At 38.3% G+C, this 72,089-nt stretch overlaps 1 long non-coding RNA gene across 1 annotated transcript; it reads left to right on the forward strand.

Annotated features, from left to right (window-relative positions):
• Window positions 1-4,264: 4,264 nt before the first annotated feature.
• Window positions 4,265-41,241, forward strand: LOC119714454 (uncharacterized). Its single transcript, XR_011806658.1, has 3 exons — window positions 4,265-4,453; window positions 19,326-19,404; window positions 41,092-41,241. It is a non-coding gene; the product is annotated as an uncharacterized lncRNA (long non-coding RNA).
• The last annotated feature ends 30,848 nt before the right edge of the window (window positions 41,242-72,089 follow it).

Consider the following 72,089-nt stretch of genomic DNA (forward strand, 5'->3'; position numbering starts at 1 on the left):
TTTAAAATGTCTTCATTTTTTCTGTATCTCAGTGCGCAGACTGGGTGCCATCAGAGTAAAATTCATTAGTTACTATGAAAATAAATGTTGTCAATGAGTACAGGAGCGAAGGCAGAGGTAGTGAAATATTTATTTGAAATGTTCTCTGGTTATCTAATATTTGTACATCTCTGTTATGGCATTTCACCAATAACTCTTGACCTAATCTAGCCGAAAAAGTATCTTTCATGAAGGCAGTTGAAACAATTTTGAAAACTAAGACGCTTCTCTATCTGCATGATTTATCTGTAATATTTCCCAGGTTAGCATTTTGGAAACCTTTGAAATGAAGCAAAAATTCCTCCAAATGTTTATGTGTAACAGTATAATTGCATTTTATATATAAAATTATAATTGTGTATAATATATATGTTAAAAAACATCCTGGATGACACAAATATTGATTGAGCTTAGATTTTCAAATCGATTCACACCCTCAGTTTCAGAGGAACAATGAGAATGACTGTAATCCATTGGTTTTAAATAGTGCTTTTGTAGGCATTGTCTAGCTGGGGGGATAAGTCTGTGTCCAATTAGGAATTCTACTTGGGTTAGTGAAGTCTGCTCTAGATGTTGCAATTACTGTGAATTAAATCATTTATTGAATTGGATAAAGCTGGCATGTCTCAAAGTCCTGTGTCTGGAACAGTGCCCTACAATTCTCAAGCTGTGCTCGTGTGATGGCGGATACTATCAGTAGTTATGCTAGCTGTTGCTGCTTATCCTTTCCCTTTTATTCATAGAGGGAGCTACAGAAAATAAAATCCTGCAATACAGGGGAAAAGTGACATTGCATTAGTCTTTAAGAATGGCATATACTCTTCAGCTACAAGTACTGAACTATTACCATATGATGGAGAGTGACAGGAAAGGAAACTTTGTCTTTTTTCTTGAAGACAGAGATCAAAATCCACAGACTTTTAGGAATGATAAGAATTATGAAGGACAGAAATGCTCTATAAGTTTTACTTTATCTTTCTATGCCCTATTTGTAATTCTTTTCAGGGATTCTAGGAATGGTATGGGATCTGACTGTAAAAGTGTGTGGGTATGATCCTTCATTTAAGAAGTCCTTATCTTTGTTATTTTATCTGGCACAAAATTCCTAAAGAAAGTAACTAGAAAAAAAAAAAAAAAAAAAAAAAGAAAATAAATAAATGATCCCAGAATCAATTTTCCATATCCTTCTGTTACAATGAAGCTTAGGTCATTACATCTACCTGAAGGGCAACCAAGGCACAAATGTCCCAGAAACAAGAGTGTTATCAGAGACAGGGACTGTACATGTACTGGTAAATTGATATGATGATCACACTAGCTAGCTCCAGGGTGCTTATTATACCAGGCAGATTCTGGATCCTGTTGACAGGAGAGTAATGTTCATGCAGAGAATAGAACATGTGATTTGAATGTCTAGCTTTATCTTTTGGTTTAGCACTTCATCTACATAATTTGTCTTTTTATGACAAGCATGGAAAGATTATCACAGTCAGTCACTACAATGATTTTCAAGCAAGACTTGCAATGAAAGTTGATATCTTATATAAAAACACTGTCATATATGCTATATATGCTATATATATATATATATATAAATAATAATAATAAATAGTTTTTCTGACCTATGCATAGCTGGGGATCACAGACGAAATTTCTCCAAGAGCTATGGACAGAATTACTGATGCTCTTCCTTTTTCTGATAGGTCCTGGAGATCTACTTCACACTCCATTTTCTGTCCAAAAACCAAACCAAACCAAACCAAACCAAAAAAACACCTGGATGGTAGCAGTAACGTGTCAGGACCACCTCCCTGCTTGTATTTATTTCTTAGCAGACCTACCTGTCTCAATTTATTTTGCAGTCACACAGAATATATGCTACCTTTTTTTTTTTTTTTTTTTTTTTTTTTTTGTACCTTTCAACCAGATTACTTTTGTCTTCAGTTATCTGTTGAAGGAAAAGATGCTGGGCTAGAATCTTAATTCTATGCATGTGTTCTCAGATCCTACTTCAGTGCCAGTGACAGGAACAAAGGTAAAACTTGTCAGGATTCTTTGTGATTCTCTGAGTAACACCCGGATACCAGGTCAAGTGAGGGAAATGATGAGTGATTTGCAAAATCCTAATCTGGACTGTGACACTAACACCCTGTGTGGCTTTAGACAAGTCTCAACACCTTCCTTCTGTTATCTTCCCATGGCAAAGTGTTTATTTGTATATTATGCTGTGTTTTTAGGGAGAATTTCTTATTCAGCACATTCACAGAACATAGTGCTCTCCTTTCTGGTACAGAGAGTTGAAATAAATCATCTCCAGAAGTAAGATCTTATACTACAAATTATTATTTGTTGCCTCTTTGCAAAAACTATCCACTTTGTCTTCCTGTGAATTAATCTGTGCTACTGAAGGTCTTAATCCTCTTGTCTAAAATTATGTTATAATGAATGGTGGGAGTGGTTACCTTAGTGGACTAATGAACAAGGCTGAATTAATCATTTATATTAGGATTATCTAGTGGAGTTAAAATCTTAATACTGATGGAAATCTTAGACACCTGACATTCTTGGACCTTTTTAGAGACCTTAGAATAGAAGACTGTAGGGACTTAGTGTCTGGGATCTCTTTAGGTTTCATACCATATCAGACTATGCAAGAAAATCAATGTAATGTAGATTAAAAAAAATAATAATAATAAATAAACAAGAAGAAAAATATAAGAAGCTGTTGAAGAGCATTAATCATTTAAAAGTAATAGCTCCATGCAAACTATGTAAACTGTATGGAGTCATGAATATACAGGCTCATAATTTAGCAATTTATATGGCCAGCCACTGAGAATTCTTTCTCTCTATAGAGTCATTACAGCTTCAGGAGAAACGGCAAAATAGGAAGGAACCAGTACAAAGTAACAGTTCAGAACAAACTTGGAGGATCTCTTTAAGGACAAGTGAAAGGTGTAACAATAACACTGCTGCAAGGGCAGGAGGAAAAAGAATTGTTCTCTGTTTCCAAAAATAGCCTAGAAATACATCACTCCTCTAACTAAGAAGGAAAAGGCAAAAACAGTCATTAGTAAAATGGCTATTATGAGTGGAGTAAGTGTGTAAAGGAATCGATTCCTTGGGAACTGACAGTGTGTAGCAATTCAAAACCAGACATATGAAGATATTAGGATGATTAAAGGATAAGATATTGAGTAGTCTTTCAAAGTGGTGAGAATCAGATTGTTTTACTGAAGAGGGGGTTGGGGTTTTCTTAGGACTACATCTGAGAGCTTTTTCTATCTGTAATGCCATAATGTGAGGTTTGTAGAAAGACTCAAATCAATTTTACATGAATATTTCTGTAGAAACAATTAAACTGTACATCAGCACCCTCACAGCTAACAGATGATGGAAAAGACCTGTCTAAAGGAGAAAATGGAAATCATTTTTCTGCAGCTCTTTGCAAGCGCTAATTAAATTGTGCAGCATAGAATTAAAATTCATGGAATCATAGAAACTGGAGATAGAAAAGAGCTGCTAAGGTCATTTGTGTCCAAACCCTTCCTTCTGCCAAGTGCTTTCTCCAGCACTTTGTAACCAATTTCAAATGCTCTCTAGTTACCTAGTGCTTTTAAGAGACCTGTATTTGATTTATGCACAGTAGAAAATTATACCTTTTCTCTAGAGATGGACAATTTACCTCATTCAAACAGTTGTGTAATCAATTTCATTTACCAATTACATGTCTTCGTTAACATGCCACCACCAGGGCACTTTGGAAAGCAGAAAGTTAATGAGTTTGAGGATGGGATCAGGAGGGTCTCCTGAATGCCTTGTTTTTCCCTGACAGTCTAATAAATCTTCAGTTAGCTGAGTGTTTCTGAAGGAGGAAGCAGGTTGAGAGGATTCATTTGAGGTACTTCACCATTTGTCTGGTCCACTGTTTTACAGAGACAGTTGGGTTTTAGCAGGGTGGAGAGGGACTGACCAGTGAATGAAACTTCTTGGAAGGTGCTGGGTGATCCCTGGGAGGTGTGGGAACTGAAGTTGTGTTCTGTCTTATGTTTGGAAAGAGTTAATTTTCTGGTATGCTGCTGTGTTTTGGCTTCAGGGTGAAAACAGTGCATATAACACATCGGTTTTTTAGTTGTTGCAGAGCAGTGCTTACATGGTCAAAAATTTTCTTGCTTCTCATGCTGTCCTGCCAGCGGGGAGGCTGTGTGTGCACAAGAAGCTGGGAGGACAGCTGACTTAAATGGATCCAAGGGGTATCCTATATTATATGGTGTCATGGTCAGTAATAAAACTTGGGGGAAAGCAGGAATAAGGGGGGAACACTTACAATTATGACATTCATCTTCCCAGAAAATGGTTACATGTGTGATGGTTCCTTCTTTCCTAGAAATGGCTGAACATCTGCCTGATGAAGGTAAGCAGTGGATGAATTCCTTGTTTTGCTTAGCTTGCACATGCAGCTTTTACTTAATCTGCGCAACTGTCTTCATCTCAGCCCATGAGTTCTCTCACTTTTACCTTTCTGATTTTCTTTCCCATTTCACCTGAGGAGAGTGAGTGAGTGGCTGTGTGGTTCTTGGTTGCCTGCCAGGTTAAATCATAACACGTGGTCATCAGTCTTCAGTTTTACAGGGCATAAAATGCTGTCTTAAGAAAAGAAACTGTCCTTTAACACAACAGAAGATGTGAATTTTGCATCTTTCTGGAAATATTTCTGTTTCTAGCCTAAACCTGCAAAGCCCAAAGTGACTTTGCTCTTATATAAGCTCATCCCATACCCCTGAGGCTTGAGACTGAAAGAGTCTTTCTGAGGTCTCCAGCATCCACTCCAGAGCTTTCCAGAATGCATTTCCCCTGGGACTGGAGAGCATCTTGTCCAAAAACTTAAACGTTTATCAGCATTTTTTCAAATAGATATAAATCTTCTGTTCAAGACTCAAGCCAAAAATATAAAATTAGGCTTTCCCTGGGGATAAATTGCAGTAGTCTACAGCTGAATTTCTTTTGAAATAACTGGCATTGCCCACAGTCATAAATAAACCAGAAGGAATACAAATCTGATCTGATAAAGGCTTCCTAGGCCTAGACCACCCCCCTCGTATGACTTGTCTTGAATCTCAGCTCACCAGCCTCTTGACAAGGGTCCTGCTTTTCAAATGGTTGCCTCAAACCTAATCCTTATATGGCCTAAATTGATGTTTCTGGTGACACATATCAGTGAGAATTCTGTGCAGCACCAAGGTCTCATCTCCACCACCCGCTGAGTGCCCTGCAGCAACTCCTAAACTGGCTCTGAGAAATGGGTCTCCAGAGCTGGAGCAAGTTAAAAATGTCAACAGGGCAGCACCCCAACACAATAAACCCTGTAGCGAGGCAAATGCCATGGGCATAGCACTGTGCTGCACTACTGCTGGTACACAGCTTTCAAGACTGAGCTGGCTTCTTCTTCTAGCAGTGTGTGGTGACATGTATATGAGGCAGCAAACTCAGAGCTCACACTAGTATTTCTGTGTATCTCCCATGCTGCACCAAAACTTCTGTGCATCTCCCATGCACCATCAGATGAAACTGAGCTTGGCAAGGGATGCAAAAAATAACAAGAAGAAATTCTACAGGTACATTGCTGAGAAAAGAAAAGTCAAAGAAAGTGTACGCCCTCTGATGGATGAGAAAGGTGAACTGGTAACAGATGGCCATTGTAGAAGGTGGCCTTCTACAATGGAGTGACTGCATCAGTTGACAAGGGAAGACTGAGTAATGTCATCTACCTGGACTTAGTAAGGCCTTTGACAAGGTCCCCCAAGACATCCTGATCTCCAAATTTTAGAAAGATGAATTTGATGGGTGGACCATTTAGTGGATAAGGAATTGGCTTGAAGGCTGCACCCAGAGAGTGGTGGTCAATGGCTCTATGTCCAGGTGGAGGCCGGTGATAAACAGTGCCTCTCAGGGATCAGTCCTGGGACTGGTACTGTTGAATATCTTTATCAATGTCATAGACAGTGGGATTGATTGCACCCTCAGCAAATTTGCAGATGACACCAAGCTGAGTAGTACAGTTAATGTAACAGAAGGAAGGGATGCCATCTACTGGGACTTGGACAGTCTTGAGAAGTGGGCTCATGTGAACCTGATGAGGTTCTAAGTGCAAGGTGCTGCACCTGGGTCAGTGCAATTCCAGACATGACTACAGAGTGGGAGAAGAACTCATTGACAGCAGCCCTACAGAGAAGGACTTGGGGGTTCTATTGGACGAAAAGTTTGACATGAGCCAGCAGTGTGCCCTTGCAGGCTGGGACAACAGCAGGATGAGAGAGGTGATTGTCCCCCTCTGCTCTGCCCTTGTGAGACTTCAATTGGAGTACTACACCCAGGTCTGGGGCCCCCAACACAAGAAGGATTTGGATCTGTTAGAAGGGGTCCAGAGGAGGGCCATGAAGATGATCAGAGGATTGGAACACCTCTCCTATGAAGAAAGGCTGACAGAGCTGGGGATGTTCAGCTTGAAGAAGAAAAGGTTTAGGTGTGACCTTATTGCAGCTTTTCAATAGTTTATGAAATTATTTAAGTTTATATGGCTTATAAAAAAAGATGAAGAATAACTTTTTGCTTGGGCAGACAATGACAGGACACGGGGGAATGATTTTAAACTAAAAGAGGGGAGATTTAGATTAGATGTTAGGAGGAAATTCTTCACTCAGAGGGTGCTGAGGCACTGGAATAGGTTGCCCAGAGAAGTTGTGGAAGCCCCATCCCTGGAGGTGTTCAAGGCCAGGTTGGATAAGGCCCAGGGCAAACTGATCTAGTGGGTGGCATCCCTGCCAATGGCAGTGGGGGTGGAACGAGATTCTTAAGGTCCCTTCCAACCCAAGCCATTCTATGGTATGATTCTATGATATGATTCTAGAGTGTCTGAGGGGTTGCTATGTTTACCTTCAGTAGGATGAACAATTTACATAATCCTTCAGGTGCTTGAACACTTCTCTACATTTCTTTTACCCCCATTATCCCAGTACAAGAGAGATATAAACATACTAGAGAAAGTGCAATGACCACAAAGATGATCAAGGGACTGAAGCATCTCTTCTATCAGGAGAGGCTGAGAGATCTGGGACTGTTTAGCCTAGAAAAAAGAAGGCTCAGGGGGGAATCCTATCAATGTTTATAAACACCTGAAGGAAGGGTACAAAGAAGGTGGAGCCAGGCTCTTTTCAGTGGTGCCCATTAACAGGACAAGGAACAATGGACACACACTGGAACACAGGAGGTTCTTTGTCAACATCAGGAAGCACGTATTTACTGTGCAGGTGACTGAGCACTGAGACAGGTTGCCCTTAGTGATTGTGAAGTCTCCCTTCTTGGAGATAACCAAAAGACATATGGACATGGTCCTGGACAACCTGCTTTAGTTGGACCTTATTGAGCATTGGTTTTGGACCAGATGGCCTCCAGAAGCTCCTTTCAGACCTCAAACATTCTGTGATTCACTGGTTCTGTGATTCCAGGAATCCAGTGTGTTGTCAGTTGCATTTCATATGCACTTTCTATTGGGTTCAAATAACCCCAAAACATGGATCTATTCTGTGTCTACTTCTTTCCAGAAAGGGAACAGGTTGATGAATAAACATTTCATGGGTGACGTAAAAATAAATGTGGTTGTACTGTATAAGTGAAAAGTCAGTCATAACAACTCTGAAGATGATGACCGAGAAGACTGATTCCTATAAACCTGATCTCTCTTCTGAATGTTTTCACTCCCTTCTCCTTCTCCTTCTCCTTCTCCTTCTCCTTCTCCTTCTCCTTCTCCTTCTCCTTCTCCTTCTCCTTCTCCTTCTCCTTCTCCTTCTCCTTCTCCTTCTCCTTCTCCTTCTCCTTCTCCTTCTCCTTCTCCTTCTCCTTCTCCTTCTCCTTCTCCTTCTCCTTCTCCTTCTCCTTCTTTTTTTCTTTCCAACACAGAAAATCAATTAACAATTTGATGACATGAATAATTTCAGTTTGCTCTACATTTTTTCATGTATCCCACATAATAACCTCTGATATTTAAGAGAATTTCCATTTTAAATTTACTTGTCCTTGTTCATGTTGGTTCAAGACAATTTCAAAATGTGAGAAAATAAAAAAATAACTATACATATATGGTGATGTCTGCTCAACAAGAAATAAATGTGTAAACTCCAAGAGTATATTTTAATGAAAGCAGGCAAAAAGGCTCATATGAAAGTGTTTTCCTTATTTTATTCATATCTCATGAGATATACAGAAGTCTATTGAGGCAAAAATAAAACCGGTGTGTATAGGGGCAGCTCAAGTTCCATCAGAACCATGCTCATTCCTTTGAATTTCAGTAGACCCTCAAATAATTATTATTTCTATCAGCCTTCTGGTTCTATGATTCTATGATCTACATACGAAGCCCAGATTTACTCCTGGGTCTTAGGGCTGCTTTGGCACTAGAGAAACTGAAACACCTCTATGTAGGTGTCTTAATGCCTTGAAGTAAATGACATATTGGAGAATCTTTGTGCATTAAATATAATTCTAGCCCTAGTGGGTGTGATCCAAGTCTGATTTTTCACAGCTTTGCTTGTAACAATTCTGCATAAATTGTACATTTTTTAAAACAACATAAGTGTCCTTCATATTGTATTAAACCTGAAAAGAAAATAATGTCCTATAGGTAATTAGAAGAGTTTTTTTTTTTTTTTTTTTTTTTTTTTATTTTATTTTATTTTATTTTATTTTATTTTATTTTTACTACAAAAACCTTGTTAGCTATGTTATATGCCAGTGTAGCAGGTGAGAAGATGACTACTGCCTTTATACTGACCACCTGCTTGGTCTTTGTTGGGGGCCAACAATATTACTATGTCGCTTTGTGACAGCTCGAGAAAACTTCCAGTTCTGTGTTGTTCTTGGATTTTCTGTCAATGCTAAATAAAATTCCTCTGTTGTTGCCTTTTTTTTTCCAATGTGAAAGAGGATTATTTGGCATACAAGAGTGTTTGTGGCCTGAAGTTTAGCCAGAATAAGCTTAAGGGCAGATTTGGCTGTTTTAGAAGGATTTATTGGGTCCAAATTTTAAAATCAAGTACACAAGGGTAGGTACCTCATGAGGCAGCCTCATTCAGACAGAGACCAAATGGGGCTCTAAGCATGAGTGCAGTTCTGAGAGAGGAGTGTGGTGAAAGCAGCACCACCCTGATGATTGCTGAGAGGATTGTGACTCAGATACAAGTCTGAGTCACAGTTACTCCCTCCCTTTCCTCTGGCCAGGGAAGGTACTAATGTTCTGCTGGTGCCTTTGAGATGTAAATGATAATACTCTGTGTTGCAGAAGCCAAAAAAAACAACCAACCAAAAAAAAAAACAAAAAAAAAATAACACCACCAAAGATTAGCTCTTGCACTCTTCATGTTGCCTTGTTCTGTGTAGTCTGGTTAGGGAGGAAAAGGAACAGCATGATTAACATCAAAATGAGCACTAAAATCAGAGGCCAGTCAGTGCAAGTTCCTCTGTAGTCATCAGAGTAGGACAAGTTCCTCAAGGGCATGGTTCAGGGCAGGAGACTATGCTAGAAAATATGAGTATGTGTAGGAGTGAATATGTCTTACAGTGGACAGAATATCCATTGAAATGGACAGTCACAGCAGATTCTGTCTAGTAGTGACTGAATCTTGTATGGCAATAATGACTGAAATCAAAGGATTAATAAAGGCAAGTAGAAACTCCTACATATTCAGATAAACTTAATTGCCTAGAAGAACATACACATTAGAGTGAATAAATTAATATACAATCATATAGTTTAAATCTAAGATAAGGCAATACCTACTGAAATATGTGGTCTCTGTATTAACATTGGCTTTTATCTTATTATTTTATTTTATTTTATTTTATTTTATTTTATTTTATTTTATTTTATTTTATTTTATTTTATTTTATTTTATTTTATTTTATTTTTAATAGGGCTTGGAAAATAATACCATAAGTGTTGTCAGTGTTGAGAATGCCTATAGAGGCATTCAGTTCTCCATTTTGGTCCTCCTCTAGCTTCCATTGGTCTTTATGCTCTGAAGGTGGCATCTAATTCTCCAGTCATCTCTTTCTTAAGATGACATTGTGTACCTGTGTTCTTGATTGCTCTATCTGCAAAGCAGAACTGCCTAAGTTTTTAACTACTATGTGACTTTTTTTTTTCTTAAAACCAAACAAAACCCAAACAAAAACACAAAACAACAACAACAACAACAAATCATTCATTTGTTTCTAATGAGTCACATTAACATATCCCTGATGGACATGTATTTTATCATTTTTCCTGGTTTTATGCGTCTGGGATTCTGGTGTCATTTTGACTCTTTCTCCTGTTTCTGGAATACTTTTTTTTTTTTCTTATTGTAAAGTTGTTGAGTGCAATCCTGTCTGTTCAGCAACCTCACAATACCATATAATTTTTCTGGTAATCAATACTGTGAATGATTCAAATCGTTATTGTCCAGTGCTACTTAGAATAACAAAAGTCCATTTACCCAGAATTACCCCAGAATCAATGGCAGATGGATTCCTTGGGTTCCCTGACAGATTAGAAATCATATTCAATTTAGTTCTGGAGATATTAATTTTTACTTCCTTGGCAACTAGCAGATCAAATTCCTTTCAACAGCATAATTCAAAAACTTAATAGTTTCCTGATCACCAAAGTTTTTCAGACACACAGTAATAACAGTTCATGAAATGAAATGTTGTGACAGAGGTTACTGACAGTTACTGACAGCCTTATTGCATGAATACATAATAGCATTCAAAATTTCCTTTGGCTTGCACAATTCTCACTCCTTTGCTACTACAGTGATTACAAATGTTCTGGTCTTGCTCAGGAAATGTACAAGTGAAGCTCAGAATGATAGAATGAGACATTAAATATACACACACTCGTGTACATGCCCATTTATATCAATTCAAAGATTCCATTTCAGGTATAAAACTGCTTAGAAATGCTTTGAAAAGCAGCAGAACAGAGAGTAGGAAAAGCTGAAATTGCTGCAGTGATGAGGTGAAGTTGTACCACTATATGGAAAACATGTATTGCTCATTCTGTTGCTTACTGTTTCAGTTCAGGACCTCAGTTCTTTAAATCTTCCCCCCAGATGTGAAAAACAAACAAAAAATTTAATTTCATCCTTTGCCTTACAACATCTGACCCTTATCTGCTACTTCATGGCAGATTATTTTAATAATCCAGATGTATATAGTTTCTCAAAGGGATGGAAAATACTCCTGGCAAATCTATGCCAGTTATAGAAAAGAACATAAGATTTGTTGAGCCCAGCAAGCTATACAAATGTGCACATAATAACTTCTTTGCTTTGTTTGTTAGTCTGTTTACTGATTTTAGTTTGCTTTAGATAAAATGCATGAGAAACCTTTGAGCTAGCAGGGGAATTATGAGTTCTCCTTTCCCAAACAACTCATAGTCTACTGGCAAGACTGAACTTTGCTTCATCTCCTTCCCTTTAAAGCTATGAACTAGAGCAGAACGGCTACCGCAGGAGAGTGTTGGAAGCCCTTTCACTTCCCAACAATTAGTTTATAGACTGGTGATTAAGGCACTCTCACAGAAACTAGAACCATAGAATCATAGAATAACCTGAGTTGGAAGGGACCCACAAGGATCATCTAGTCCAACTCCTGGCACCACACAGGTCTGCCCAAAAATTCAGACCATATGACTAAGTGCACAGTCCAAACACTTCTTAAACTATGACAAGATTGGTGCCATGACTGCCTCCCTGGGGAGCCTGTTCCAGTGTGCAACAACCCTATTGATGAAGATCCTCTTCCTGATACCCAGCCTGAACCTCCCCTGTCGCAGCTTGACTCCATTCTCGCAGGTCCTATCACTGGACACTAAAGAGAATAGATCAGCACCTGCCCCTCCACTCCCCCTCGTGAGAAAGCTGTAGACTGCAATGAGGTTTCCCCTCAGCCTTCTTTTTTCCAGGCTGAACAGGCCTAGTGATCTCAGCTGCTCCTCATACATCTTCCCCTCTAAGCCCTTCACCATCTTTGTAGCTCTTCTCCGGACACTCTCCAACAGCTTCATATCCTTTTTGTACTGTGGTGCCCAGAACAGCACACAGTACTTGAGGTGAGGCTGCACCAGCGTGGAATAGAGCTGGACAATCACAAATTTACTGTGGATCCCATCCACAAGAATGCACCTTCCTGTTAGATCATTCAGTGCTGACAAGTGTAGCATTCAAGCCCTTTGTAAAGGCAAGCCACAATCTCTGTTTTAATTCCTTATCTTGAAAATGGACATGCTGTGCAGATCTGTTCAGAGAAGAATTACAAAAAATATACAGCTCTCAAATACTGCAATAACCAAAGTGTCTAAATAAAAGAGATTGATACATAGTTTCAGTATAGCTGAACAATTAATTCATACCAGTTTACTCAGCATCTCCTGCAAATTCTCTGTAATACACCAGAGCTTTATTTGAATTAGTCAGAGGTACTCATCTTGAATCCATGTACTTAAATCCATATATTGTATTACTCTCTAGACACAGAGCTGACAGTACGCTATTAGAAGCATGTTTCGTTCTGTTTTGTTTTTCTGTAATAAACTGTTTTACATTATTCAAGGCTATATTTAGCCAATGAAATAAACCTTCCTTGTTGAATATACTTTGTTTTAGAGTCCTAAAAAGTTTGCCTCCATTTACTGTTTCCTTTTAATAATTAATTAAATTGTTTTTCCTCACTCTAATTCTGTTAAAATATCCCTTCTGCTCTGAAGATACTTCTGTGATATAGCAGTTCTGCCATACCAACCACCATAACTCTCTGAACAGGAAAAGATATTATATGCATTGATAGTTTTCCAGATGAAGCAAATTCTCAAGAAAAACTAAGTTTATGTCACAGTGAATGCAAAAATGTTACACTGTTACTAAGTGCTACTTCCACAGAACTGTCTCAAACTCCTCCAGTGGGAAGTAAACAGACATTTCTCATGATGACTCCTTTTTTTTTTTTTTTTCATAAACTTTGAATGCTGCTTCAGATATCTTTTAGCATTCAAACATTGTGTGGATCTACTGTCCAGGGATGGCAAGTGTTTCATTCTGATTAGCCTGAGGATGTAGTCACTGATGTGTGCAAAGTAAAGGAACATGTTGCATCTTAGAAGAAAATGTTAATTGCGACAAGGCAGGATTTAAAATTCCTGTTACTTTAAAATATTTGGAGATTACTATCTTCCCTTCTACAGCTGAATAGGGCAGGGGAACCATTAAAGCCTTAGAGTTTCCAGGAAACAGCTTTGTCAGTGTTAGAATGTCTAGAAACTCTATGCAACTTAGATAAACAAGTTTGTGTCTTGTATAAACTATTTTAGGATATCTTTTTTTTTTTTTTTTAATGGCAAAATATTTCTTTTTGTCAGCATACATTTGTGAAAGTAAATAACTTGTAGAAAGGTGATTTCTTACAGTGATTTTTTCTTTACTACTTTACTTCTTTGCCTTTTAGACTCGACCTTTTGTACCATTATACACTGACAAAGACTTTTTTTTTTTTTTTTTTTCCCAGACAGCTTGAATTTGTTCTCCATATTTAAATGATTAGACCTGTTTACATGGGATTGGAAATGACCTATGCTTAGACATAGCAACACAATAAAATCTTGAATACAATCATATACAAACATAACCCTCAGATTTTCCTTTCAGTCTTGTCATATACAAGGAATAAATGAGCAAAAAGGGATTTCCTGGAAAATGTCAGTTAATGCTGACATTTAAAATGAAGAATATCTAGCAAGCAGAGGGAGTCACTCACACTGTACTACTATAATATGCAGTTTTCTGTGCTTACAGATTATTCATTTGTATTAAATAAATCAGCAATTACTGTCCTTCCAGGAAAATGATCTCATTTCTTGGGTACCAATGCAAAGAGCAAAATATAATGACTCAGATAGATGATGGATAGGGGTGTATTCCGAAGTCACTCAAACCTGAAGGTGGTAAGCATTAAAAAAGCAGGACTGAATATTCATATTATTAAAAAACAAACAAACAAACAAGCAAACAACAGGTGAGATTTCAGTGCTGAGGTTTAGAATAAGATAGAGGTTTAAAAATTAGTCGAGCTGATAGGTGACCGAACTGAAAACTCAGCTGCTACACTGAGCATTTCCAGAGCTAAACCTGGGGATTTTAGAGCTAATTGAAGATCTGTTTAACAAACGTTACTTGGAAGCTCTCTGTAAGGTTTCCAAGCCAGAGCAGCTGTACATGTGTGATTACTTTCAAAGGAGGGGAGAGACAAGGATTAGGACAGGTATTTCAGCTGCTCCTCATTAACCTCACCAAACAGCAAATTGGAAATCAACAGAGTACATTCTAGCTGAAATTCAAAGTGGAAGTGGTAATCAGAAGGCTAGACTGACAAGTTCTGGCAAGTTGGGAGGGCATTGCTAGGGAAAGTGCTGGCAGCTACAAAGCTAAGGGACTTTCTTCTCTTTCCTGCTTTCTCCCAACCCCTAACCCTTCATTTACTCCCAAGAGTAGTTGTTTCATTTAATCTATGAGATTTTGATTGCTGAGGTTCATTCACTTCTATGCATGCAAGGGAACAGACAAATGCAGAAGCTAGTAGGACATGGAAAGCTGAGAATCTAAGTAACCTAAGGAAAAATTTTGGTTTGCAGTGGGGAAGAATGAGTACATGAGTGAAAGAAAACAGACAACAGAGCAGTAACTGAAGGTCAGGTTCATTCTGGAGGAGATGACAAGCTATGTAGTGGTGAAGCACAGGTACCCAGTGGTGTGTCTTATTATGTATATAATTAGAAACCACGTGACTTCTGCTCTGGCTGAAGTCAATGGCAGCAAAAGCTATGCTTGCTCTGTGCTGTGGTTAACTCCATATGAACTTCAACAGTGGTGTATTAGGAAGTCTATTGAGACACAAGGGACATGGATCAGTTATGTTGCAATGCAGAACTTAAGTTGTCAACAAAGAAGGAGCAGCACTGAGACAGAGAAACACCTTTTGCTGCGTTTGTACAAGGAGCCATTGTCATTCCAGAAAGTTCTTTTCCTGCAGTCAGGGTACATACGGATACACCAGTGACGCTTTCCTTCATAGTACTTCTCTGTATTGCCTTCCCTGGGGATACAGATTGCTTCTTGAAATACCTCTTTTAAGCTTGTTGAGGTCTTGATATAAGTTTTGCAGTACCTGAAAACAAGTCCCTGGTGTTCACCTAGACACTGATCAGCCTGCAAGGTCGAAAGGCACACTTCTCAGGCTTGATGAAATGGGAAATACATTTTGGGTTTGTAGTAAAATGAAACTGTTTCCTGTTCCTGCCTGTAAACATTCCATAGGAAATTGAGGCAGTTTTCAATGGAGACTAGGAAACCACCAGTAACCAGGAAAAGTTGCTATTACTGTGGAAAATGACAAACTTCTGCTTATTGCAAATGAATTGAAATGTACACTTTTATCCAGGGGGGTGGAATTACACCCTTTGCACAGAGAACAGCTGCATATGCTGGTGGGAATTGCAAAGTTTTGGCCTGGATCCAATTTGATAATACTCAAAGAAAAGTTTTTGTTGTTGTTGTTGTTATTGTTTGTTTTCTTTTCTTTGAATATGAATGCTTCCAAAACAAAATTCAGTCACTGGACCATCAGCCTTGCAAGGTTCTGAGTATTCTGGCTCTGATCCAAAACAGCACTTAAGTGCATGCTTAATTTTGAGGGCATAATTAGTCTTGCCAATTTCACTGGGGCTATTGACATGCTTAAAGTTAAGCATGCGATTAAGTCCACTGCTTCAAGAATGCTTAGCCCTTTGTAGGATTAAGCCCAGCTCTACAGTACACAAATGATCTTTTGTTCTGTCCTGAATGACTAGGACAAGCAATGGAAGAAATAAGCAACATTCTCTAAAATAAATAATAATTCTGCTGATCACAGAGATAGTACACACAATATTGACACTGAAACTGTCATCACATTTTATCAGCAACATTTTAGCAGCACAAATTAGACAATTCACTTCCATGAACCATGTCTCCATTATCTCTTTTTACCTGAAATCTCTCATTGGTTATGTCCTATATGATGTTGTGTGCTGCATTAGCTGTCCATAATGTCAGCATAACGCTGCTTACACAGACCCACAGGCACCTTCAATATCATGCACCTCTACACTCAAGAATCACCCAGTTAGTGCTGAGCAAGCTGCTGTGTCTGTCCGATACTACAGTATCACACAGGGACACTGACATGCAATGTAACATAAAGTGATGCTGGTGGTGTGACGATCCTGTCACAGGCTTGAGCTTCACTCATCGCTACCACAGCGTATCCCCTTCTAGTGACAGGGCTGAGTGAGATCATTAACTTAGCTCTGACAGAAGCCAGCGGTTTCCTACGCAAGGAGTATAAGAAATGAAAAAGAATGCAGTGATGTTTCTTCACCTTCTGTCATCCTGGCAGTTTCCGGTCAGGAGGTCTTACTGATACAGAAGTACTGACATCTTAAAGCAGTAAGGTTCACACAATTTATGCATAGAGTTGTTCTTTTCATTGTGGCCAGTACTGTTAGTGACTGGTAGCAGGGGATTTTTCATAGCAGGCCTTTATAAAGCAGCAATGGAAATGTCAGTGGTTGCACGCATTTTCCTCTATAATGTTCCCAGTTTTGGTAACATGGGCAGATTTGAAATATGGCTGCAATAGTGGTAAGGTGTCAGAAAGAAAGATAGTGGAAGGAACAGATTTTCATGTTGAACTGCAGTTGTAGGCTTGATCTGTAGGCTGAATCAAAGAGCCACTGATGTTCACAACGAAACTGAAGCATTCTCAAAAAACAAAAAAAATATATATTTATATTTTTTAATAAGCTTAAATAAATCATATATTTTACAGTCTTCCCCTGATCTTCTCTTTATGCAGTTTCCTCTTTCAGATACACTTAAGCCTTATCCTTTTATCTGTTTTGGCTTTAGTTTCTGCTTTCAAGGTTTGATTGTGGGTGATTTTTTTTTTTTTTTGTCTTTTTGTTGTTGTTGATTCTAACTCTTTTTATTTGGGTATTTATATAGTTTTACTTCTTAAACTCAGCAAATGCAGTTTTGAAAATTGCTAATTCCAAGCATGGAAAAATGATAGAGAAATCAGCAGGATTCAGTAAACAAAACAAAAGAACTGTAATGGGTTAAGCAGCTGCCAAATCTAATGGAAGAATTTTCAACTAGCACAATATTTTGAAAAGCTACAGAATCAGATATGAAGTTGCCCAGTCTACAGATTCAAAAGGACTCCAGCAGGTCTTGAGAACATACTGTTATTTCCATGAGGTCTGATGCAATCCCTGCCGTGTCTGCAGGCAAGGTCTGGAACTAATTTCTGTTCATGATTCACCAGAGTTCAGCAGCCTGGAGGGCACAAAGAAAGGTGCAGTGCATCTGTTTTGGCAGGCTTAAAGATGAATTTATGAATACTAAAAATCATTTCTTTATAATTCCATCCCATAATGTTTCCAAGGACCTGACATTTTGCAAATTTTAACAAAGTGAATCTTGCAACACCTTTGTGAGATCAATGTAAATATTAGCCTTGTTTGCAGATGAATGAAATCATAATCCACATGGAGATAAAGGCCTTGATCCAGGACCCTTATACTTATGCTTTCCTACAGGTGTTGGCTGAGGGACCTATTGAGGGACATATTCAATATGCCCAGAAATCTTTCTTTCTCCTTTTCTAAAATAATTAAATCTGATTGGGAAGTCACTGCCTAGAAACATAATTCTATTTTTGTCTCTAGGAAAAGAGTACACATTACTCATGGACAACTCTGGAAACAGTACTCCCACAGGTCAGAGTCCTCTGGAAGAAACTGAAAGCAAGAATGGTTATGGAAGAAAGTTTTTTGTTTTTTTTTTTTGGAATACCTTTTTTTTTTTTTTCTTGGAAGAAATGAAAGCAAAGAAACAATTCAGAATTTCCTAGGTACCATGACTATGAAGAAAATGAAGAAAATGGAATATCAAACCCATAACTCAAAACAATTATTTTGAAAAATTCGGATACTTCACCTTTACATTTGTTATTAGTTTTTAATTGTATAAATAGTTTTGTAACAGAAAATGAAACATTCCTCTCCAAGAAGTGCAAACAGATTGGGCAGGCACCAGAATAAAATAAAGCAAAACAAAACCCTTCAATGAATATTGCTTGTTTTTGTTGTTGTTGTTGGTGGTGTTTTGTTGTTGTCTTTTGTTTGTTTGTTTGTTTGTTTTCCTCATGGGAACAAAATGGCCTTCATAGACCGTAGAAGGTTTTATCTCCAAATTTCTGTTTCTATCTCCTTCAGACTCTGGGAACAGGAGATGTGAAAATAATAATAATAATAATAATAATAATAATAATAATAATAATAATATAAAAATACCTTGGTGGATTCAGTTTTATTTTAAATAAATAAATAAATAAATAAATAACAAGTGTTTTAACAAGTTCTATGAAACTAGTTATTCATTACCATCTAGTTGTTCACAATATAACCAGTAGGGAAAAATAAATCAAGGGGAAGGAAAAATGGCAGAAGGTAGAAGTAAGAACAAGACTGATTTAATCTATATTTATCTGTCTTACTGAATTTAATCTCTTAGATGAGAAAGGTAAATCACCTCCTAGAGGTGCTTATACATTGACTGAGGAGAACTTCACATGATTAACTTGAGCTAGACATCTAAATTTCACATATCCAAAAACTCACTGGGGTGAATCCTGCCCCGGATCCCGCTTCTTTTCCTCCATCTGAGAGGTGCTGGAATTGAGTTGAATGTTAAAAGAGGACAAACAACCCTTTGGAGCTTCAGTTTCCCAGCCCTACCACTGAGGAATGTAATGATTTGATTGTCTAATAGTAACAAAGATATAAGTACCTATTTACATGACTTGTTATGCTTTTTATTCATAATTTTAGGTCCTGAATATTGACAATTTGATAAAGATGCAGATGAGAATGCCTTTTCATATTTTCAGATTAATTGTTTGTGTAAGGACATTATCCTTTTCCTTCTTTGGAAAGCTTTCCAGTGACGTCTATTTGCAAGGATGATAATTTTCATATCCGCCAATTTAATATGATATCATAAGCAGTTCAAAAACAAGAAAATAATTAAAATAAATAAATAAATAAATAAGTGGTCTTGTATGAAGTTTTGTTTTTTTCTTTTTATTTTTTCCTGCAGGAAAACAATAATCTACTTCCTGACCTGCTTGAATTATTGGGTGGAAAAGAAGTTAACTCACTATCCCAGTTCCATGCAGGTAATCATCTTTTTAAGCATCAGCACTTCAACACATATTTAATTAAAGCTTGCATTGTTGACTAAATATATTGAATTTAACCATAGGCAGGAGCACTTTCTTCCACTAGCATCTCTGATTTGTATTTTCTCTGCAGGTCTAATAGGAATAAAAAGCAGCAAACAAGTAACTTCATCACAGTAGTCAGTAGTTTAGATTCTTCTTATTCATAATGGGGGTGTGATCTGTGTAAGAAGATGTCATTTTACATCACCTGTTTTCCTAGTAGAAACAGATATCTGTCAAATAGCATAACTAGGCATGAATCTGACCCACAGTTTTTTTGTTTTGTTTTTAGCAAATCACAATGTTTTTATTTAGTTCTGAAAAAGCTGAAGAAATCAATGAATTGATCTTTTCTATATGATATTAAAATGATTTATAAGTGATGTTAAAAATGTATAGATAAATGTTATCTATAAAAAATATAGATAACAGATATGTAGAGTAGCAAGAATGCAAACTGAATGAACCTCCTATTGTTCATTCCTGTTTACTGGCTACAAAGAAAATAATTTTGGTATAACTCTATCCTGACTTGCAGATAGCACTTGTTGCATTGGTGGATAATTTTATATCAATAAATATGAAGGCTAAACAAAGATGAAGTTTCAGCAATGTAAAAAGAAAAAAGTATTCTACTATGATTAAAAGCTTGATTTGGGAAAAAGTGTAAATATGTATGGATGCAGTTCTTTTCTGAAGAATACAGGTAGCCTGGAGTTCTCTTGATTTAACCCAAGCATGAGTTCAGAAAGCATATGCTCTAAAAATATTAACATGGGGCCGGACACACATTTTATCTGAAAGCTGAGATTCTTAGAAGGGTTTGAACATGGACAGCTTGTAGGAACAATTCCTTAGTCTCATTTACAAATCCTTGTGCATTGCGACCAAATGTATTTCGGAATTCTTATGGAAGGTTTATCAATCATGAAGTAGTTTAAGCCATCAGATCATTGAAAGCTATCACATGCAGGCATGTTCATTCCCAATGTAAGTACTTGCCTTCAGTGGTGGTTTCTGAGGGAATGACTTTATTTCAGTAGTCACAGAAGCATCATCATGCTCTGGGTAAGACGGTTAGTGATCAAACCAGCATAAACTTTCCTGCTGACCTAATTTTCCTTCCACTTTATGCTCTGTAAGTCAGGAGTGTATACTGTAAAATTCAGAGAGCATCTGCAATTAAAATAAAGGTAACACGAATTTGAAGTACTATTCATGATTTTCACAATCTTGAAGCCGTGTAACTTAAATATATATTGGTCCCATACCTTGTAAATTAGTCCCTGCTGGAGTAAGTCTTTAATCATATACCACGAAAAGTTGTAAATGGTCCTCATGTTTTAGATATTAAAGCAAATTCAACTTATTTTGGCCTTTAATTATGCCGGGAAATATTTTCAAAAACAATTATTTTGCTAGAATATGTATTTTGCATTCAGAGAATCTGAGCCAGATTCACAATATTGAAAGTGTTGGTCCAGTTTCCTATAGAGAAATATATCTGGAAGACCCTTAAAGATAAAAATGAGAGAACAACCTTAAAAAAAAAAAAAAAAAAAAAAACACAAACAACAAAACAACAACAACAAAACAACAACAACAAAACTTATAACTGGTATCTGATAGCAGAATCTGAATCAAAATATTTTCTTCTCTGGCAAATGAAGTAAAAAAAATGGTATACCATGAGACTAGACACATAGAAATCATATTAATCTCTAAGCTTTCCCAGTTGCCCTGAGCACATAAGCATGTATTTATTGTTGAGACTATATGGACTTAGAGATGCATTGACCCTTAAACATATAGCATAATTCATTCTGCCCGCCTGAGATTTTGTTGCTTGAAAAAAACTAGATGTTGATTCTACACTATGGTAGAAAGCTCCAGCAGAAACATGTGAAACAGCAAAGGCAATCATTGGTAGACTTTAACTTAGAGTTTGGACATTGTTGAAGTGAGCTTTTAAACTGCATCTTTGTGGAAGTAATAGTCATCTCTGTGGTTGTGATAATGGTTGAATTTGTTGAGATGAAGTTTACGGGCGACTAACCATTAGAAGTCCTCAGCCATAATGAATCCTTTCAGCATATATTATAAAAGCATTAATTAGGGTACATTTTGTGGGCATTAGTGGGGCTCTCACAAGTATTTTCCAGATATTTGACTATAATTTAGCATTAGTCAGGCATGAGTTAATGAACACCAAAGTCTTGATTCCCTAAAAAACAATACTTGTTTTGTAAGTCTCATTGCTATTATATCTTTTAATATTCATTTTCATGAGATTCTTGGTATTCATTTAAATATTGTACGTTACCATCAGCAGTCCATTTTAATTCAGCATTAATGCAGCATTAAAATGTAAAACAAAAGTGTTAGCAATTTAAGTTAAAAGCATGCCTAAAATATTTTCTGTTGGTGATATTCTACTGTCTTCACTAAGTCAAAGAGTCAATCCAGATCTTGCTTAAGATTGTAGATTGTAAACAAATGTCATGATACTTTTTATTTTAGCAACCAAAATGTTTCTGGAGTATTTAGGAGGCTTAAAGCACAACAAAGCTCTTTGCAACAGTGAAGACCTTTATTTTGATACCCAAATTTAGTGGGATGTTTGTCTTTGATTTCAGTAGCAACAGAACTGACTCCAAAGATTTTGCCACCTGTGTAAATATTGTAATGGTGTTGTAACATGCTAAAGGGAAAGGAGGGGTTCTGTTGAAGTTAAAACTTCTCTATGGTGGATTTTTTTTTCCAAGCCACAATACAGCTGACCCAAGAGGAGAGCCAGAGGGGGAAAAAAGCTCTTATCTTTCCCCTTGTTGATTCTTGTGTATTGCCCATCATGTCAACAACACTACAGAATCCATTTTCTATGTCTAGAAAGCTCTCACTTCTCACTCATGTCTGTGAAAATTCCACACATGTGGCATCAGAATAGTGCCCTCAATTTATTTTGATGACTTATGATTTTTTTATTTTTTATTTTTTTGTAAGCCTAATGGACTCACTGAAATCTGTTAAGGTACAACTCTAAACTTCAATTACATGCACATCAACTCATATATATGAGTTCAGCCTGGAGAAGAGGAGGCTCAGGGGCGACCTTATCGCTCTCTACAGATACCTTAAAGGAGGCTGTAGAGAGGTGGGGGTTGGCCTGTTCTCCCACGTGCCTGGTGACAGGACGAGGGGGAACGGGCTAAAGTTGCGCCAGGGGAGTTTTAGGTTAGATGTTAGGAAGAGCTTCTTTACTGAAAGGGTTGTGAGGCATTGGAACAGGCTGCCCAGGGAGGTGGTGGAGTCACCATCCCTGGAAGTCTTCAAAAGACGTTTAGATGTAGAGCTTAGGGATATGGTTTAGTGGGGACTGTTAGTGTTAGGTTAGAGGTTGGACTCGATGATCTTGAGGTCTCTTCCAACCTAGAAATTCTGTGATTCTGTGATTCTGTGTGATTCTGTGATATTACTCAAGATAATTTTTCCCATTCATACCGATCTGCCAAATTTTCTGCTCATTTATGCTTGCATATCTTTTGTTTTTAACGAAAAAGAAAAGAAAAGAAAAGAAAAGAAAAGAAAAGAAAAGAAAAGAAAAGAAAAGAAAAGAAAAGAAAAGAAAAGAAAAGAAAAGAAAAGAAAAGAAAAGAAAAGAAAAGAAAAGAAAAGAAAGGAATTTAGTCACTACTAGACTTTAAGAAAGTTATTAAAAAAAATAATAATAATATTCTTTTGCTGGGTTGTGGCCGTGAATATTCAGAGAGCAGCACACAGTTAATTATAAGCCACTTTTGTCACATTCATTGTGGCTGAGAGATGCTCCAGTGTTAGGGAGCTCATTTGGAAAGCTTTAAACTAGATCCGAAGGGAGAGTAGGTTATAGCTGGACTTGCACTGGTGGGGCAGTGCCCTAGCAGTGTTGAAGACTGGGAAACCTCCCACTCTCCTAGGGTGAAACTGGCATGCTCAGTTCACACCCTGAATTGCCTGTACACGAATGCACACAGCAAGCAGAATAAGCAGGAGGCGTTAGAAACCCGTGTTTGGTCAGGAGACTATGACCTAGTAGAAATTACAGAGACATGGTGGGAGAGCTCACATGACTGGAATGTCGTCATGGTTGGGTATGTCTTGCTCAGAAAAGACAAGCCAGCAAGGTGAGGTGGTGGAGTTGCTCTTTACTGAATGCTTTCTTCGTCTCTGTCTATAATCCCAGAGGCTCTCCTGAGGAGCCTCATACCCCTGAGGCCCTAGATGAAGTCATAATAAAGGAGGAGTTTGCCTTGGTTGATGAAGGATGGGTTAAGGACCAATTAAGCAAGATGGACATCCACAGGTCCATGGGTCCTGATGGGATGCATCCATGAGTGCTGAGGTAGCTGGTGGAAGTCATTGCTAGACCACTCTCCATCATCTTTGGTAAGTCATGGGCGTCGGCAGAGGTGCCTGAGGACTGAAGGAAGGAAAATGTCACTCCATTCTTCACAAAGGGAAAGAAAGAGGACCTGGGTAACTATAGACCGATCAACCTCACCTCCACCCCTGGAAAGGGGATGGAACAACTTATCCTTGGTGTTGTCTCTAGTCATATCAAGGATAAAAGGGTCACTAGGGGAAGTCAACATGGCTTCACCAAGGGAAAGTCATACTTGACAAACCCGACAGCCTTTTATGAATATAAAACTGGGTGGATAGATGATGGAAAGACAGTGGACATGGTGTATCTTGATTTCAGTAAAGCCTTTGACACTGTCTCCCACAGCATCCTCGCAGCTGAACTGAGAATGTGTGGTCTGGATGATTGGGTAGTGAGGTGGACTGTAAACCAGCTGAAGGGAAGAATCCAGAGAGTTGTGGCTAATGGGACGGAGTCGAGTTGGAGTCCTGTATCTAGTGAAGACCCTCAAGGGTCGGTACTGGGACCAGTGTTGTTCAATATATTCATCAATGACTTGGATGAGGGAATGGAGTGCATCATCAGCATGTTTGCTGATGACACTAAACTGGGAGAAATGGCTGACATGCCATAAAGCTGCCATCCAGTAGGACATCAACATGTTGAAGAATTGGTCGAGGAGAAATTTAATGAAATATTACAAGGGCAAGTGTAGAGACCTGCATCTGGGCAAGAACAACCCCAGACACCAGTATAAGTCAGGGACTGCCCTGCTGGAGAACAGTGAGGGACCTGAGGGTCCTGGTGGACAGCTGGATGACCATGAGCCAGCACTGTGCCCATGTGGCCAAGAAGGCCAATGGCATCCTGGGGTGTATCAGAAGGGGTGTGGTTACTAAGTTGAGAGAGGTCCTCCTCCCCGTCTACTCTGCCCTAGTGAGACCACATCTAGAATATTGCATCCAGTTCTGGGCCCCTCAGTTCAAGAAGGACAGGGAACTGCTTGTGAGAGTCCAGCGTAGAGTCACAAGGATGATTAAGGGAGTGGAGCATCTCCCTTACGAGGAAAAGCTGAGGGAGCTGGGTCTCTTTAGCTTGGAGAAGAGGAGGCTTATTAATGTTTATAAATATGTAAAGGGTGAGTGACAGGAGGATGGAGACAGGCTCTTCTTGGTGACACCCAATGATAGGACAAGGGGCAATGGGTGCATAATGGAACATAGGAGGTTCTGATTAAATATGAAACAATTTTTTTTTACGGTGAGGGTGACAGAACACTGGAACAGGCTGCCCAGGGGGATTGTGGAGTTTCCTTCTCTGGAGACTTTCAAAACCCACCTGGATGTGTTCCTGTGTGACATGATTTAGGTGTTCCTGCTCTGGCAGGGGGATTGGACTAGATGATCTTTCAAGGTCCCTTCCTAACATTCTGTGCTTCTGTGTTACTACCTTCACTGAGGAGGAGAAACAAACTACAATTTTCAAGTTTCTTTAATCAGGTGAGAGGAGGGAAGAAGATTGTTACACTGTCAAATTTCAAACGCTATTTTAGCCTCCTAATTGGCAGCACTGCACAAGATTATTAGAATCTCAATATGCAGAAGGATAGATGCATACCCCAGATTCATGTCTGTTAAGCCAGTTCGAATTGTACATCCAGAAAGTGTTCCACTAATTCTAAACCACTTGCTGTTCATTTAAGGTATGTGTGTTCTGTTCCTGGAACAGAGAAAAATAGGTAAACTGGAGGATATGAGGTAGAGCAGAAGAGGATATGGAAATGAAGGAAAAATGGAGAAGAAAAATCTCCTGTTGTGTGTAAGAAGGACAAATTACTATCCAGAATGTTTCCAAAGATGTTTATAAAAGCATCAGTTGCAATAAAAATCATGAGTCCAGACCCCAGGCTCTCTCTTCTCTTCTCTCTAATCCAAGACTGCACAAGCAAATAATCCCAAACAGAGAAAGAAATCACGCATCTGCTATTCACTACATGCGCTCAGTGTTCCCCTGCTCCATCTCACCACATCCACCTTTCTGCTCTTTCTGCTAACAGTGATAAATAGTATGTTTGCGCAAACTGGAACTCATAGTAGGACTCCATGGTGATACATCTAGTTTTTGGGTAGCAGTTCTCTGCTTGCACTTCCTGGCTGAGTAGCAACAACTGAGATCAGAAATCACAGCACAGTGAGACATCCATTTTGTACATTTAAAAATATGCTGTCAGTATTGCAGAACAAAGCCTATCAAGCTGCAGAGCAATTCCTCACTTGAGATAGTGGAAATTTCTTTAGATCTCCCTGGAGCATAATTGCTGTAGCTATGCTCTGCAAGACAGTGAGGAAGTGAAATGAGTTATTATATGTGAGAGACAAGAAGAGATGAGAAAAAAGATGTAAGGAGAGTTGGAGAAGTAAGGATTCAGCTCAATGAGCTGTTCATTTCCTAAATTGTCTTGTGTTCTTGTTTGTCAGGAAGATTAAGATTTATTACAACCTTCTCAGATACTGGGCCTATTTACACGTATGTTTCTTCCCTGATGCTCTATTGACCTGCTAAAACATCCTTATGATCCTGTTCTCATGAGTTATGACTTGGTCTAAGTAACACGGTAAAGTTAGACTTGCAGAACAGTTTTAGAAGCATCATTTTAGTGAAATTTTAGGAAAGGGTAAAATATTTTAGGAATATTGACATGAGATTTCAAAAGAATCATGTCTCGGATGTATCATGAAAAATACAGTTCTAGATTGTATCATTTAGGACTGTTCTTTTTACTACTTCTGGCCAGTGCCAAAGTTACAGAAATATACATGTTAAAGCCTATAGAGAAAGCTGAATTAGAATTCAGTGCCAACTGGGAACACTTTTTTTCTCTTTCACCAGAGCTTTATATTCAGGGCTTAAACGATTTGTGTTTCTTGATACGTGACTGGGAGACATAGTCTTCTCTTTTGCACCTCAGTTAACTTAATTAGACCACTGGAAAGGTAGATGAAGTGGCAGTCTTTCATAAATCGATTCCATGATAGTTACAGCCAAATATCTATATCTATATCTATATCTATATCTATATCTATATCTATATCTATATCTATATCTATATCTATATCTATATCTATATCTATATCTATATCACTATATGCAATGTAACATACAGTTAAAAAAAAAAAAAAGCTACTACATAAAACTTCAGGCATGCTTACATGCTTTAGACATTTGCTTAGACTGCTATTAACCTACAAGCATTGTGAAATCCTGGTGTTCTGAGTCTTCTACATTCCTCTTTGGTGTTGTCTTCTGACAAGAGATTACTTTGAACATGAGGTCATCAGCAACAAAATATTCTTCAGGGGTTACACCTCAAATGTAAGAAACCTTGTAATATGTTTAATATCTTTGTTGGTAATATGGTCAGTGGGATTGAGTGCACCCTCAGCAAGTTTGTTGATGACATCAAGGAAAGAAGGGATGGGGAGGAAAGGGATTGGAGGAAGGGATGGCATCCACAGGGACCTGGACAGGCTTGACAGGTGCACCTGTATAAATCTCATGAAGTTCAACAAGACCCAGTTCCAGGTCCTGCACCTGTGTCAGGGCAATCCCAAACACAAATACATGTTGGACAGAGAATGGATTGAAAGCAACCCTGAGGAGAAGGACCTGAGGGTGCTGGTGGATGAGGTCAACATGAGCTGGCAAGGTGTGCTTGCAGCCTAGAATGCCAACCATATCTCTGGCTGAATCAAATGATGAATGGACAGCAGGTTGAGGGAAGTGATTCTGCTTCTCTACTCTGCTCTTGTGAGACCTTACCTGGAATACTGCGTTCAGCTCTGGGGCCCCCAGTGCAAGAAGGACATGGACCTGCTAGAGTGCGTCCAGAGGAGGGCCACAAAGTTGATCAAGGGGCTGGAGCACCTCTCCTGTGCAGACAGGCTGAGGGATTTGGGGTTGTTCAGCCTGGAAGAGAGAAGGCTCTGGGGAGACATTATAACAATTTTCCAATACCTAAAGGGGGCCTACTGGAAAGCTGAGGAGGGACACTTTGTTAAGAAGTGTAGTGATAGGATGAGGAATAATGGCTTTAACTGAAAGAGGGTAGATTTAGCCTAGACATTAGGAAGAAGTTCTTTCCTATGGGGGTGGTGAGGCACCAAAACATGTTGCCCAGAGAAGCTGTGGATGCCCCATCCCTGGAAGTGTTCAAGGCCAGGCTGGACGGTGCTTTGGGCAACCTGATCTAGTGGAAGGTGTCTCTGCCCACAGCAGGGGGGGGGGGGCTGGAATTAGACAAAGTTTAAGGCCCCTTCCAATCCAAACCATTCTACAATTCTGTGATTCTATGATCCCTGTGTAAACATAGTACTGAGCAATGGCCTAACAGACACTGATCTTTGCTAGAGATCTAGGGTTTAATAGTCTCAATATGTGCAACACCTTCCATTTTATTGAGAATATACAGCTCAACATGCTGATGGATTCAACATTTTCTTCATTGCCCCAGCCACTTCATAGCAAGTGGACTGGCTTCCTTGAGTCCTACTATATGATAAGCAGCAAAGATCTGGTACATTTGTTATCAATGAATTTCCAACTGAACCTTTTTTTTTTTTTTTTTTTCTTTGTTATGCTCTCTAAACATCTTGAACACAGCATGGTTTAGATTGTGGAAACAGTTCCACATGGCAGCTGAGACATGAGCAGCACATACTGTTCTTGTTGACAACATCTGGAAGCTCAGAGTAAATTTACCAGAAGAGGAAACATTTGAAATGTATGTATTGTTAAGCTTGTGGCATGATAACATCAGGCTGGGCTTTCAGAATGACTGAACTCGTCCTTAAGCTTTTGTCAACAGAAGCTGAGTGAGGTCTCTTCTGTCAGGTTTGGAAGGAATAAGGGATATGCCAAGAGTACAGTCCAGGAAGCTTGTTCACTTTGTTCACTTCATCTTTTGATAACCTTCTGGACTTCAGCACAGAGATGAACAACAGCATAGTATGTTTGTACCATGCTTGAAACACACTGGGCATGTCACAGCTCAGAGCTGTATAGTCAGTGTGCCTTGACTTCTAAACTAGGTGTGTGGTAACATAGGAGAGGCCTAACACTATGGCTTGGGTCAAAGAGAATTTGCTTAGGTTTGATAAGAAAGAAGTTTGTGAGCAGGACCAATGCTTTGGATATTAAAGCAAATCCCAGATACATGCACAGATACAAGCAAAAGTGTTTTGCCTGCTGAAGAATGAGTTTTGGGTTGACTCAATGAAATGATGCATTGCTGTTTTGCCAAATTGTATGAAAATTTCAATCAAAAGAAACTGTTTGGGTAGATACACTAGCTCAACTGGAGAAAGGATCTTTATCCTCTTTTATGAGAATACTGATGTCCCCATGTGAAACACCTTGGTTCAGCCCTGCCTAGATAGATTTTACCCTCCTCTGGTTCCACATCTGAGAATATCACCACATTAAGGTTTAGAGGAATGGGAGAAGATTCCTTAGTCTGCTTGGTGGTTGTTCTCAGATGGATATCAATGTGTAGGAACTGCCCAGGGCAACAGACATTGAAAACAGTAACTGGTTAGTGCCTTCACACTTGTGGTTAGGCTGCTCACCTGGAAAGGGAAATATCTTGATTCCTGTTCCTGTGCTAGTGATCACTTAATAGCATTCTAAAAGTCAGAGTAACTTCAAAGGAGAGACTGAAAAGCTGCCCAGCTCTAACATAGTGTGTGGGGGCCCGGGCATTGTTTTGGGACCTGGTAATCTGAAACTTCTCAGTGGAAGAAGGCAATAGATCAAAATGATGTTCTAAGTAAGCACCTTAGGCATTGGGCTAGTACGAGGAGTGAGTGACAATTCTTTTTTGTTATTTTTCAATGTTACATAATGAAGCTTTTCATTTCCAGTACTTTGCTTTTGTTAGAATTGCCTGTAATAAAACCAAAAATATTTCTTTTGACTCATAATGATTTTTTTTTGTCTTTTATTTCACTAAGAAAAAAAAAATCACTTAGGATTAAGTTCAAATGCTTCATTTGTTTGGACTAAAAAGAAAAAAAAAATCATTATTTGCACAAAGTATTAACAAAGAATAAGAGCTCAACTGCTCTTTTCATAAAAACTGAATATCATATAGAGAAAAGGGAAGTTCCAAGTGCTTTGGAGGACTGAATCAGAATCCAAAACATCTTGAAAAACTGAGATAATGGTCCAAAATAAACAAAAAGAAGCTCAGTGAAGCCAAGCAAAAAGTGATGCAACTAAGAAGGTACCATAAAGCATATATATATACATAGAAATAAAAAATAATTGCTGGGCAGAAGTATCATTAATAAGGGTTCACTGTTAGTGATGGCATGACCAACATGAAGCAGTAACACTGACAGAAAAAAAGATAAATCTCATTGTATGATACATTTGGAGGTCCTTCTAGGGCAAGACACCACTCAGCACACCTATGCTGCCAAGATTGCAGCAGGTGCACTATGTGTCACTTTTAGCACTACATTTCAAGAAATTTGTAGCCTTCCTGGAAAGACAAAGCAACAGAAAAATGACCAGAGATGGAAAAGCCTGAAGGGCTGCATGGTTTTAGCATAAAAGACTGAAGCCACAAAGGCAAAGTGAATCACTATATAAGACAATCAGTTGCTCTCTCCTTCCATTAATAGAAGGACATTAGTTGATTCTCTCTTACTTTTCAGCAGAGATATAGGTTATATATTGGTTAAAAACAAAACAAAACAAAAAAGGCAGGTGGTGTGTGGAAGAGGGTGGGTATTTTATTTTCTTCCTAAAAATGTGCAGCCACATAAGGGATTGATGAAGCTCTCCCACTCCTTTAGAAGAGGTTATTTCTCAGGACATCCAGACTCAGGTTAGTAATAAATGAAAATTAACTGGGGAGTCTTTTAGTCCACAGCACTGAACATAAGTCTTGATTGGGTATTTCAACCCCATATATAGTATAATACAGTGAGGTAAAGGTTTGCTGTGAACCACCTAATTCCATCCACCAAAATGATACTACAGGCAAATATGAAATAACATTTTTTGCTTGCACCAAAAGTCTATCTGCAATGTTGTGTAAGGGCTAGTACTGCCATGGTGTGGTATGAAATATGTGTAGTTACTCTGAAACCTACACAGATCAGAAGCCATTTCTTCTTTGGAGAGGCTACACATAGTAGGGAGAGAGCATGTGACCAACACAAATAGACCAGGTGAGGTTTGGTGGGGTAAGAATGAAGCAAACTATTTAGACACCCAAATCTAACAGATTTTTTTCCCATTCTTTTTGTGATTATCACATTGCTGCTTCTGTTTCTTATTACTCTGTATGCCTTTTATATCACTTGAACAGCTGAAAGGGCCCTTAAAGTAACTATAAATACCTTTTATGTATTCTTAATCACTCCTTTATATATTCAGAGAGGAGTAAAATGTCTGTAAGGACCAAAGTGAGAAATTAAACTCTGAATTGGGAAAGAAGAAAAGAATGGCTCCCTGGTTTATAACTTCCACTGATGGAAGGGAATTGGTCAAGTTATGAAGTCTGTAGATTTGGTAACAGGAATATATTGGTGTGGAATGAAGACAGAGTGCTGAGTTGTCCCTAAGTTTTATCTGCTCTCACCTCCTGGTTAAGAATTGCTAGTGCTGTAATACAGCTGGAAGATCTGGACAAAAGTGTGCTCAGAGACCCATCCGTGACATTCCTCACTAGGCAGCAGGTGTTATTCTTGTTCAGCACCTGGGGGCTTTCATTGTTCAGGTTATAAAAGGACATAGATAATCTGAAAAGTTTCACTTAGGGAAAACCCATGAAGCTATTTAAGTTGCATCTTATAGGAAAATAAAATCGCTTAAAATTCAATGGCTTGTTGAGACCAGGTCTGCCAAGACTTTTGCCCATTGAGACTTTTTATAGCCAGGTTTTCAGGGTTTAACCCTGAAAATAGGGCTTTGCAATTGAAATAATGCCATAGCTACAACATCAGTGAAAATGGGGCTGCAGTAACACTGTTGGGTCTTATAAAGGAGAAGGTGCAAAGCAAGGGAAAGCATTCACCTGGAAATCATTTGTTTGGTATCACATCCAACTCCCTCTTCACTCTTCACTTCAATATTATTTTTCTACATTTCACATCTAATGCCAAAATAAATAAATAAATAAATAAATAAATAAATCCTCTTTAATTCCAGGTGATCTCTTAAAGTTTCTGTGCATCTTGTCTTGTTGGCTTTTCTCATCTCTGCCAAGGAAAGTGGGCATAGTTTTTATTATTAGTTTACCACACAAGTAATAGAGAGATAATTGTAATTTTTTAAGATGGAGTAAATTGTAAACATAAAAGCAATCAGGTCTAGTAATGTCAAGACAACTTAAGAAGTGACCAAAATTGGTTGGAGAGCATATGTTGGAATTATTCAACTCTGAAGGAGGAAGCAGAGAAGAAAACTGGAAAAAAAACCTCCAGATTTCAAAATATCCTTTATTCCTATGATTAACAATGGTATATCATCAAGGATTTTGGTCATTTAACATGAATACAGTGTGTTGATGGATGGAGGAACTCCCTACTGTTCTAAAGTTTTCCTCAGGCTAACAGGGGAAGAACTCACCTGAGGCTGATACAAATGTAGCTCCTGCATAGGCATTACTATGGCCTACATGTGCTATCAATACTATTTAGTATGGGATTAATGCTATTAGTCATTGAGAAGCACTGAAGTCAAACATTTAGCAAGATGAAGGACCTTCATGAAGGACCTTCCTGAAACTTTAGATTTCTGAGAGACTGAGAACAGGGATGAAACTTGGAAAATCAGTTTTTAATACAAGGATCTTAATGTCTGTTTTGCTTGTCCTCTTATTCTTACTTTAGAGGAGATGTGCTGCTTTGTTAATATGGAAAAATACAAAATGAAGACCCATGATTCAGACTTCTCCTCTAGGTGAAGTGTAAGGAATGAACTCCCTCTTTGGTCAACAATGTTCAAGGCTTCTCGCAAATGAGCTGCTAGTGCAAGGCACTACATGAGAAACAGCATAGATGGACTGCTAAGGTGTAATATTGTTTATATGTCATATATGTCATCTTTTTTGAACATTTTAGGGTGACAGTGCTGGCACAGAAATTATACTCTTCTGGAAGTGCAATAGATGAAAATGCTCTTTATTGTGTTGTTAATGGAAAATTCTCTACTGGGAAAGGAGGAAGCCTCAATAGCCATGGGTGAATGCCACAAAAAAAACAAGGTTTTGGTGCCTCACATATACACATGCAGGAAGGGATAATAGATGGATTTGGAAATGTTTTTGGTCCTGTTGCATTGCAAGGTGTCAAACAGAAGTCAGAAATGCACCTTTTCAAAGTTCATCTCTTAGGAACTGGAAATGTCATGGTCCCAACATTGGTTAGAGCATCTTGAAGGGCTGCTGCTATCTATGGCAGACCATTCACTGGTTGCACACTTGTAATCCTAAGGCACTCAGATGAGCTCTGCAGCCTGTCACTTGTTCTGCACAAGTTCATGCATCTTGGCAATATATCATTGCTTTAAGGTCCTTTGAATTACATGAGATCTTGCTTACAGGGTCTCCTCCTGAATGATCCTCCTATGTTGACTAAAATGTCATACAAAGCCCGTGAAGGATGTTAACTGTTCCCTAGGCTTCTACGGCAGATACCTGGGGGGTGCTTTGGCATTGCAATGGGCAACTTTCTTGAACCTTAAGGCCTCTGAGAATCTGAGAGCAAGGATGAACCTAGAGACAAAACTTTTTAATGTTAGGTCCTAAATAGCTGTTTTGCTTGTCTTCTTACACCCATTTTAGAGGATATGTACCTTTACTGTGCTTACACTCCTTTAATGTAGAGACAGAGGTACAACATGGTAGCAGCCTTTTAATTAAAAAACAATACTTAATTAAACAGGAAAACTCAGCTCTAACAGACAGAGTATCCCCATGTTCCCCACTGCCTCCCTGACACTGCTGAAGGAGGTAGCTGCATACAGTGACTCAAAGCCTCTCCACTTTCCTTTTTGCCTCCTGTTGGGAGGTCATCTTTGTTGCAAACACCACAGGAGTATGGCTGTGTATTGGGTTTTAATATTTCTCATACAGTAGCCTTAGCTGGCAGATCTTAATTTAAAATATTTTTTGGCTTTTTCCACAGCATAACTTGGACACATTTCACACCTTTGTTGTATTCATCTAAGTTCATCACATGTACAAGTCACTGTGTGCACACCTAGTTTGGTGTCACCTGGGACATTAAAAAAAAAAAAAATCTGTTTTCAGGCGGAGCAGTTATAAACTGATCCAGTGTTATAAATCCTTACAGAAAAAAAAAAAAAAAAAAAAAAAAGACACCACCACACACATTACCTCTATATGCCTAAAGTCTTTTGTAATCCCCACAGTGATATTAGATTTTATTTTTCCGTATTTCTAAATTTCATTTTTTTAATTTCTTTTATTACCAGATTTATTTGCCAGCACAACAAGCAAATAGTTATGGTAGTAATTCTGTCTCATTTAGACAACAGTTAGTAGCTCAAAGAGGCCAGTTCAATGGTAATCTTTTGCAGACAATTTTGAGGTCTGTTAGATTATAGTCTCAAGAAGTAACATAGAAGAAAAGTTGACGGAATTTAAGAATCACAATACAAATAGAAAATTAACCACAATCCTGACAAGATGAAGGCTGGAAGAGAAACAATGTCTTTAAGCTTCTTTCCCTTTACTGTTAGAGAATCCATCTTGGGAACTTGGGAAAGTACATTTACAGGGATACATTAACAACTGTTCTTTTAAATTTAACAAAGAGTTAGTTAAAGGTTCAACAAAGCTGTGTTAGAACTGCTTTTATATGTTGTGTTATAGCTAATAAGTGGAAAAATTTCAACTTCCAAGGCTTTACTTGTAGGAATATGTCAATGAAAAATCATTTTTTATTAGGTTTTCCTTTTTCTTCACACCTTCTTTAGCCTTCTAATGTTAACTTGCAGTATAAAAATGGAGTTTTCAATACTCTCTAAAATATGTCAGCTACTTTTTTCCATTAACGTGCATTGTGCAAAAATATCTATAGGTAGCTGACACTCCCAGCCGTCATATATATAAATGTAGGTGGAAAACTTTATTCTCATGTTTTCAGTAGAAAACAAGTCTTCATTTCTTATAAGATAAGTTAATGTAAGTCAAAGCTGACAAGCTTCAATGTTGTAAAGTAACAAAACTGAAAGTGTGCATGAGAAGGATTATTCCCTACAAGCAGCCCAATGTGATTTGTAAGATTTTTCTGTTTCAATGCATGGATGCATGAGGAGGGATTTTCTTGTCCCTATAAAAAATATAAATACAGATATATCTAGATGTGTCCACTTTGGACTCTTCCATAATTAGTGGAAAGAAATAGACAATACAGAACATGATTATTCTTAAAGTTTTGCTATCTTTCCTTAAGTATATTTCTTCACATGAAAAATTATGTGTATACCACATATACATTTAGTGTGGTTTTGCACAAATTCTTGAAAGCAGTTACTAATATTTGCATCTGTGATATCCATAACAAGAGTTAAGAGTGCATATGGGTATTTTAGAGTGCAAACAAAAGTACATAGGATCATAAAACACACCATGTCCACACTGTAATTCAGAGGTGTGGCCACAGCACTCTTAGACATAGCAGATGTACCTTAAAATTTCCAAGTTCTGTTATGGAGAGTAGTGCATGTGCAGCAATACTTGCTCTTACATGAGCTGAGTAAGGCCTCCTGATGTTCTGGGTAAGCACAAAATAGCACTCTTAATAGTAAGTATTTTTAGTTTTAAGCAATTTCTCTGTCTGCAGAAGCTGCAATACCACTTCTGGACTGCAAGGACATATCCTGACTACTAGAGAGAAATTCACTTAGGCAACAATATATTCAGCTCTATATGAGGCAGCCAGTGCCTGACAGACGTGCTACTGTGATTAGTGAAGAGAGGGGAGGCACTTACAGCCCCCTCCTTCCTCAGGAGGGAACAAAGCGAAGGAAAATGATCCTCAAAGATTATTCCCAAGGAAGAAAGAGACAAATTCCCTCTGAAGGGGAAGACAGAATAACTCTATGGCTTTATTTGTTTCATAGCAAATGTTCCATGCATCCTGAAAAAAACGAAGTGATGGGACTGTAATTTTCAGCATTAAGAACAATACACATCACCAAAACTTTTAAATTTAGGTGGGTACTGGAGATGTTCAGCAGTACTGACTGGAGAACTGAATCTGTCACAGTTTGGTTAGGAGCAAAAAGAAGCCATCACCAAATTCTGTTCCCAGTTCTTAATTTACGGGCTGACATCTTCAGGGTAAATAAAGATAGTGTTAAGTGCTCTGCATATTTTTCTCTGCATTTTTTGGACAATCAATATTATATTGCATCTTCTTTCATGCATTTCTAGCTTTCAGAATGCAAACTTCAGTTATGTTTTCTTAAATACAATGACAGGAAAAGGTTGTGCTGTAATATGAGCCTACAATAAGCAGTATTGTATTATAACTGTCAAACGTAGCAATACATTTGGAAAACATTAAAAAGTTTGCAAGTGGCTACACAGGGTAATTTTGGTATTTTGTTTTTGTTTTCAAGAATGCATTAAAATTACAAATCTCTTGATTTCTAGAGAAGACTTTGTTTAGTGCTCGTGGAGCAATCCACTTAAGTGAGTTTAGTTTTAAGCCAAAGGAAACATGTACTTATTTACATCCAGTTGACCTCTTCAGGTTCAGCGGAATTCCTCAAATGGACAAAGGGTTTAAATTTGTTGTCTGTCATCTCTATCTAAATCCATGAGTCAACCAACACTTAATTCTGTCTTCCAGAGTAATCTATCTATCTGAACATGTAATATGCAGTAATCCTCAGGAGGTAATACCCTAGATAGGTCAAAGTAACTGTAGCTTCAGGAGGTGAAGACAACCTCAAGACCTGTTAACATGCCTGAGAACTGTGAATGGCTTTGTCTTCCACTGGAATTTTCTGCATGTCTGCTGACATGAGCTATCACATGTCCATGCTACGAGCATTTAAAGTCAGCATACCATCCAAAAACTGAAATGGACCCACTAGGAGCATGGTGTAATATAATAAGAACTGATAAAAAACTACAAATAGTTGTACTAATTTCCAAGCCTTTTTCCATTTTACACATAATCCACATAATCCACATTTCCACTGCAGTATAGTTTCATAACAAGTCCCTCTATTTCTGGCAGAATATACAAACCTGTCTCTTTATGTCTTCTACTGTCAGGATTCTCTTAAAGTCTCTTAAGACTTTTTTGTTTGTTTGTTTGTTTGTTTGTTTTATTTAAATTTCCAATTCTCCTAAGGTGAATGTTTGAAAAATTGATTATACATATTTTATTTTTCTTTGCTAAAATATTCTTGGGTTTGAACATCTAATTTCTTCCATTTAAATCTATGGGCAGAGACGCCCTCTATTTGGGGGAATGAAGTAAGATGATGCTTTCAATACTTACTAATAAATATTAATCAAATCTTTAGAAAGTAGTAAAGACTGCTTTTCCTTTTAAAAATTACATTTTAAGGAATTAATTGAGAAAGAAGAAAGGAAAGGAAAGGAAAGGAAAGGAAAGGAAAGGAAAGGAAAGGAAAGGAAAGGAAAGGAAAGGAAAGGAAAGGAAAGGAAAGGAAAGGAAAGGAAAGGAAAGGAAAGGAAAGGAAAGGAAAGGAAAGGAAAGGAAAGGAAAGGAAAGGAAAGGAAAGGAAAGGAAAGGAAAGGAAAGGAAAGGAAAGGAAAGGAAAGGAAAGGAAAGGAAAAGATACTATTCCAACAAGGCATAAAGTAGAAAAACAGACAAAGCTCTCAGTTATGCTAGTAAATAGAAGCTGGGCCTGATATAAACCCCATTGAAATCCATTGAGGAAGTTTTCATCTTACCAAGGTTTGAGTCTAGCACTTACTTCTAGCAGTCAAAGTTTCTTGGGTCTGGCATTTCTAGCCCTGCTCAAACATTTCTGTCTCTCACTCACAGTCCCATTCCTGAAGGAAACTTTACAGTATAACTTATTGGCCCAGTTCCAGTATAGCTCACAAGGGTTTGATTTCTGATTTCTTGCCCAAGAGCAACAGCAGAGCCTCTCTGCATTACAACAATGTACCATTGGCTGTTGGGTGCACACTTGATGCATATAATCATACTAGCCCACTTCTCAATCAGCCCACTCAGCTGTGGTGATGGGATTTTACACATGGTGGGATACATTACGAGATATGGACATGGTCCCTGTCAATGTGGCTTCTCCTCTGGGATTTGTTCTACTGTTCCAGGCCTTCACACTCAAAATGGAAGAGGAAGAGTTCAGTCCTGAGTCCCTTGCAGCCAGAGACCAGTCTAATGCAGACTTTCTGTGCTTTTGAATTCTTCAGGCACTGCCCTCTCAAGAACGGCAGCCTTGCTGCTGTGCCATCTGCATTTCCACTGGCTGGGGACAAAAGCCTCTTAACAATCACCATGGCCAGGTTATCTGATAGCCATTAAATATAGGCCAGATTAGTGGAGCAAATACTTCTGAGACTACTTGATGTCTCTGCAATAAAAGACTGAACTGTGGCAAATCTGGAATTCAACACTGGCATTTTTACATTAGTACTCAGGTGCCATCTAAATGCCAAGGCTCCCAGCACTGCAGTGTAGGAAGTGTCTGTGCTCCAAGGGGCAGGAGGCCATACAGCGTTAGCAAGAGACTCGAGTACTGTTAGCCAAAAAAACCCCTTCTGATTACCTAAATACAGTGCAGTCTGCATGATGGCACTGTATCCTCTCTTGTTTCTTACAAAGACTAGGTAGCATTCTCTCACTTTTACAGTTTTTTTGTCTCCCACTTTTTAAAGGAATACTCCCTCCTTTTTTTTTTATATATATGCAACATCTACGTATGGATGTATGCATTTTTTTATTGTTTCACCTCTCTGTAAGAGAACACAAAACAGAGAAGGGTTGGATGGAGAACCTAATATCTTGCATCTTTATTCTCAGAGGTTAAGAAGGAACTTCTGCAAATATAATTTAGGCTACAAGGTGTTTTTGTTGTTGTTTGTTGTTGTTGTTGTTGTTTTTCCCACTGGCTTTTTGTAGCATGTAGTCCAGCAAGGTATTCAGACTGCAGTACAGCAAATTACTACTGTGAGTCAGACAATCAAATACAGGACATATCCCCAAATGCATCAAGACTACAATTGCATGGAACTTTCTAGCAGTTTGTAAGTAGCTTTTCTCCTAAAAATCAGTTTTCTCATTAGATGTAAGGAGAAATATGTATTTGTTAACTGGCAGAACAAATTCTAGAATTGAATGTGCAAGTTTTCTTCCTAAAGACTCCCCAGACACCCAGAAGAAGAGCTGCCAGGGCACAACTCTCACTTCTGGCTGGGGTTGTGGTACTGCCCAGAACCCTCTGTTGAGGACTCTGATGTGGAACTGTTAACACAGGCCCAGAGCTCGTGACTTCAGCAGAGTCAGAATGAGCTGTTCCCTCCTCAGAATTAACAGTCAGTGATCTCTTTGGTTGTATTTTTATCCAGGGCTGCTGCTCAGCCTTGTGACCTTTGTTTTGGCTGCCATGAGATCCTACCACCCAAGAACATGGAAACATGATTAATGGATGTCTGGCTTATGCTTTATGTTACATCAGCCCTCCACATTCAGACTGGGTTGACAGATACGCTAGGATTTCCCTCGTCTGCTCTCTGTCTGTTAAACAGCTCTGGTTATTGATTTTTCTAATTATGTTTTCCAAAAATCCTGAGAATTATGTTTTCACTTTAGATACATTGTTCAGTTCTCATTCATGCTTGCAGCCTTCTGAAAAGTAGTCTCAGTCTGAGATCATCAAAGTGGACTGAAAAAGTTAGGTGCTCATATTCAAAAGAACCTTAATTTCCTTGGGTTTCTCTGAGAAGTTTTGCCCCAGTTTTAAAACTCTTGAAAAAGCCAAGTGTAAATACACATGCAAGGAGGCCTGAGCAGCTATAAATGATGGAGACATCATACCCTCTAGTGGCAGCAACAAATGTCATTCATAAACCCCTGCAGCCCAAGCAGCTTTTCTGTTTTGGGAGAAGCTTTTGAGGATGGAATCTCAAAGGGGGCAACGAAGTACATAGTAAACCTGACCTATACTCTTGAGGACCAGGCACCAGGCAGAGTCCTTTATAACACATTAAAATCACAAGAATCAAACAGGAAGACTTGAACAGAAAAATGAGTGATAACAATACCCAAACTCATGTACTTAATGGCATGTCTCTAGGTACAAGAACTGTCCCCTTTATTGCTGCCTACTTCAACAGAACATAAATCAGGAATAACTGCAGGAAAGCCATTTGTATTTTATTTTCCTTTTTGTTCATTTTATGTTCTTATATATTCTTAGCTATTAACATAGAATCACCGCTAATTGTATGAAATAATGTAGTCAAATGTTAAACATCTTGCATGCTTGGTTTACATCAGCTATATATCCTGCAGGGTTAAAAAATTCTGGAGGGAGGAAGCAATGTCTGCTGGTTTTGGGTATTATTAAGAGTATAAACATAAAAATTTACTGAGAACAGGAAAGGTTTATTACCTGACATTTGAGATCATATCCCTCCAGGTAGTTTTGTTCTTATACAACAGTTACCTAAGCAAAGCAATGGGAAGGATAAGCATGTTTAATTCACGCCTGCTAATATATAGTGGGTTGAAGAAAGCAGCTTATGAATTTGCTTTTGAAAGTTCACTGTTTGGGGTTTGCTAAGCTATTTGCCTGGGGGCAGGATGACATTCCTGTGGCATGTGCTGTCTTGAATTCCACATAACACACACTCTTTTTTGCCTGAAACCAGATTAAAAGAAAAAAAAAAAAAAAAACTCAAGTAGAAATTGCAAAAAGCAATAGGTCTTTAACTGCATTCTGCACTGTGATGAAGCATAAATTGTTTCTAAGGTTTGGTAATGGCATATCAGTGTAATAACCATTAGTTTAGAAATACATGTTATTTACTGCAATACTGATCCAAATCTCCATCCCATATTCTTCACAACATAATTCAAACCAAGGTTTCTTTATTTCAGTAATGTTCAGTCTCATAGTTTTTCTGTTGTTACAGTTTGTGTAATTAATTTGAGGTCTCTGACTAATTCCTGCTTTCCCTATTTCAGGTTTCCTATGAAGGAGATTTACTAAAACATGATGGTCAGCGCTGCTTTTTCTTCCACTCTTGCCAGGGGCCAGAATGCTTCTGTAAGTCCTATTGCCACTGGCACACCACTCTGCAGTAATTATTGCAGCCCATGCATCAGCACTGACAAATAAAGAAACTATTAATTTATCGGTTGGACTTCATAATCTTGGTTTTGTTCATTTAAAAGCAACATAGGATGTATAAGTATCCTCAACCATATTTTTATTTTCTTTTCAAGCACCAGATAATATGGTAACATATACTCGTGTTGAAGTAAAATGCAGTTTTTTAAGGTTTCTTTTGCAAAGATTTTGTAACAGTCTAGCTGGGAGCATAGGGCTTGTGCAGGCACACACATCTGTGCACCAGACCCTAGGCATCCCCCTACAGCATACCACCAGTGAGACAAAAATTAAAAAACAGAAAAGACTCTGCTTAGCTGGTCCATACACACAAAGGGACAAACAACTATCCTAAGGGGTAACAGCCATTCGGATATAACACATTACTATTAAATGGCATCTGGGAAAAGACAAGAGGTCCTTTAAGATTCCCCACGTGGAAAAGACTAAAAGGTTACTTTTCTTTTTAATTAGACATCAGAGATTATGCCCAGGCTGTTTTCATGACAGAAGCCCTTTAGAAACCTGGCTTCGGTAGTCCTACTGTTTGTGAAATGACTAATTTCACAACCCATGTGGAAATCCATAGAGAATAATAAACACGGGAGAAAGAAACAGGTTTGACTGTGCATGTGGCATGTAAGTGAGAGAAAACAAAACCAGAGGTTTGGGTAAAAAATAGAGTAGGGAGATTGAAGGCAGAACAAATCACTGGGGAAAGGAGATCTCTGGAGAATAGGAAAAAGAGTAAAAGATCTCCAATAGCAGAGCTGAGAGGCATGAAAACAGTCAGGTGAGTTGAAAAAACGGAATGTAGGTGGAAACATGAGGGATCAAGGGAAAGAAAAGGGGTTTAGGTTTTCATTATTTGGGCTTGGCTGATGATACAGCACTGGAACTGTCCCTGCTATAAAGAAAGGTCTGTCAGTAAGTGGAAAAAAAAAAAAAAAAAAAAAAAAGTACAGTCCAAACTCTCCCTATGTTTTGTAGCTGGTAGAAAAAGGAAAGTGAAGAGGCTGCAAGTTGAAAATGCCTTTTAGAAATGTATTTTGTTTTCCAGAGAAATGTGGTCATTTCTCATGACCTCTGTTTTTTAAATAGCTGACAAAAACAGAGGCCTTTTCTTGCTCCCTTTGAAGTTAATGGCAATAATTCAATTACTGTCAAGTGATTAAGTTCAGAATAAGACAAAATAATGATGCTCCTTCACGTAGATAGAGTACATAAAAAGGATTACGAATCAAATAGAATTTCTAACAAGTAGTTATTACCTTATGCTATTACTTAGACAAAAATTAGAATAAACTATATGCCAAGCAAGCTGTTCTTGTTTCTCTCATGCAGATATATGCATGAAAAGTTGGAAAAAAATTCATTTGAGACTTAGCTCCTCGTTCACTGAAAATCTCTAAGAAAAGAAGAGACAAAGTTGATGTAGGCTATGGAAGAGAAAGACATTTCTGATTATGGATGATCAAACCGTAACATCCTCTTTAGTATCCCTCTTCCTCATTGTCTGAGGAGAAGCTGTTATAAAAATAATCCCTCAACGGTAAAAATAAAAAAATTCTTTTGGCCCAGCACACTTCTCTTTAAATGTAATTGTTACTTTTGTTTTCTGGTTTAACGTACCAGTTATTCTCTGTATTCTCAAGGTAGTTTCTCCTTGCTTCTATATCTATATTTTCTGCTGCTAGACGATGTCTTCCTGAGCAATGACTCAATGACTCACCAAGCCTTTATAAGGACAAGTCGTTTGGGAGATAAACATATTCCCAGAGTTCATGTAGCATCAGTGTGACTTGATGTGACCTCCTTCATGCCTGCCTCAGTAGATTTTCAGCTGAGGAACAGCAGTTTTAGACTCACCCAAATCTTGATGGATTCTCCCATCTTTCTACCCTGTTTATATATCACATTTTCCAACGTTTTGCTTCATGAGGTGTATTGGGTGTAGGTGGAACAGTTTCGATAGCAGAGAGCTTCAGGTCTGGCCTCTGGGAGATGAGGCCAGGGACTGCCCTGGACTGGACACAGCCACTTCCAGATGGTCCTAACTAGTTCCTGTGAACACACAACAGGGCACAGCTGAGCTCATCAGCCAAACTGGTGGCACCTCTGCAAAAAAGTATATAAGAAAGGCCTGCTATACAGGAAGGGAGGGGAAAGAAGAATGTGAGAAACAGTCCTGCAGACATCAAGGACTGTGGAAGGAGATGCTGCAGGCACTAAGGCAGAGATTGCCCTGAAAAGTGAGAGAACAGTAGGGTAGGTATCTGGCCACAGTCCAAGATCAACCCACTTCAGAGGGTTAGGCAAAGCAGCAGCTGATCATACTGCAGCCCATATCAATAAGATATATTTCAGACTTAACTCATCCTATGCACAATGCCTATACTTTGATAGCCAAGCCAAAATAGCATTACAAAGTTACTTCATTCAAGGGATTCAACCTCTTGAAGTCCTGTCTTGAGCCTTCTCTGTCTCTCAGTCTGAGCAGTTTTGGTATAAAGAATATTTCTCTTCCTGAGATGATGGTATTTTCATTAATTCTCTGCACTAGACTCATTACTGACAGGTATGACTAGAAAATGAGTGGTATTATTTAACTACTTGGTATCACAGCTTATGGATTGATGTAGGCAGGGACTGATGTTTCTTTTTCAAGTTTTTCTTTTCCTCTCTTAGGGAAAAGTATGTTCTCTATTTTTCTCCAGGTCTTTCAGTACATTCTCTATGGTATTTAAGAAATAACTGGTAGCAATAACAGTGGATCTGCAAGACATTTATGTGTCAACACCAATTCCAACCCTTCCCTCCATGATCAGTGAATTTATTTTCTCTTCCAAGTCCTTTTACCCTCAGAAACATTTGCTGAAACTGTAATTTCTTTGCCCAGCTGCTTTAACAGAAAATGCTGTTATTCGTAATCTATATACAAGTTATGTATTGCTGTTTGTTGACTTGTGTTGCTTGATATTCTGTGCCCAGATAGCCTTTTTTTCTCTGTTCTCCATTTTCTTTTTAATGAAGGAACACTTGAAGAGCTAATTCCCATGAGATATAACATTCTCTGCCAAACTGAACACCCTTTAGGCTGTAAGTGCTTTTCCATGGTTCTAAAGGGCAGAAAGGCAAAAGGAGCCTAACCAACCCTTGCACAAGCACTAGGTATTATAAGGTCCTGCACTTCTTTGAAGTAAGACGTCATTGTGCTAGTCATCCTCTCTACATGGATTAGGAGGGTAGAGAAGACCAAATGCGCACGCACACACCTCCCAAGAAGAATAGTATAGTAACTGCAGAGCTCTGAGTGCATGTCAGTTGCAGACACAATGCCATGTGGACTTTTCTCTGAAGTAATATTTCTGCTCACTGCCAATATCACAGAGCTGTTCTCTAACAGCAGTTGCTACAGTACTCTCTATTTTTGTGTTTTGAGTGTGAAGTGATGGCTCTGTCTATGTGAGTGAGTGGGAACCATGTGAAGATACATAGGAAATTATTCTCCTGGCTCTGAGATAGATGTTGAACAGGGCAAGTCCCAATGGTCTGCATTTGTTTCTAATCAACAAGGTTTGCACTGTAACAAGAAACATAAGACAATCTCCTGCCATGGGCAAGGTTCATTACACATAGAAGAGCACACACACTGTGTTCAGAACTGCTAAGAAAACACGCAGAACAATTTTAAACCTTACTGGTCTGTGTTAAAATCTGACAGTGTAGTTAAAAATGACATTACGACTTCTTCTGTAGAAACATTCTTTAGCAGACAGGACCACAATAACCCTAGAAATTTACCTTCTGCATGTTCAAAAGAATGTTGTCAGAAAGAAACATGAACCACGTGATACCTATAGTACATCTCTCTTGTCTCTTTATTAACCATAATAATTTCATCTTCACCAATGCCACCTCAGCAGAGTGAGAAAAGGCTTCCAGGACCAGATAAAAGAGAAAGCAGATTGCAAGCTGTAACAAAGGAAAGCCTGCTTAAAAGTCAGCTGAACTTTACTGGGCGTAACCTAGACATTGGGAAAAAGGGTATGAAAAAAGTCAAACTATTTATTGGCCCTTGTGAAGGTGTTCTTAAAATTTGGCTGGAGCTGGAACAGCCACGGCCTTCCATAGATGGTTTTATCACTTTAGGGAAACAGATCAAGATCATTAACTTAATTTCTTGAAATTATTGAAGTCTGTTCCACATTATGACCTTTAAGACAGGTGGACTGTGAAGAAAAAAAAAAAAAGAAAAAGAAAACAAGGTAACCAATATGATTCTGGATAAGAAAAAGCTTGATTAGCTATTAAAAAGAGAGGAAGCTTTGCCTCAGAATTTGCACGCAATGTGGGAATCTATTTTTAGCTTAGACATTTTTTTGCAACTGAAAATATTTTATTCCTAGCTCTTCTTGCTCCATGCCCTTCCATTCCTCCTCTCTTTTCTAGTTTCTTCTCTGCTCCATTTCTCCAAATTTTAACAGTGTTGAGAACTAGGCACGCAGTAGTTTGTGCAGAAGCATGTTACTTAGGGACTGCTAATGAATTTATGCAATCTGATGGGGAAAAATAATTAAAATAACTTTGTATCTTCGAAAAAATCTGTATAATCCTCATTTGTGGCATTTACAGCTTGATTGTCTTTCACTCACTGAGGTTTTTCTGTGAATGTTGCATGGGCCTGCTTTGTACACCAACTGATCTTGTGGCTGGCTCTATTGAGAGATCTTCCTTGCATTCAGGCAATGAAATATCTGGAAAAGAGAGCTCAGTGAAGCAATCTTTTCAACAGTATTCTTATATCATATGAGACATATGACAACATACTCCAAGTTAGAAAAGACCAAAGAATGATATTCCCTGAAGAGAAACTGAAATGACTGTGAATGTTTAACCGAGAAGAAAATACAAGAAGATATCATAAGCACTTGAAAAATAATGTACATGTATGTTGTGAGGAAATCACACTGCAAGCTTCTGTTTATAACAGTCCGTAAAACAGTAATGATGTGTACCTAATCACATTTAATTGCAGGAAGTTTCAAAGTGGTAAAATTAATAATACAAGGAATAATTATAGAAGAAAAAAAAAAGAAATTAATGAAACCAAAAATTTAGTCATATTCAGAGTAAGACTGAATATCCATATGCGTATGTGTAACCATTTGATAACAACAAAAATGTTGTATCACATAATGCAAATGCAGATCAAGTTTTCAAGTAGTGTTGAAAGAAGGAGAGAAGAGAACCTTTTACCCTCACTTCTGCATAGTATGTTGTCCTGACTTTGGCTGGGATATAATTAATATTCTTCATAGTGGCTGGATTTAGGAGAAAAATAATGCTGACAACACACTGATATTTTAGTTGTTGCAGAGCAGTTCTTATACTAAGCCAAGGACTTTTCAGCTTCTCATAACTGCCCTGTCAGTGAGGAGGCTGAGGGTGCACAAGGATCTGGGAAGGGACAGAACCAGGACAGCTGACCCAAACTGGCCAAAGGGATATTCTATATCGTATGACATCATATGGGGCAACAAAAACTGGGAGGGTTGGATAGGGGTGGAGGACCACTGCTTGGGGGCTGGCTAGTGTTTGGTCAGTGGGTAATGAGCATCAGCACTGTTGCATATTTTTTAATTTATTTATTTATTATTATCATTATTTTCCTTTTCTATTCTATTAAACTCTTTTTATCTCAACCCATGAGCTTTAACTTCTTTTCCTACCAATTCCCTACCCCATTGCACTCAGGGTGGGGTGGTAAATGAGTGAAGAGCTGTGTGGTCCTTAGCTGCCTACCAGGTTAAACGACAACATACGTGTAGGTCTTAGTGATATCTTCCACATCTGTGTCAAAGACAGAAGGCTTGCTTTCATGGCTATTGGTTCCCACCCAGTATGCCAATTCCTATTTTCTCTGAGGCTGAACTATCATGCAACTGAATGAGACCACTCTTATCACTTGCATATCATTTTATGCTGCTATTGTGCATTAGACAAGAGGGGAAATAAATCAGGAGACTAGATTTTAAACTGGTATAAATCATCTGATCTCAAGTAATTCTTGGTGAACTGTGTCTACATGTAGCAGGAGCTGGCTGATACTCTTCCTCAACCAGTCTTACCAGATGTCCTTCCTTGTTATGAAAATACGTCCTTGGGATATGTTTGTATGTGAAATGATAGTAACTGGGAGAAGATGACATAGTAGGCAGCCTGTAATTCCAAGAGAATAAATTTTGAGCTTTCTTATGTTCTGCATTACTACTGATGAACAACTGCACCAAATATACTGCTGTAATGTTGATAATTGGTATCTTTTTTTGTGCTGGGCTATCTTATGTTGAAATCTGAAGGGGGAGGAAATCTTCCAGTTCTTTGTTATGTTGTTATCAAGACAGGGCTGGAAGAACTAAAACTAAAGGAAAACAGAAATTCCTCCTTCTCCTCCTTCTCCTTCTCCACCTCCTCCTCCTCCTCCTCCTCCTCCTCCTCCTCCTCCTCCTCCTAATAATAATAATAATAATAATAATAATAATAATAAATCCCCCATAGAAAAATCCAAAAAGTCAAAAGGAAAAAAAAAAAGAGAGAGAGAGAGAAAAATAAATCTCTTCTAAAGGAATTACTCCATTAAATAATTTCAAAAAGAGCCTGTGCCAGACCACAGTCCCTTGTAATACCATAACTATAATGATTCACTCAGTCAAGACCTCATGAGTTGTCAATAACCACTGTATTTCATGGACTTTTCAGTTTCAGTAAGAAGTAGCAAATTAAGGATCAGTAAAAGCTCGTATATACTACAGGCCAGCAGGTATAAAAATGTGTTTTATTTTTTTTTATTTTTTTTATATTATTTTTTTCTGACCATTTGACAATAGTTTTGAGGAGTTGGATGTCATGTTTTGATAGGCCACTCTGCACAGGAAAAGAGTCCCAGCACCACTAATGCTGCTCAGAATAATCTGAGTTACGGATGAATCTTCAATTTGATGTGTTGTCCGTTCTGCTGACTATGCTTGCTGCTCAAAATCTGTGTACCAAATCACACCTTACCAAAAACACAATGAGAATAAGACTCAGTCATCAGCAACTTATGACCAGTTGCTGTGAGATTCAAATTTCTATTTTCTTCACTGAAGAAAAAAAAAAAGTCTTTAACCTCTTTGGATGTGCTCATACATGCAACACATACATGTTGGACTTTGCTGCCTTTTCTGTTCCTCCTCTAAGCTTTTACTCTCTCCACATGTAAATAAATATTTGTTCTTTATTCCTGAACAGCAATAGTCATTGATATTTCCGTGAGAGAAGTAGAAGAACTTGGGAACACAGAAAAAAAAATAAATAAAGTTCCTCAGGGGATTTACAGACTACAATTGTTTGTACATAGAGTAACCATTAAATAAAAAATAATAGCAACAACAAAAAAAAAAACATGTTTATGGATGGATTATTAAAAAATTTTTATTGAAATGGTGGGCAGATCTCTTAAATCTACAGAACTGCCACAGAACACCAAGCATTTAAATACATTTTCACTAGGAACGTGTAAGACAAGGTGGCTGAATAGGTCAGATTTATATGACCCATTTTCTGTCCCTCCTAGGTAAGTCCAGCTCTGAACTAACTTTTCCTTTCTTACAGTCCTCTGTACAATGACCTGATACATTCCTGATACAAGGAGGGAATATGAGTTTTCCCCTTCAATACGATGAAGAACAGAAAATAGTTTACATAAGGGCTTTCCTGTTGGAGTTGAGGTTATGAGGGAGAGAAAGTGGTTATGAATGGTTTGGAAATGTACTAGAACAAATTCATTTTTTTTAAATGTTATTTCCTAGTTATGTCATTCAAGCTGACTTGCAATAAACAATAGTGAGCAAGTGTTTGGAAAACTCCAGGGACTTACAAACCATTGAAAGTTAAATTCTCTGTCATCTTTCCTCTCTTCTAAGATCATGAAGCTTACAGGGTGGAAGATAGGGGGAAAAAATACTTAGGGTCTGCTTTCTGCAATCACAAAGGTAATTCATGAACATATACATGCATGCATGCATGCATATATATGTAAAAAAAAACAAAAAAAAAAACAAAAAAAAACAAACCTTCCTAGAATGTAAATGGAACGAGCATTATATCTATGGGTGAGAAAAGCTGTTCCTGATTGTTTAACTGTGTAATCATAAATTAGACTGAGGCTGAGGTCAATCTGATAAGTGATGAAAGATCTCTACATGAGAAATGAAATAAATACAAGTACAGAAAGGATGAATGAGAGAAGCCAGAAGCAGAACAGAAGAAGAGTATTGTTCAAGTGACTGTCAGTTAGCAGAGGTGTCATCACAACTCTTCATTTATATAGTAGCAAGGGCAATAATGTCACTTCACAAGAAAAACATGAGAAATAAACTGACTTTTTCATCTCTGAGTGTTTTTCTTTCATATTATTCCTGGGTAGCAAAAGTTCTAAGGACATATCTGTGGCCTTAAGAGCTATTAAAGAACAGATCACCCTAAGAGCTATTAAAGTACAGATCAGTGAAAAATGCATTAGAATATCTCTTTATAAATGTTAAAACCAGTGGTATTAACTAATTTCAAAACTTTATTAGTTAAGTAGTATTAACTAATTTTGAAACTTTATTTTTATGGATGTACTTTGAAACTTTAATTTTTTTATATATATATATTTTTTGATGTACTACAAATATGCAGTTTTCATCTGTTTTGTCACTGCTTAAATGGAGTGGTGGTATGTAAAAAAATATAGTTCCATAGAGATGTGCAAATTTTTATGGCTTAGTTTGAAGCACATTTCCTAGTTTTATCTTCTCCTGTAGATAATAACTGATAGTATTAAAATAAGAATGAATGGTTTCTCAAACCAGTTGCTTGCAGCATTTCAAAATTTGTATTTAATGTTTTAATTTCCTTTGGGGCACTTACGAAAATTTATTTTGGTCCAGTATTGAGTGGTGAGCTTAAATTTGCTCTCAAGTTACTAAGCTTTCAAATTGTGTTTTTCTAACATTCTTCAAAAACATTTGAAGTCATAACCTTCAAACCTGATCCATTTATCATTTTTACACATCAAGCCAAATCTGAGTACATACATGAACTGATTTTGCAAGCATGTAATTTATTCCCCAAATATTTTTATTGAAACATTGACCTTAATTATTAACATAATGGGGATATCTACTCTTGTCGTAGTTAAACTTTATAAGTTCTAGAATGTGAGGATTCGGTGTACAAATACTCTTGCCAAGCAGCAAGAGTTTGAAACAGTTTTCTGACAAATCAAACCAAACTGGTGAACAAAAGTACTCAAATCAGACTATGAAACATTATATAATTATAGCCAAAGAAAGATTATTTATATGAAGGGTGTGTTTATATTTACAAGCTTTTCAAGAAATAGAACTCTGGTCTAGAGAGCCTATAATAAAAACTCCACGATTCTGGTTTTGCAGGATCTACAGCTTGAATTTGAATAGATAATAACCTTCCTCTCAAAAATATATGACTTTTTTTTTTCTGTTTCTTTTTTTTTTTTTTTTTTAAGTACCGATACTTATTTTAAATTGGCTTTAAATGCTTCATATGTTAACTAGGTTGCAGTAAGCAAATTTTAAAAAGTCTTTCTCACCCCGATGCCAAATTCTCAACAGACTTGTTAGGAGAGAAAAAGGAAAAATATCACCAGCTAGCAAAATAAATAAATAAATAAATAAATAAATAAATATCTTAGTTGACTATTATAGGCAACAACTGAGTAATTATTCAGTATTATACAGAACAGTTAGTTTAAAATTTAAAAATATGTCATTTGGGGTCAGCTCTAATTTTATCATTAGCCTATGAATAAAGACAACCACTTTGCTGTTGTTTTTTCCCCTACACGTGCTAAGGTGTGCTTAATTCCCATCCCAAATCTTTTTTCCCTTCATTATGAAACTAGTATTACTCTTCCTACAAAACAGAAGATATTTCTCTGCCTTCAGCATGATGAGAGGAATTGATATGGCTGATAACAATCAGTTATTCACTACTGGGTGAGGGGATTGGTAACAGAGCAAAATGTTAATGAAGTATTAGGTGTTAGATCTGGGATCTGGGAAAGATCACTTCAGAGATTATTTAAAACATGTTAAATCTTTCCTCCGGCAACAAAATCACCACCTATGTGGAAGGGACATCAGCAATGAGACTAAATCTCATCTCCTGCCTGCCAACATTTCACTCAGTGACTCCCATCAAGTCAGCACAAAAATATGCCACCGCACATGGATGGTGTTCAGTTTCTAAAACAAATAAACATGCAGGCAAATGTCTCCATAGGATAAAATACAGCAGACTGAAGTCTCCACACCTAGTCATATAAACAGGGTTTTACTCTGAGGAAAGTGGGCCCTCTAGGATGAGGTGGATGGAGTTTTAGTGGCAGTGCAGTTGTGGGATGCAGCTCCTGTCTTGTTGCTAGGGCTTGAGTGAGGTCTCATACTAGGCAAAGGTCCTAGAAATGGGTTTCTCCAACCTAATGCCTCATATATTTCTTAAGCTTACTCTGGCTCTGTACACAGATTTTCACACAGAGAAGCTCCCCAGACTAAGCCTCTGAGCTGGGATGAAGTCATATTCTGAATCAGTAGTGCGTGCTTTCAAAAGGAGATTTTCACCCCAGGATTCTCATATTCAGTGTGTGTGGTTCAATATTCCACATGCATTGTACTGGGCACACAAAACTTTGAGTCCCCAAAATTCTGGTCTGCTAGAAATTTTGACTTGTGGGCCTTTAAAATAACATAAAAGTTTTCACCTACATTTTTTCTTTATCTAGTATTGAAATATGAGTGAAGATAAAAGCTTAAAAATCTGGCAAGGAACAGAACACCTTCTAAAAGCAAAGAAGGTCTGGGTGCCTCCTGGTGCCTGAGGTCTAAATCTTGGTTTTAAGGAGTCCAGCATGCTATTCCTGTTTCCAGGAGACAGAGACAGTTCCTACCCTCTCACAAAATAAAGAGATGTAAATTTTGAGAGCCAAATTCACAGAGTTTGGTATCCAACCAGAAGACAGAGAAACAGGCATATTATATATGGCTTAATGTAATATATGAGAATGGGAGAAAAATTTATCACTCTTTGGCATATGTCTTTACTCATGACTAGGGAAAAAAAAAAAAAAAAAAGGATAGGCCAATTTTCAATAACTCATACAGAATTTCTCCTAGCTAACAGCTTTCTTGTTGCCTTGTCACTTTTAGGCTACTGAAGTAGGTAAAGACAGAAACAACCCAGAGTCATATAAAACAGTTCTTCTGTTCTTCATTTGTTACTCTCACAGTTCAACCGTCTTTGACAACAAAACAATGGCTTCCCTTCTGCATTTTTTAATTTTGCTACATATGCCAGCTTAAATATTATAAAGTGAACAGGAACATAAGGTCTTTTCACTATTTTCACTAATCTGCCTTTATTAGAACAAATCCATGATATTCTCAGGGAGTTGGGCCATACAAGGTCTGTTATACTCTCAGTCACACTGTTCCAGATTTTAACACTAAAGCATAGAAATAGAGTTGAAAGTAAATTATTTGCATCCAAATCAGTGATTAGCCTTTAAATGCTGTTAAGTACCATATGCCAAACAGGTTTCAGTGTTTGATGAATAATTCCTGTGAGTGCTGCCCTTGAGACAGGCCAGTCACTGTCCTGACTGTCCTGGAGCCCACAAGCTTTTCGGGGAGAAGCAAAAGGAGGAGACAGCAGGCTGGGAACTGTTTCAGGCTTTATTATCATTCCTGAAATTTCATGAAGTTCATTAGAGAAATGATGTTTGTGGGTGTTGATTGCATTGGGTTTTCTTTTCATAAACTGCACAAAAATGCAATTTGCAGTTGGGTAGGCAGACAATGCCCACAGCTAGTGTGTTCTTGGCAGAGAACACTCTGTGGCATTCACTTAAATACAGCTTCATTTAAATTTTCATTTCATTTCTATACAGCTGGTAAGCTAAATGTGTTTTGCAAGTGACAATTTAGAGTTGGAGACAGCATACTTTTTCCTAAACAGAACTCACCTAGCCTTAAGCCACTGTATTAATCTGTGATGTATTTAGTATATTCAGCCTGTGCAGGCTATCTTAATTGGCTAGTTCAACTCTTTCAAGCTTGTTTTATAGAGATTCCAGGTTTCCTGAAGCAGAAAGGATACATTGTAGAAAGCAGATTGCAGCATAGTCTTGGAAAGCAAAAGCCAGAAAAATAAATAAAATAAAATAAGATATCTGTGTCCAGCAGCCACAACAAAGAACTTTTTTTTTTTTTTTTTTTTTTTTGGTGTGTGCTTATTACCAACAAATCTTGTCACATTATTTTAACTATGAGAACTACATAGGCATTTGGGTACTGGGTTTACGTGGCAAAGGTTTGGTAGAGGGAAGACTCCAGAGGTGGACTCAGTGAGTCCAGAAGCTGTCCCATGCTAGGTAAAAGCCAGTTCCAGATGGCTCCAAAAGGGACCTGCTGAAAGCTGAACCAATGAGCAATGTTGGTTGCACATCTGTGAGAGCATATTTTAAAAATAAATAAATAAATAAATAAATAAATAAATAAATAAATAAAAATACTGTGCAACACCAGCTGGGAGAGAGGAGTGAGAGAAACAGCTCTGCAGACATCAAGGTCAGTGAAGGAGGGGAGGTGCTCTGTGGCAGAAGTTCCTCTGCAGCCCATTGAGAGGGCCAGGGTGGAGCAGACTGTTCCTCTGCAACCTGCGGTGCATCATGGTGGAGCATATCTCCATGCTGCAGCCTATGGAGGAGCCCATTGTGGAGCAAGTGGACCCGGCCTGAAGGAGGCTGCAGTCCACAGAGAACTCCTGCAGGAGCAAGCAGAATCTGTGCCAGAACTACAGCCTTTAGAGAGGAGCCTGTGGTGGGAGCTGCTGCCCATGAGAGACACATGATGGAGCAGCTCACTCTTGAAGGATGGACCCCAGAGTATGGACCCATGTCGGAATTCTTGAAGAACTGCCGTTTGTGGGAAGCCCATGTGAGATTAGTTTGGGAAGGACAGCATCCCATGGGAAGGACCCATGCTGGAGCAGAGGAAGAGAGTGAGGATGAAGGAATATCAGAGGTGAAGTGTTATGGACCAACCACAACTCCCACTCCCCATTCCCCTGAGCTGCTCAGGGGAAGGAGGTAGAAGAGGGTTGGTGGGGGGGGGGGGGAAGTGTTTGCTTTTAATTTGTCACTGCTCTATTAATAATAAGCAATAAACTATACTAATCTCCCTATGCTGAGTCTATATTGCCCATGATGGTACTTGGTGAGTGATCTCCTTGCCCTTACCTCAACCCCTGAGCCTTTTTTCATTTTATTTTGTCCCCTCTCTTCCTTTGAGAAAGGGGAGAGAGAGAGTGGTGTGCTGGTGTTTATTAAATAGTCATGAATATAAAGCCACCACAGTATGATAGGTCTTCACAGATGGAGAGTGCGGTAACATGGTAATTTCCTGAGACAGTCTGCATAAAAGTTAGTTTTACAGGTCCAAAATTACAACATGTTATTATGGAAAGTAAATCTGAAAGTAAAAGGATAAGATCATAAATGATGTGAAGGGTAGCTGGATGGACACATTCTTTGTGTATGTTGGGCCATGAGAGAGACTGAGTATGCCATAGCCAAACTGTAAAACACCCAACTAAAGGATAGAATTAATGTAATGAGATATAGCCTAAGCTCAAAATGAAACACCTGTGCTGAAAAGAGACTTTTCATGGAGGAGATAAACATTGAAATTCTGTTATCCAACGTGTTATTTACCCTTTAGTCCTGCTAATGACAGAGAACTTTTAACAATCAGTTCTTGATGTCTTGTGTTCCTTTTTCTCTAAATGATGTCATCCTCTCCCTTCTGATGAAGACAAACTCATACCAATCCTAGGGTTCTAATTCCTAAAAATGTGTGTATATTTAATGGAAATGGGGCAGAAATCTAGTCTCCCTCATAACTGAGTGCCTTTATCAATAGAATATGAGGTCAGTTTTACACGTTTATCTTGCTCTTCTGCAGAATATTTAGCAAGACTATCAAAAAGGCAGCTTTAGCAATGAAGCACAATCAAGAATACGCAGCAATTACAATACACATCTAAGGTACAGGAGACTGTCCCAGAAAGGTGTTGGAATTGAGTCTCCCACATCCTTGGTTAATGCTCTAACTTGTAATTTATCCAAATGGATACATCTACAACTTTAAGGAGCTTCAGGGAACAAGATGTAGGTGAGAATTCAGGCATTTCTAACAAGCAGTAGACAATTAACTGTATTCATTATGGCTGAGGTTTTAGAGTTAAGCATTTACAGTTGGTTTTAGCACACATTGTGGGGGTTGGTTGTCCTATTCATATGTGTTTGTGTGTGGTGGGGGGTAGGGGTAGATTTTGGATGTGCGGCTGCTTCAGCTTTTTTCTCTTAACTGAGTACTATATACAGCTGCTTCCCAGATGCCCTGCTAACTTCCCATAGATGTCTGAGCAAAAACACATAAAGGTGTGCATGGCACTCAAATGCTTAGTGACGTTTGGAAGAACAGAAAGAATAGTGGTGAAATACCACCACTCTGATGTTTTTTCACTTACCTAGCAGGGCAATATGTAGTCACTTGCCAAGGTGATCAGCCCAGGGGCAGATGTGTCCTGCAGAGAGTGGGGTATAGCAGTGGGCAGGGGGGTCCCTACACTGAGACCACTTGAGGGGGACCCCCAGGACCTGGCAGTCCTCACAAGGGCCACTGGCGAGGCTTAGGCAGAGCTGGAGAGGCCCTGCTCTGTTGTACAAAGGCAGTCCCTGGGGAGCACAGTGTGACAGGGCACACAGGGCAGAGGTTCCCTCCCCACTGAGGAGACTGGCACACCTTCCAGACAGCAAACCCCACCATGGTTCTATGGTCTCCACCAGGCAGAAAGCTCTCGCCAAAAGGACTGGCAACCCAGACCCACTATCTGCCCCAAATGTAGCCGTTCAGGTCTCCAGCTGCAAGGGGTGTCTCAGATACTGCCTGTGTATTTTGTGAGCAGGTGGAGGAGCTGATCAGCCTGGTAGCAGAGCTCAAGGAGCAGGTGGAGAAATTAAGGACCACCTCACCTCCCCAGGTGCCTTTACACAATAGGTTTGAGGATTTAAAGCTTGAGGGACAGGTAGATGAGGATGTGGTGGAATTGCTTAGGGCAAGGAAGTTGACTCCATCATGCCTCAAGACTTCCTCCACCAAGAAGGGTAATAGTTGTAGGTGACTCCCTTCTAAGGGGAACAGAGGGCCCCATATGTTGGCTGGACCCTACGTGTAGAGAAGTCTACTGCCTACCTGGGCAGTCTACAATCTGGGAAGTCTATTGTCCCAGGTCAGGGACATTACCAACAAACTTCCTGACCTCGTTCACCCCTCTGATTATTACTCCTTAGTGATAATTCAGGCTGGCAGTGACGAAATCACTAAGAGAAGCCTGAAAGCTATCAAAATGGATTTAAAGGATAGGGGCAGTTACTGGATGGAGTGGAAGTGCAGGTGGTCCCACCTGTCTCAAAGAGGGAAAAGGATCCCAGCCCAGGAGCTGGCAGGGCTCCTTGAGAGGCCTATAAACTAGGTATGAAATGATGAGAATGAAATTAGGCTAATTACAAACTAAAGTTTATAGGGTTAGTGGTGCAACTAAAAAAAGCAATTATGACGGAATAAATACAATTATATGAATGTGCTAACACACATGTAGAAGTGCACACATTTTATGCATTTAGGAATCTACAACATTTCTAGATCATATTCTTCTATTAAATATCCAGGTAAATACAGAATATGTGTTGATAAGATGAAGCATAAATGAACTGTTGTTCTTTCTTTGAAACTTTCTGATTAATTTACAGCCAGCTAGCAGGATAACCATCTTCAGCTAATCAAAACAATCTTGCTTCTAGACAACCATACCAATTGTTTCTTTTTAAATAGGTAATTATTATTAGCCCTGGAATGTTGAATAAATTATTTCTTCAACTTTATGTTGTAAAAATATCATAGCCTATAATCAAACAATTTCCATTTTCATTAAGATTATATATAATATTCCCAAATTGTATTTGTACCATGTTTGGTTAGGTGTTATGCTGACAGCCAATATAATAAAGTCAGAGATTCAGTACCTCAAGCATTTGTTCATACGAATATTGTGGACCCATCTTCCTAAGCACTATGGAATAAGATAAGCAGTTCCTTGAGCTTTAATTTGTACAGCTGACATGTTTGTCATCAGGATTTTGGTCTGTCATGACACAAAGATTTCGCTTCATAAACATAATTCCTGTCATTTGTCAATGTCTTGATAGAAAAATTTGTACTGACCAGTGGCAAAGAAAGGAGATAATGTAGAAAATAAGACATGTTCAAAGGGATTTGGCTTCACAAAGACAAGAAGGAATGTGTTTAGGCTATTGTAATGAAAGATTTTCCTCATGCAGTATGTCCTGCTTAGAGTGCTGTGAGCACTGAGATGTTATCTTCAGTGACAGACTCTTACTCCAACTAAAGATTTGCTGTTTGTTAGCAACTGAACTTAAACAGGTGTTGACGCCTTAGTAAGCAAATAAGAAGCTAAAGAATGGTTGCTTGATGTCTTCCTTTATTTCTTGCCCAAGGTGTTCACTGAACAACAAAGAGAAACAACTTCAACCCAAGCATGTTTTCCCTCCTGGAGTTTGGGGACCAGTACATTTTGGAGAGATAAATACATTGCTACCTATACCTCCCAGACTGCACCATACCTGCTGCAGGATTGAAATTTAAAAAGCAACACACCAACTGCTTGCTTTATAGCTTTTCCATGTACTGGTTGCCTCAGAGAAACTGACCCCTGATTTTCACTCAACACTAACGTACAGGCTCAGAATTTGAGTAGCACTATTCACTGGAAAAAGTCATTTCAGGACAGAGAGGTATCAAATGCATGCTACGAAAAGTATACTAAAGATATTAATTAGTTAATTCATGGACTATTCACCATAATTCTCAGATGCGTTTTTGCATTCTTTTTGTTTGGATACTAGGCAATTTGAATCATACTAACTTTGCAAATACTGGCAATGGCCTGAAGTAGATGGCTGCTATCCATGTGGCTCCTGCCTCAAATATGGGTTTATGCAAGACAGCATTGTTTTGCAGCTCTAGTCTCCTCAAGGTATGATGGTGGCTATCATACTACATATGCTTAAAATGTTTTCCTTATAAAACATGGGCAGAGCTCAAGAGAGTATTTTAAGCCTGTGGAATAGATTCATTTAGTGGAAGCATAGATTGCATTGAACTAAAATTAGTGATAGGAATAGTAAAATCCACATATTCCAAAACTGATATGAAAGCAATTTAGTACTTGTAAATACAGTAAAAATTAATGCCATACACAGGTCTACTGCTTTCACTGATAAGATGGCTGGCAAATGTTGGTTAAAAATAACAGCTCCTTGTACTGCATATAGGAATCTTTTAATGGCATCTGGGGATGAATGTGGTAATTCTTCAAAAGTATATATCAGCACTCCATTCTTTGGAAACTTTGCAGTGCAAGAGAATATCTATGTATTTACTTGAGTCAATTTTGTTTCCTCATCTGTTTTGCCTTTTATTATTGTTATTATTATTATTACTATTTTATTTTATTTTATTTTTATTTTTCATTAAGGTTGCAAAACACCAACATAACTAACTAAATCTATCTAGGATTTGAATATGTGAATTAATATCTAGACTTTCTACTTAAATAAAAACATGCTTACTTTCCCCTACTGATGATTTCCAGCCTGCTCTACTTTTTGCCCCTCAGAAATCAGTCAAAATAATGATCTTGGCTTTCCTGGTAACACTCTGCTTGCCAGAGGGCTTTTAATTACATTGCAAAAATTAAATTTCTGTCTCTCCGTGTATGTTCGGTAGAAATAGATAATACTGCTTGAAACATGATGTTAATATAAGGACAAAAACCTTAGAAGTAGACACAAAGTATAGGCAGATCTGTAAGAGCCGATGTCGTTTTAGAAACATATTGAAATCTGATAACTTGCCATAACATTGTGCATTTAAATAACACAAGCAATTAGATTTTTAAATAGCATTGGTCAAAAATTAAATACAACGATTATAAATTATACATTGCATTCACTGAAACTGAGTGAAAGTGTAGCTATTACAACAGAACATATATTTGCCAATTGAAACCACATCTATGTTGGAAAGACAGAGACAGAGAAAATCCATGACTCAAAGAACATCCAACCCAAATGGCCAGGGTGTGTCAATTTCCCTTGTGTTTCTTCTGCTTTATTATGTAGTAATCTGGACAGGTTCATTGAAATCTCACCCATGTTGGAATCATAAAAGAATAAATAAAATACAGGAAGACTGATGAGGCTGGTGTTTCAGCATAGAAGTAGGAAAAAAATACAGCATATATGAAATACAGATTAATTAACATTTTATGAATTTGATCTCCTGCCCTGTTAAATATTTGTATCTTAAAATAATACACCAATAATTTGCACAAAATTTCACTCTGTTTCCCTTGGTTTTCTACTGAGTTTATATATTTTGCATGTGACCATGGTGCTAAATCTGTAACCTTTCACAAAATGCTATACAAAATTTAGTGAAATGCTTTGAACACAGCTTTACATCATTTCAGGACAGAATTAATAAAATTTTAAGAAAATTAACAGTTGACTTCCATGTACAAGTGTTCTTACGAGTGTTCTTTCTGGTGTAGTAGTAAAAAAGGATGAAAAAACATATATGATTTCCTAAGAGAAAACGTAACAAGAAGCTCTCTCTAAATTAAGTCTGAGGGTCCTGCTACAATACTGGTCTGAAAAGATACATTCCCCTCATCGAAGAGATTCTCTCTCCACACGCACATTCCCATTCTCAGCTAAAACACCCTTGGCAACTGCTATGCATTCCTCAGTCTCTGACCAGGATCTGGATTTTGCAGTCAGAGCCCATCCTAATTTCTAAGCTTCACTGTTATCAGTCCTCATAAGAGTTTTGTTGATTATATCATCACTTGTACTGGGTCTGGCTGGGATGGAGTTAACTTTCCTCCCAGCAGCCCTTTACAATGCTGTGCTCTGCACTTGTAGCTAGAACAACATTGGTATCACACCAGTGTTTTCTCTATTGCTGAGAAATACTGGCACAGCACCAAGACTCTCCAAGACCAAGACCAAAGGCCTCCAAAGCCGGTTGGCTGGGGGTGGGTGAAATGTTGGGATGGAACATCGTCAGGGCAGCTGACCTCTTCCCTGATCCTTGTGTAGGCTATTTTCCCACACCTGCCCTTGTGCAGACTCAGCTCAAGTGTACATACAATTAACTGCGGTGGTTGTAGATCCATCTTTGAAAACACAAAGAAAGATGTAATTTATAAAGTTGATTTTCTGCTCATTTACCAATTTTAATCCTGACCTGCAAGCTATTCTTATTGTTAATTTAATTATTACTGTAGTTGTTCAACTATGTTGTCGGATCAGTATTTCTTCAGGACATGAAATGAATGAGTGGCAGTTATTTCTGACAAAATGCAGATTGTAAAGATTGTGTGGTAGCTTTTGATTTATTCCTTCCAAATTGTGCATGAAAGAAAGAGATTTCAGGAGATTGTTCAAAATCACACTACTACATAGCCACGTTGTTGGTGTATCTCCATGAATGTTTCTACTTTTAATTAATGAGTAATGGCACCCTGAAATTATGAAAGCAAGTTTCTTTGGCTACGTGAGAAGAATTCATGTCTAATAATGTAATGAAGAAGTGCATTATGGAAATAAGGTAAATCACAGAAAACCATTTTGATCATAGCCTTAATGTCCACACAGACATAAAACATCAAACTTACAGCCCCACTAGAAACATTTCCTTCTATTGCCATCCGTTTATTTAAAGCATTTTTCATCTGGAATTACCAAAATAAGATGAAAATTGAAAACAGTGCTGGTAATTGTGTCACCAATAGAATTTAGCCAAATATCATTAGTTTCCCATTGGATATTAACTTCATATTTGAGATAGACATGTCCATAACATATCCATTTATCAAAAATACATGTATTGCAAATCAGCTGAAATTAAATTAATGCTATACACTTTATCAGCACTGGCTAATATCCAGAGTGCGAAAATGGAAATGCAGAACTATAAAGGCACAGGCATATTGTTTATATGCACTGACTGAAATCCAGAATGGTTACAGTAAGTAAGAGAATAAAGCATTATTAAAAGGCGTTCCACTCCTCACTTTAGTCTAGGTACTATAACAGTTTATCTGGAAATACATGATAATTATTAAACCTAGACACATAAACCTCCAGGCATAGAGCCTTCATGGTCCTGAGCACTCACACTTAGAGACACTGGAGGAGAAGGAGCAAGAGATATAGACACACTCTGACAGTCTCACAAATGGACCAAATAACTCTGGGGTTGCTTTTGTCCATGCAGTGTGACTCTCAGATCAGTGAGGGCATTGATGACTTTTCAAGGGTACAGTGCTGGATTGTAGCTTATTTTACAAAATTATTGTCTGAGTATGTTAGTCAGTCCTTGGTGGGAGCTGAGAGATGATGCATCTCAAAAGAAAACTCCTGTAATCTTGAGGGTCTGGAAAAGATTTTTGCAGCCTGATGGGGAGCTTTTCAATACCTTTCATGTCACCCATCTTTCTTCCTTATTTAACTAAAATATAACAGGGACATGGATCTCATCTGTTTTGTGTTAATTTTATCTAAAAAAAAAATAAATTCCTCCTGCTTCATGGTTATACACAGTGGACAGTATATATTGAATGCAGCTAGAGTAACCTAGGCTGTTTTCCAAAGATGGGAAAGTAAATTCCATGAAACATGACAACATTCTTGAGATCTGTTATTTATATCTTAGATAGGTGATCCCATATTCAAGCGGAGTGGATACCTCACAGAAACTACATTCATTTTGTAGGCATGAATTTATTTTTCATTCATTCATTCATTCATTCATTCATTCATTCATTCATTCATTCATTCATTTTTCTGTTTGTTTGTTTGTTCCCACCCCATCCCCCCCCCCCCCCAAAAAAAAAAAAAAAATAAAAAGAGAGAAATGCATTGTTCATGGGATAAGAATTCTAAAATATACCATGTTGGGAGTTTGGTGGCTTGTTTGCTGCCCAGCATGAAAGCATCATCATTTCTGTTTTCTCAATGCAGAAAGAATTCGGGGAAAGGGAAGGGGAAGGGGAAGGGGAAGTGGAAGGGGAAGAAGGGGAAAAGAAGGGGAAGAAGGGGAAGAAGGGGAAAAGAAGGGGAAGAAGGGGAAGGGGATAGGGGAAGGGGAAGGGGAAGGGGAAGGGGAAGGGGAAGGGGAAGGGGAAGGGGAAGGGGAAGGGGAAGGGGAAGGGGAAGGGGAAGGGGAAGGGGAAGGGGAAGGGGAAGGGGAAGGGGAAGGGGAAGGGGAAGGGGAAGGGGAAGGGGAAGGGGAAGGGGAAGGGGAAGGGGAAGGGGAAGGGGAAGGGGAAGGGAAGAACACCCTTCCCTTTCAGGTTCCATTGTCTATGAACCCATATAGTTGAAACTTTTTTTTTTCCTCCAAGCTTATGCTTAGTTGCTTTATATTCAGACTTGAAATCTTTGTTTTTCTTTAAAGAAAAAGAGAGAAATGGACTAGAGTCTTTGAGATAGGCTGCTAAGAACCTACTATTTTTAATTTCCAAAAAGAAAACTACAATATTCCAGTAAAATTATAATTTTCCTATACAGACAGAATCTAGATTGATCAAAATCAGAGCTTTTCATCAAGAAAAAAACATTCTCCAATAAATCTCTTTAACACCAAACATTCTAGACAAGTCCTGCAAATAGCTGCTACTCATTAGATAATTTGTAGACAAATCACTTCCTGACTCTGATGTTTAAAATTCAATCTCTGCAGATTTATTTAGATACTATGGAAGACAAATAATTGAAAATCACTCTGTGAACCATCTAAACACTACCAATACCTTCATATCTTTATTTCAAAAGATGTTCTTCAATTGTGTATACACAAGAATTAGATGCAATTTTAGGCATGTTTTAAGAGCTATTGAGCTAGACAGATATGACACAGGACTCATGGAAAGCATACCCCTTCCAAACCACCACACCCAGACAAACAGAATACTAAAGAACAGCTCAGATGATGTTAGATGCTGATGTTTAGACAGCTGAATACCACCTGAGACCTGCTTTTTATATAGGGATTTTAAGATTTCTTTTTTCAAGTATCTCTATCCACAAGTATATTTAAGAAAAAACTTGCTCAAGAAAACCTAGCTTCATTGTATTCCATCCCATTGACTTAGAACCAAGAAGGTGATCTTCTGAAATACATTTTTTTCTGGAAAATATTGTTTGTTCTTTTTTTTCAAATGGATATCTGTATAACGTTGGTACCCACACAAGCTTTTCACAAGAGAAGTCATTAGGCATTTTATACTTCAATTGCTTAATTTTCTAAAGATCAGAGGAGGAAAGGAGCTTGCACACACATTTGTGTGTATGGGAGGGTGATCTCACTTTCTTTTGACGGTGCTAAAATCTTTTTATTTATTTATTTATTTTTCCTAAATACAGCACAATTGACTGACTATGTGCAGGGTACAGCAGCACTGAGCTAAGGGGAAGGAGTTAATCCTCAATGTTCACTTCAAAACAGCGAGATTTTTTCTTATTATCACTGTAACTGCTAGGATCACAACTATTGATTAGGACAGCCTTTGAAAGCATATAAGTCATATGCATGGATTGTGTACCCATGTCTCTTAACAGCATAAAGGTAGTAATAACAGACCAAGGCCTGGATTTAATAAGAGCAACACTCAGACTCTATTGCACAAACAGTTTGGGATGACTTAGAAAGTTTTACCCTATTATAAAATCAGATATGTGCCCAAGCCACTAAAAACAAACAAACAAACAAACAAAACAAAACAAACAAACAAAAAAATACTAGTTGTGGTTTTTCCTTATGTGAATAAGATAAAGAGTCTTTTTTACAGGAAAGTATAATGTAAGAGAAATTTTATAACACAAAGACAATGACTTATAATTTGACCATTTAAAAATAAATAAATAAATAAAGATGAAAAAAACATGAAGAGCAGGCATTGGGAGACAACAAGAAAAGACTCTTACATTTCACTGGAATGATGTTAGGAAATCAGTTCAGAAACATGCAGTATCCTGGGGCAAGAGATGTTTGTGGTACATCTGTGATGACAGCAGTTTTCTAGAGACCCAGATTATAGGGAAATGTTCCAGCATGCAGAAGACTTAAAGGCTTCAACAGCATGGAAAACATGGCAGTGACTTTACAGAGCTGAAGTCCTAGGGGTAGCCACAGTCAAGGCTGAAGATATGCAGGGAATGGCCTTGGCAATTAGTTCACCTTGTACCCTGGTTGAGGGAGAGAACCTTCACATAAAGAGAAGGTATAAACTCTTTTAATTACAGCTCCCACTTCACAGCTTCTTTACAAAACATCACCGTAGACCCCCACAGTGCAGTTCAGCATAACTCTACCATTCACTGTCCATCATCTTGCTGCGGTCCTGTCTCATGTCAACTCACAGAAACAGGCATATTCAGTTTAGCTCTTGACACAGCAGCACATGACATTGGTCTCACCCTTTGTCCTCTCTAATCTCCGTGCCAACATGCTCTCCTCTTCACAGCATCTCTTTGTTCCACCACACTTTCAGTGTTTTATAGCATTTTTGTCACTTGTGTGTCTTGTCTTTCAGCTGCTACCATGTCCCAGACTTCATACATCTCTGCTCCTTCCCTTGTAAATGTTACTACATCTACTCCAACTGGGAACTTCATTAGCCATCCCCACTTTCCCATAGGAGCTTCTACTTACACAGCTCCTTCGTTACACGAGCAGTGCAACACCACTACTGCCAAGCTACTTCTAGCAAAAACTCACCATAGACTTAGGTCCCCTGTCCTCTGGAAACCCCTGTTTCTTCCCACTACATGTGTGACAATTCATGGTCATGTATCCATCTAATGCTACTGTGGGAAAAGGCAAATTCACTGGTATTTTGCAAACCTTTCAACTTTATCTTTTTGTCTGTGTCAGAGGTACTACGTGCCCTTAAATATAAAATGGGACCATGTTTGCCTGCTAGGTTTCTATTTTTCCCAGTAATCTATGGAGACATTACCTATGTCCTGCCTTCACTAAGGTACTTCCTTCATTGTGTCGGCTCTGATGTGATAACAAGTATGTGTGGATGCTCTGACACCCTGTTCATGCCTCATCTTTGTCTGTCACCTTCCTGTCTGCAAAACACTGAGGGGATAAGTTTTATAGCAGTCACACTCTCTGAGTCCACCCAGGATTCAGGGGTATGAAACCTCATAAAAAGCACTGGGAAACTTTTTCTGCTCTAGAGACTGTCATGACCAGAGACCATGCAGACTTGTCATGACACAACTACATAGAGAAATAAGCACTGAGGGGGAAGGGGAATTTTAGCAATTTGACTTTTTGTGTTTATTATCTACCCAGTTCATTTAAATTATTCTTGTTCAACCTTTACCAGAATGTACCCCCTTTAGTCAAAGCATAAGACCACGTAATATACATCTCTAAAGATCCCCATGAAGGAAGATAAAATTTGACGTGGCGAGGATTTAGATTAAAATACAAAAGAGAAAAAATACATGTAGGAAATAATTTTATGCCATCACACCTAGACTCCTCTAGATAGTGCCTTTGTACTGCATGAAAAAGCAAACACACAAAAAATACACTCACACAGGTCCAAGATTTTCAAAGACATTGTACAAACAGCTTTCAAAAACATTAAGGAGAGGTTCTTTCTTTAGGGAAAAAGGTTTGCTGGATATCCTCAAGAGAATGAGAAATCATCCTTTTATTTATTTTGGTTTTGGTAGTCACATGGTTTTGTTTCTTCTTCCTTACTTGTCTTTTACAAAAAAGGGATAGAAGTGAAATTGAAGAACATTGCAAATATCACCCAAGTTCATGTAAATGCACGATCCTAGTAGGTGTGGCATAGAACTAATAATGACTCTGTGATATGAGCATCAGAACACAAGTTTCAGTCAAACACATGGATGCTGTAAATTATGATTACTGAAACAAAAACTGCCAAGGATACATTATGCAGTGTATCTGTTCATCCTGCTATCCAATGTGAGGTATGATGGTGCAGGGAAATGACAGACCTTTCACCATCTTTCCTTAGTAAGTTTTAAAACTATCTTTAATACCACAAGCAATACCTACAAACCTTTCTATGTAGCTTAAGCCATGATGAGTGAACTGAAATATGAAACTAATGAAGAGTATTTTTTACAGCTTTTATAAGGAGGCACATGCAAAAGAAAACACTTGGTGATACGCTGCTCTCTACTGGAGAAAGGATGTAAGACTAGCCAGCAAGAATACCTGGCACATACATTATGTAGTTGTATCAATTACCTGTTTTAAAAGTTATTCCAGTCTTATCCACAAGCTGATTTATTCATTTTAAAGTTATTTTGATAATGACTTCCCCCAAGCTAAGGCTGCATAAGTAATTTCGTACATGATTTAATGTGCATGTGTGTACGTATCATAAAATTTCAATAGACTAGTTTGTCAGAAATTTACCACTTCTTCCTCCTTCTCCCAAACACACACATCACTGGTTATCTTATATTTCATCTGAAACTCATAATTTTGTATTAAGAAATGTTCTGATTTTCTTTAGAATAGCATATTCAGATTTTACCAAAATACCTAAAATTGAGCCTAGTATATGTAGCACGGGGAACAACGTTTGACACTAGGGCACCATGGTGGTAACAAAAGAAGGAATTAGGAAATGAATAAACTGACAGGGTTGGTATGCTGTGTATGATTATGTTTGGGATCGGGTTTTAAAATGGGATTACCAAAAACAATGTGGTTGGCTAGTTATTGCTTTGGCTGGAGCAAGAAACAATTAGTTATCATTTATGGCCATCAGTAGAGTTAATGGGACAACACAGAGTTCAGTGCCTTGAGCAGAGAGAGTTGTGAAAATTATATCTTGTTGAAAGATGGCATTATACTATTCCTCTCTTTCCACTGAACTAAGTACTGAACAAGGATTTGGCCTGGGTGAATCACCCTGAAATGAGTGTGAAGCCTGGCAGTACTAAGGTGACAGTGGCAGGAAGTATGACATATTTTCAGATGCTCATTCATTTCTCCAAAACTGTCCTCATGAAAGCATCTGCCTTTAGGCTATTAGATCATTACATAGCCTTAGTGGGACAAAGGCTTACTGACATCTGGATTTGACTTGCATTTGAGCTTCAATCTATGGAACATGGGCTTGGCTGTTTTATTTATAACATCCTGCCTAGGTTTTAGTGTGGTTCCAGGAGCTAGAAACTCAACTTTCTGGCTGAAGTAAACTAAATCTACTCTTAAGTACAGAACCAGTGCTTCCCTAAACACAAGTTAGTGGGAACTCCTCATTCACTGTTCCTTTCACTGACCTACCAAGCATAAAGTTAATTTCAAAGACCTTTGTCCATTTTCTCAGATATGCCTGGCTTTGACTATCTCTAACTGCTAGGCTAATTTCTTCTATAGTGAAGACCTCACCATGAGACTCTAAGCAGAAGAAGACTTGTGAGTCTTTCCCTGGGCTAACCTAAAGCTATAGGTCTGGCCAGCAGGATCCTTTTTTTTTTTTTTTTTTTTTCACCATCATACCAATCAACCATACCAATATCTGTTGAAAGCGCAGAATGGCTGGACAAAAGCAGTCTAGATGGTTTTTGGGGTGTGTTGAAGACAATTTAATGATGTCAGAAGACTACGGAAAATACTCTGCAAGACCTACTACTAGAAAGCAAGCAAGCAAGCAAGCAAGCAAGCAAGAAAGAAAGAACAGGTTAAGAATGTGTAGGTCAAGCAAGGAAAGCCTTGCTGCAGTAATCATGAAATTACAGAGTTGAAAATCCTGAGAGGAGTGAGCAAGACAAAGAGTAGAATTACAGCCTTGGACATCAGAAGAGAAGCTTTGGGTTTGCTCATAGACTTTCCTGTCAGAAACCTGTGGGAGACTGCCCTAAAGGCATAAGGCCAAAAGGAGCTTCAAGGAGCCTTCGAGGAGTACCACCTCAAAGCACAACAGTACAATCAGATGTGTGGAAATTCAAGCAAATGTGGCAGAAAGCCAACATGAGTAAACAAGGAACACCTACCTGAGCTCATACATAAAAAACAAGTGCAAAGATGATAGAAGTAGGGATGGGATAGCTAGGAGGTATACAGAGGCACTGCCTGAGCATGCAGTGATGGAGTAAGAAAACCCAAAGCTGAGCTGGATCTGAAACAAGTGAGGCTATGGAAAGCAACAGGAAGGGCTTCTATAAATACATTGCCAGAAAAATGAACATTAAAGAAAAAGCTTGCCTATTGCTCAATGGGGTGGGTGACTTGGTGAAAAACAACACAAAACAAAACAAAAATGTAAAATGCTGAGATATTCAATATTTTTTTTAATTTGGTTTTCACTGGTAAGATCTACTTTCAAGCCTCCCAGATCCCTGAACTTACGTTAATCTTGTGGAATATAATGCTACCCACAGTATGGGAAGACAGAGTTAGGAAGAATTTAAGCCATTTGGACATACTTAAGTTCATGGGACTACTTGGTATGCGTATGATGGTGCTGAGGGAACCCTGCAGTATTACTCTGAGGCTGGTTTGCATTATCTTCAAAAACTCATGGCAATGAAGGTAAGTTCCTTATGACTGGGAATAGGTCAACATCACAGGCATCTCTAAAGAGGGCTAAATGGAGAATTCAAGGAACTATAGGAGGGTTAGCTTAACTTCAGTCCCTGGGAAGGTTAAGGAGAAAATTCAACTGGAAGCCCTTTCAAGGCATTTAAAGGACAAGAAGAAGTTTGAAAGGAGACTGTTTCAATTTACCAAGAGCAAATAATTCCAGATTTACCTAATTACGATCTGCAATGAGATTGACTGTTTGTGTAGATAAGAGAAGGGCAGGGAATGTGGTATAATACCTTGACTTTTAGCAAAGCCTTTGATTTGATCTCCCTTGGTATCAATATAGACAAATAGATATCATATGAAACGCATAACAGGATGACAGAGTCAGTAAAAAATTAATTGGCAGAACTGTCAGGCTTAAAATGACGTGAACATCAGAACAAAATTAAGCTGGGGGCCAACAACCAATGCCACTCTTCTTGGACTGATACTGTTTAATATCCTTATTAACATCCTGGACAGTGGAACAAAGAATACTCTCTGTAGGATGTGTATGATTCCAAATGCAGAGGAGTAGAGTAGTTGATACACTTGAATTGCAGGGCTGCTGTTTAAAGAGAACTAAACCACCTGGAAAAATGGTTTTATGATTCTCAGAAATGGCAAATGTAAGGTCTTGAATCCAGAAAATAACCATGTTGATTTGTACAGGATGGACAGTGACTACCTGGGTAACAACTGCAGAAAAGGACCTGTGAGATTTGTTGGACAGTAAACTGAAGATTAGTCAAAAGCATACCTTCTCTGAGGAGTCTGTGGAGGACCCACATCAGATTAAAATCAAAATTAAAATCTGCAGCATTGAGACTGTGTTTTTGTTTTGTTTTGTTTTGTTTTGTTTTGTTTTTTCTGACATCATACTTTTATGTATGGCTCCTAATAGGAGAATACAGAGAAAACAGAATCTGACACTTCCGAGAAGTGCACAGTGGGAAAACAAGTCAACAAAAACAAATGGGAATATGGTACATTCTGGGAAAAACAAACAAACAAACAAACCACAATGAGGTCAGCCAAATACCTAAGCAGGTGTCCAGGCAGGCTAGAATATCTTAAAGATGTACAGCATGCAACAGGACAAGGACCTGAGCAACTCACTCTAATCAAACCTGCTCAGAATCACAGAATCATTCAGGCTGGAAAAGACCTCCCAGAACATCTAGTCCAACCTTTAACCTATTATTGAGAGGTCCATCACTAAACTATGCTTCAGAGTTCCAAATCTACACATTTCTTAGTGATGTCCAGGGATGGTGACTCAGACATTTCTCTGTGCAGCCTATTCCAATGCTGCACAACCCTTTCACTAAAGAAATTTCTCCTGATATCTAAACTAAACCTCCTCAGCAGAATTTGAGGCCATTTCACCTCATCTTATCACTTTGTGCTTAGGAGAAAAGCCCAAACCCCATCTCACTACAACCTCCTTTAAGGTAATTGTAAATTACAATAAGGTCTCTCCTGAGCCTTCTTTTCTCCAAGCTAAACCACCCCAGCTACCTCAGCTGCTTATGAAGAAAATATTATTTTCCTCATTCTGGTATCCTCACATAATTCTGCCAGCAAAACTTTTAAAGATACAACAGGTCTTCACATAAGTGAAAAAGTGACTTAAAACTTATGAGAAGGCACATAGCATTAGCATCAAAGATGAAGGGTGAGTACTTCTCTGTCTTACAGACAGAATTCCTGAGGTCCCCCTTTCAGCTGGTCTGTGAATCATTATGTTGGGAAATTAACACAGACACTTTAGGTCGAATCTATCCAGATGCAGTTTTGAAAAAGAACTGGAAATAATACCTATCTCCTGCATCTCTTCTTGTCCCTTGTGGAATCTTATTAAAGCCCCCAGTGAGAAGTTCCTATTTCTTTTCAAATCTATGAAAAGGTGAACATGAACAGGGAGGGAGAGGAGTTAAGTCTCTCTTTGCTGATTAGCCAGGCTCATTTATGAAGTAACCACAATATAATACATCACACTGGGGAGGTTCAGATTGGATATTAGGAAAAGGTTCTTCACTGAGAGGGTTGTCATGAACTGGAACAGGCTCTTCTGGAAGAGGTCACAGCACTAAGGCTATTGGAGTTTGAGAAATATCTGGACAATGCTCTCAGACATATGATTTGACTTTTGGGTGGTCCTGTGTGGAGCAAGGAGTTGGACTCAATGATCCTTGTGGGTCCCTTCCAATTCAGTTTATTCTATGATATTATGCAAGGATCATATGACTTCCATAGATATCTGGAAAACCTCAGGCAACTCTCTGGTGTATTTATGAGTAGTTTGGCTGCCATACAAGGTTCTGAACATAGCACATAGGTTCTCTGCAATGTGATAACAAAGGCCAGCGCTTCAGCTCAGGAAGGTAGGCTATCACTTGGCACAGAATTGGGATTTGTAATACCAGTAATAATGCAGCAGATATGAAGGGGAAAGAAGAGCATCACACTCACTGGAGACAGCTGGGGAACATTCTGGTACACATTTAGTTTGTATATGTTGGCCTCTCTAACTGAGAACAGGCTTTTGGTGAAGGCCTCAGGTGTTCTCAGTTTTCCACAGACTTCTGTCTGTCAAGAGAGGGAGAGAGACAGGATTTCTGCTTGTGCCTTCTTCTCACTCTTTGTGCAGAAATAACCTTTCTTCCACAAAATGCAGTCTGTTGGCATCATGAAGGATAAGATTTCAGGACCTGCACAGGTGTGCTTGGACAATCTTAAATATTGCTACAATGCAACATAAAGACATAACCATCAGTCACCTCTGGCCTAATCCTTTAATGTCAAGCACTGGTACCTTGAAATGAACTTAGTAACAGCTCACTGTCCATGCTACCCACTATCTCCTCAGCATTCATGGGGGAAAAAAAATGCCTTCTGCCATTCAAAAAGTATCAGCAGAACAGACTTAGAGC

The sequence above is a fragment of the Anas platyrhynchos genome, chromosome 1 (assembly GCF_047663525.1).
Source record: "Anas platyrhynchos isolate ZD024472 breed Pekin duck chromosome 1, IASCAAS_PekinDuck_T2T, whole genome shotgun sequence".
In the NCBI taxonomy this organism is placed as follows: domain Eukaryota; kingdom Metazoa; phylum Chordata; class Aves; order Anseriformes; family Anatidae; genus Anas; species Anas platyrhynchos.